Source organism: Drosophila innubila, chromosome X (genome assembly GCF_004354385.1).
Source record: "Drosophila innubila isolate TH190305 chromosome X, UK_Dinn_1.0, whole genome shotgun sequence".
Taxonomy (NCBI): domain Eukaryota; kingdom Metazoa; phylum Arthropoda; class Insecta; order Diptera; family Drosophilidae; genus Drosophila; species Drosophila innubila.
The window spans coordinates 11,101,690-11,166,268 of NC_047626.1; the positions used below are offsets into that span (position 1 = coordinate 11,101,690).

Genomic DNA, 64,579 nt, shown 5'->3' on the forward strand with positions numbered 1-64,579 from the left:
CTGCGTCTGCCGCAACCGCTGCTGCTGCTGCCGCTGCTGCTGGAAAGCTGATAAGCGTTTACGTGTTATCAGAAGGTGGCGACAATTTTAAATTGTTGCCTTGCTGCGTTCTTATACACACACACAAACATACCTACACCTACACATATCGTTTGTTGTTGCTGTTTATGCAATAATTAAGTGTGTTCCCTTTGCCTTATCGCAATTGCACACAATTACATATATACATATGTACACACATATGTATGTATGCATATGAAGTGTGCAACATTTGTTGCAGCATTTACTGTTTGCCCCACTCAGCCGGCTGCGCATGCCATTTAGCTCCCCTTTCTTTATACCCTGCTTTTTTTTGAGATTGTATTTTCAAGGTCACGGCTGTTGCTGCTGCTGCTGCTGCTGCCGTCGTCGCTGCCTCTGCCGCTGCTTCTGTTGCATTTCAAATGCGTTTGCAGTGCGTCGCGTCGCGAAGCTTGTTTCATTGCCAGTTCGTTCCAGCCCAAGTGAACAACTTGAAATTTCTAATTAGACTTGGAAAAGAATGTCCTTTAAAGATCTTAGGAATCTGCTTATCCAAAGCTAAATTTCAATAATTATTAAAGTGGAAAAGTAGATTTTGAAAGCGTGAGCCTATTTAATTTTTGGAATAGGAAATACTTAACTTGTTAATGCGAAAGTTAATAAGCTAAGTTTTAATCTTACAGTGATCATATTTTGTATGTAATTTTGATACGCAGGAAATTTTCAACAATTAAAAACATCATAATTTTGGTATTAAAAAAACTGTATCACGAAAAAAGAGTGTGATAACTAATACTGATTGCTTTTTACGAACGATCTTTTAAGAGACAAAGAATGCTGTTTTAATAAAATGTTCTTATGATTTGTACTAAATTACTCATAGATCATAAGTAAATAAATTATTTTTAAGTGTTAACACTAACACTAACTAACAGTTTAAGCCTTAATTACACTATAGAGTTTTTGTAGTAGAGTGTAGAGCAACTTTTCGACTAAAGAGTACATTTTTAGAAAATATTGTCAGAGGCAAAGGTGTCAAAACGCTCTACTGTAGAGCCACAAAATATTTACACTACTCTTCCTATTCTACTAAGCTCTACCTAGCTTTAAAGTTTAAGCTATACACTTTACTGCAAAATCTCTATAATGTACGTGATCCTTTAAAGCTTTCAGCTAGTCTTTGTTGATTTCATACTAATGTTTCGTAATTTTGTTTTTAATCACAAAAATTTTTCCTGCCTGAATCCAGCAGGCCCGGAAATAAGATTCCTGTTAAGCTTCATATACAAAAATCGAAAAAAATTCCTGCCAAAATTTTTTTATATATAAAGTTTGAGAGGAATTTTTATTTCCGTGGCTGTTGGAGTAAGGTCTTTAAACAATAGTGTTTTGAATTGGTTTCAATTCCTTTCAATCCGATATTTGATATGGTACATATGTAACTATACTTTGTTGTATGTATGTGTATCGTACACATAACATGTACTATAGTAAAGTCCACATAGCTTTTGATCTAATATAAAAAACAACAACCCGGCAACAATTTAAACTTTTGTTTTTGTTATTTTTTTTTTCTGGATACATTTTCATGAGATACATGTGTTTGTGTGTGCGTGTGCGTGCGTTACACAGTTTCAGTTCCATGTCATTCCAATAGCCATTTGACGCTTTGCCAGTGGCGTCGCAGTCGCAGCGTGCTGTGGGCTTCGCCCGTGGCATCCGTCCAGCGTCAAGTGTCCGCCGTCACTGGGTCGAATGTTTGCGGCTGCGTTTGTTTATTTGTTTGCCGTGCGCTGCGCTGCGCTGCGGTCGCCCGTTCCATTTTTCAGCGTTCCGCTTCAGCAGTCGGCCAGTCGGTCGGACTGTCGCCGCGTCACATTTTAGTGCTTTGCGTGTACCAGACTTGAACGCAACGCCGCCCGCTGCCTTCCCAGCTCGTTGTCGCCCACCAACCACTACAACACAAAAATAAAAACAAAAACAATAACAATACCGAAAGAGCAGCTAAGAAACCCGAACGAATGTGGGAACGAGCGTGCGAGCCGACGAGGTTCTTATTAGATTTGATATTTTGTTGTTGTTTTTGCCGAGCTTAGAACGCAGGCAGCAGGCAGCACAATAACAACAGCAATAACAATAACAAACAACAACAACAAACGTTCGGGCGCGCCTTTGCTTTTGCTTTTTCGCTCGTTTCGCAGTCTCTTCGTTCCGTTTCGTTTCTGTTCTTTTGGCTCTCGCATTAGAACGAACGAGCGCAAACGAACGGCGCACGGCGTGCCGCTGCCGCTGCCGCTGCTGGCGTCGCTGCCACTGCGACTGCCGACGACGCGTCGTCGACTGACTTATTGGCTTTAAGCGAATTTGAAATTCGCTCGAACTTTTATTCAACGTGTTGGTTTCGTCGCGTGAGCAACTCTGAAACTGAAAACAATAAAGAAAATCAACAAAACTTGCAAAGAGCCCCCGAAAACAAAACTAAAAAAAACACTGAATTGAGTTTTTTACGCCCGTACACACCTACACACACCAATACCAATACCAATACCAACCTACTCGTATCCGTATTCGCACCCGTAACGGTAACCGTAACGCTATTCGTATCGTGAGTTCCGTTAGTGTTTCAAAAATACGAGTATATTTATTTATTTTTTTTTATTGGGATTGTTGGTTTCGTATCGCGCGCGTCGCAGCTTCCAATCAATAAATATATATATATTTATACATATATAGTTATATCCGATATATGTGTATATATCTGGCTGATCGTACTATTTTTTTAAAGTGTTATATACCCCCCCAAAGTGCTACCAAAATGCCTTATAACAGCGTCACGCTTTAGTGTCACAAGTGCAACTTATATAGCAGAGTTATTCGAGTCCCCAGGGACCCTTGCACTAAGAGAGAAAGAAAGAGAGTTATATACTTACATATATATATATAAAGCTCGTAACAGGTGCTGGAGTGCAGTGTTGGTTAACAGTCCAACCAGTCAACAACAGACAATCAACAACAACAACAACTATAACTGCAACTATAACTACAACCACAACAACAAGAATCTTCTTCTTCATAATCTTCATCCGGTTCTTCAGCAACACATTTAACAGGTGAGTACAACCCCCTTGGATAACTCCTCCTGAGAACACCTACGAGACTACGTGACTCTGCTCACACGTTGTCGCATATTTATCGCAATTTGTACCCTTTCCCGTGAAAGCAACGACCCCCCATTTTTGACCCCGAATCCCCAAGTCCAACCCATCTGCTGATTATGGGAATGCTTGTAGTTGGGGAAAGTCCCCAGGTACAGCGTCCATCTTTCCCCGATCAGGGTTACAGTGCATCATTGCTAGATTTGTCGAATGACACCCTTGAGTTTGACTCTAAACTGAACTGATTGATCAAAGGTTCCAATTGTCGCAGTTAACTTTTCAAATCAGAGCCATATATCACGGTATTAGGATATCAGTTAAATTGAGTACTAACTTTGTACTTAATATTGTTTTATTTATTTAATCTTATATCTTCGGTTTCATAATTATTATAATACATTTTGAGATTCGAATATTTGTTCATATTAGTAACAGTTCAACAAATTTTAGGCAGTTGAATATGCACATTTGTCACTGAATTTCTTTGATTGAAAATCACAGTATTTTTTTTTTATATCACGGTTTAAGACTCAAGTTAGTTTTTCTGTAAATTTTTACAGTAGCATATCAGAATTATCATCATAATCACAGTAATCAATTTGTAATCATGGTATTTTAGTAATATAAAGTAGCTTAATATCACTTTGACTTAAATGTCAGTCAGTCATTTGGTTAATTTTGATTTCTTTTTAATACACAGATGTTCTTGAGTGATAAACAAAATAGATTTATAATTAAATGCAATTAATACAGTAAATGTTTGTTATGCACTCTGATTTAACTATGTTATATTTTCCAAGATTTTAAGTATTTCAATGGTATTTATTTAACCTCTTAAGTTTCTTTAACCTTTTTGTTATTTTTCTTCAATCTGTAAAATCTTAAATTTCATATTCGATATTTCTGTAGATATATTTCATGCTTCTTACTTGAGATCTTTCTCTTTTATCTTCTTTGTCTACTGCCCACCCCATGCCCCAGTCTGTGGCAGCTATGCCCGCCTTCTCCCCTCACTCCTTGACTTGGACTGTGCTCCATATTGAGAAACCATTCTTAAAATTCCTTTCCTTTGCATATGGAGCATGCGGAATTTTTGCCAATTTCCACTTGCTGCGGCTTCTGGTTGTTGCATGTGTGTGTGTGTGTGTGTGTGTGTATTTGTGTGTGGAACGTCAATTACCAGGCAGACAAGCGCCAAAGAGCTCGTGCCATGGCTAAGGGCAGACAGAGAGACAGCCTGGCCTGTTTGCCAACTCATCAGCACACACACACACATACACACAGATGCATAGATACACATACACTCACACAGATACTCACACACAGAGACACACACAGGCAAAGGTTAACAGGTGTTTTGCCTCTTTGCGCACTTCTTTTGCTTTTTTTTTGGCGCTGCTTTGGTAATCAGCTGCAACACACACACACACACACACACACACACACACTTATTTAGATAGTGAATGTGCCCCTTGTTCCCATACAAATTTCTTTACTTTTCGTTTTTCTTTTTTTTTTTTGGCATTTCTTTTCGACAATTTCATTAATTTATTGTGCATTTTTAACAACATTTTCGGGCACTGCGCAAAATTCATTTATATTGTCCAAAGCTATGAAAAGCCACCCCCTGCTGCACTACTCTACACCCCAACCCTAAGCACCCCCTGCTGCTATGGCATACATATAAATATATAACTGCAGTTTGTCTATATCTATCGTACTTACAAAATATACCCCAAAAAAAAAAAAAAACAAAAAAAAAGTGAAGAGAAGATTTTCGCTGCGCATTTTATCGCATAAGATTTATGCGAGCGAATGCGGAAAATGCCATGGAAAAGCCAACTACCACGCTTTTACCCCCCCTCAACCCCCCAGCCCCCCGGCAAACTCATCTCCAGGCGTAACTCAACCCCTCATAATAGTGTGGCACACACAGACACAGACACACACAGAGAGTTGCTTTTGTTATTGTTATTATCGTTGTTGCTGTTGTTGTATTCAACATGCGTGCCAGGGACGCGGGACATGAACCAGGGTTGACCATATAAAGTGTAAGTACACTGAAAAGGGGCGAGCCACAGAACTCTTTCCATACTACATACATATGTGTGTGCACACTCTCTGCATGTGTGTGAGTGTGTGTGTGTGTGTGTGTGTGTGTGTGTGCCATGAATGATTTTCATTGTTGGCAGTCAGAGTCAAGCACAAGACGCAGTAGTAAGTGTTGCTACCAAACACTGTATATGTGTTGTGTGTGTGTTTGTGTGTGTGTGTGTGTGTCTAATGTTCCGAAAAGTGCGGCGTCACATTGCAGACCCAAGTTCGACCCCATCCCAAAAAAAAAAAAAAAATAGCAAGCAAGAAAAATTATTTTCATCAAGCCGAATAACAGCTACCCTTACATATCCCTGCAAATATTTGAGGAAGCTCAAGAAATAAAAAATTTTTTTTTTAAGTCCTTATACCTCATTTTAAAACGATCATTCAGCTATATGCTACAGTAATCCAAGTTTCCTTAAAACTGATAGACTAGATCAAAAATCTATAAATTAGTCAAGTAATTGTTTTTTGACAAAAAAGTGTCACGTATTTATTGATTTTGTTTCCTAAATAGTTTTCCCAATTAAAGTTAATAATAATACTTATTATATACGTGTTCTGAGTACCACCACCAACTATAATAAATCAACAAATGAAGTACAAGAAAAGGTACTTTTTTTTTTTGTGCACAATAAAATATGTGATTTTTTGTATTTTGTGAAAATAATTACTAAGTAGATTGTATAGGATCTGCCGAGTCTACTTTATTGCGTTACTTATTTATTGCTAAAATTAAAATAACCCCTACAAAGGGTATAAAAACTACTTTGTAGCAATCTCAATACCATGTCCATTCCCCATTTTGATTTCGAGTTCCAATTCCAGTTCCACTTCCAGTAGCATTTCCAGTGCCATTTCCAGTTGCGAGTATCTTTAAAATTGTATTCTTGTTAGTCCCACGAAATAGCAAAGAATGTGAACAACATGTGTTTCTTTTCCTATGCGCGTACTATAAATGTGTCTGCGAGGGAAGTACGAGTAGTTCAGGGGCGTATGGGGTGTAAGGAGAAGTACTTAAGCCCCAAAATGAGCTTTTAACTACATGCTATGTTATGTACGCTTGGATTGAACAACAACTACAAGTATAGTATATATACTGCATATAGTGCGCGTTTAATGAGCGACTTTCTCTGTTCGCAGTTCCTTTCTTCTGTTCTCCCTTCCCCTGTCAGACTTACCCCGATGCCATACCCAAGACCAACTTGTGTGGTTCAAGTGAAGTTTATAGCCTTGACAGGCGCCCGAGCATTGACAACTTGTCGAGTCTTTTAGAGTTGCCACACGTCTTGAATATACATATAACGCAACTGTACGCGCGACATCCCATTTAACAATTTCCATTCGTATTTTGTATTCGTATGCGAGTACTCATGCTCATATTCAACAGTATTCACATTCACATTCACATCCCAGTCGTGCATTCATCCATTTCAGTTTTTGGGGCCTGTCAAAAATGTGTACGACACAAAACTGTCAAACTTTATGAAGGCATCTTATATTTTCATAATTTTTGTTGTTGTTTCAATATATGTATATTTTTCATTTCATTTCATTTCGTTTTCGTTTCTTTTTAATTTCTTTGATTTGTTTTTTTGAAATATTTGTAGCGCAATGAAATTGTCACCGAGCTGCCAAGTAAATAAACTAATAAATAAATATGTAGACTACGTGTGTGAGCCAATGCAGGCGGCAAATGTAAACAAAAAGCGAGAGTAGCCCCCAGTTTCCCCAGTTCCCACTGTCTCCCTTCCCCCAGTCCAATACGGATTTCAACAGATCTCAAATACTCTATGTGCAATGCTTCCAACTACAGTAAACATCGGCTTTGTGTAACAATGCTGATAAGAACTGAGAGCTTTAATATTAAGTTTAGTTAGTCAGGGTTTAATTCTGACATTGAGGTTGGATCTTATATAAAGTTTAGATAACATATGATAAAAATACCTCCAATGTTCAATTGTGGGATCTGTAAGGGATATAAAAAACATATGATAAAATTCTAGATACTCGAAATGATAAAGAAAACTAAAATTATCTATGAGGGAAACGAATAATGTCAGAGGGTTAAGATTTTATGGAATGTACAATAGATATAAATATAACTCAAACTTTTTAGAGTTCCAGATGGAGTTAGCAGAGTTCTTAAGGATTGTAATAGCTATTTATTTTTAGATAAATCAATTTTATTAAAATTATGATGAATGTTTTTTATCTCTTGATAATGAAAATTGTTAAGATTAATGTTTCTGATAAGTTAAATGAGTTATGACGTAGAATGGAATGTTTTTGATACTCAATATCAATATCTGCAAGTACTCAAATATATAGATAAGATATAACACTCTCATCATCCATGCTTTATATCATTTTGAGAAGTAGTTGAAAGCACGTGAATATCTCAAATAACTTTGCGTTTTATATAGTCTAACGTAAAGAATAATTTTTTGTTGACTATTTGGCCCTTTTTTTCCATTCCGTTCCATTCGGAATACCCGCATTATTCGTTGTGGCCTTTAACAATCAGACAATCAATCGATGTAGCTTCATTCATTAGACAATTAACTCAAACAGACAGATATTTCCCATACTCGATTAACCCATACCCCGAACCTTAATTTATCTTCCCTTTATCTACGCTAGATGCTGATGCTTCATGTTGTGGTAATCGGCTAGTTTTATTTTTGATGATTTTTGATTATTTTTGATGGTTCGCCCACTTGCGCTTTCTTTGGCCCAGAAGCGGATGGCACTAAAACTAAAACTGGCAAATCACATGGCTAAAATGGGATCTGTGTACAATTTATTTACTTTATCCATAAGAGAAGTATTTGCCAAAAATGCTAAAAACCGGGCAGCAAACACACACAAACCCCCCAAACAGAAACAGTAACAGAAACAGAATTTGAAGCTGAAACCGAAACAGAAACAGAGACAGAAACAGAAACAGAGCTGGGCTAAAAGCCAAACCGGTTAGCCATTTGTCAAAGCCAAGCAGAGCAGAGTAAAGCAAAACCAGCCAAAAAAGCTCCATAAAATAACAATAAAAGCAATCACAGCTCACAAACTAGGCAATACGAACTTTAAATGCCCTACACACTCGCTTTTTATAGCACATTAGCCTATGTGAACTCAGCATCTATCAGAGTTATGATGCTAAAATTAGAGACAACCATTTCTATTACCTAAATAAAGTGCATATATTAAAATGCAGCAGATCTGTTGACTATATCATGTATAAACTATTATCTAACTTCATAAATATGAGAATAATTTTAATACTTGATTGCTTCAAATTTTTAAAAGATCTGCTTTGTTTTACTCCTTCGATTTACCATAACTATTGTGAAAAATTCTTAAATCTTAATAGTTTTCAATAGTTTCAGCAGTTCTATTGTTTTTTTAAGTTATGCCAAATATGTTATTTACAGTAATTTCTTAAGCTTTTTTTTACCTCAACAAAAAAGCAGATATAATAAAATTAAAAAATAAAAAAGGTTCTTAATGACTTTGGTTGTTTGTTGCTTGCTAATCTCTTTTTGTTTCTCTTTTTTCACTTATTTCATTTTTGTTATTTTGTTAACCTTTTTTTTCTCCGATTCTTTCAGTGTGTGCGTAGCTTACGCTCTAACTCTCTCCCCTTCTCCCCTTCTCCCTGTCTCTTCCTCTTTTTTAGAGTGTTTGTTGTTTGTTTTTTTTTTTTATTGTTTAAAATTCATCACGAATTTTATTTGGTTGTGTGTTGTTTTTTTATTTCGTATTTTTTTTCGCTGTGCCTCGACGTTTCGTCTAACCTTGAAGCACATTAAATTCGGTTTTTGTTGTTGGAAAATAAACAGCAACAATAACAGCAACAACTATAAAATGTACATCAACCAAAGGAAGCAGAGAGGGAGAGAGTGTGAGAGACAGGCAGAGAGAGAGAGAGAAAGAGCATTCTAAATATATGTGTAATAAATAGATATAAATGTATCTTGTATCTAAATATGTGTGCATTATTATGGGGGAGAATGTACATCATTTTATATATACACTACTATACTCTACTATATACGTTAATATATATAAAACAATTTTAATATATACTATATGCATTTGTTATTGTTTTTATGTTGTTTTGTTGTTGTTGTTGTTATAATTGTCGAATTTTCGTCCGGTTGCCGTGTCGTGTCTTGATTCGAATTGTGTGTGTGTGTGTGTGTGTGTCTAGCAAATCATATATTTCATCTTTTTGTTGTTGTTGTTTATTGTTGTTGCTGTTGTTGCTCCAAAAATTACTTAATTGCAGCCATATGTGTGTCGTTCTTGCTGCCTCTCACTCACACACACTCGCTATCTCTGTCACTCTCTCTCTCTCTCTCTCACTCTCTCTCCTTCTCGCCCATTGCTTTCCTGGGCGCCAAACTGGAAATGTGTCGTCGCTGTGAATGTATCTGTATCTCTGCAAATGTATCTTTAAATTATATCTGTAGCTGTTTCTACGCATTTCTTGGCTCTGTGCTGTATCTAATTCTAATTTATTTTGCCAAAAAGAAAAAAAAATTACTAAGAAGAAAATAATAATGAGGCAGGCAAATAAAAAACGACGCTCGCAAACTTGTTGTTGTTTCTCTGCTTTGTCGTTTTATTTATTTATTTATGCGTTTGGTTTTTTTTTTTCTGCTGTTCAATAAATTACGGTCTGTTGACATGCCGCCACCCTCTCCCGCTCCCGCTCCCCCTTCCCCCATACCACTCAGCAACCCTCATTTGGTCATTTGAATTGCAGTTGACGCTGATGTTGACGCCGGCGTCGCTGTCGCTGTCGCAGTCGACGTCACGCGCCGCTGCGCTTTAATGGGCCAAACGCAACTTTTGCTTTCATTGCACGTACGAACAACAACAACAACGACAACAACAACAACGACAACAAGCGAAATTGAACTTGAAATATTACCGAAACTCGGGACGCCCTCAAGACGCTTCTCACGCTTCAATGTGACCAAAGCTAAGCGAAAAGCCCGAAAGCTCAAAAAGCCCCGAAATGAAACAACCGATGAGAGCCGAAAAACAACGACGACGAAAACGCTGAAAAAGCGTGGGGTCATTAAGATCCGGCTTTTGTAAAGACCAAGAGTGGGCGTGGCAGTCGTTGTCGCCCCAAAAAATAAAATTAAATAAAAAAAAGGTAGAAAAAAAAACATGCACAAGGTTTTTTTCCCCAATACCACGAACCAAACTGTTGCAATCAACAAAAAGAAATACACGTCAAAGATCATTAAAATTAAACGAAAGATATTGCATAGAAATGATCTGCCGAGCTAGACCAAAGCTGCTTGATATGACACCCACCGTGTCAGACAAGCTATAAGCCATTGAAAAAACAGATGTTTTAAACTCAAGTCAACGAATTGATCTTTTGACATTTTATAGAATTTGTCCAGTTTATGAAATTTTTGTATACAGCTATTTCAAAAGACACCTGTAAGATATTATTTTTAAATCTAACGAAAGATTTTATATAAAACTGGGCGAAAGTCGGATAATATAGAATATCATATTCTATTCTATTCTTTTTAAGGCTTTTAAGATTATCTAAGTTATTTTCCTGAAAATACATTCAGAATGTACTGCAATAGTGTGAAGATCATTAAGAACTTAACGAAAGTAAAGATAATAATAAAATTGGGACTATTTTTTAGATTTAAGGTATGGATATCTAGTTTCTAAATCAACTAAGCTACATAAAAGCCATAAAGAAACATAAAGCACTCGTGTGAAAGATCATTAAAAACTTAACGAAAGTAAAAATGTTACAAAGAAACTTGGAAAACTCGCATGCGATATGTATGGTTTGTAATCTTGAAGTTCTTGAGCATTCGGTGTTTGGTTCGTTGGATTGTTTAAACCGACAGTCATTTGACAGCTCTGCTATCAACGTAGACATCTTCAACTACCCACAACAACTCAGCAGATCTTCACACACACACACTCACACACACACACATACACTAACACAGACATACATATGTGCTTTAACGAGCCTCGTCCGGCTGTAAAAATGAAGTCAAGTTCCCCGAGATACGAACGTCACGTCGCAACGCAACGCAGCTGGAATTAAGGGGAAACAGGGGCACGGGTAAGAAGGCGGGGAGGGGGGAGGAGGAGAGGCACCAGGTAGACCGAAAATTCGCAGAGTTGAAAATGCTCAGAGTGTAGTAATTAGAAAACCCGAATACAAATACTACAACAATAAGGTAGATACACATATTGTTGTGCGTGTTGTTGTTGTTGAGGTTAAAAAATGACTTTCCGCTGCGTTGGACAGGGGTAGAGCTTCCCGAGAGCCCCCACCTCACCACTGAGAGCCCCCGAAAGCGCTACAAGCATTTGTCGGCTTTTGACTTTTTGAATTTAGATTTCGATTCACTGTCCGTCTGTCGGTGTTACGCTTTTTGAGCCATAAAATCAGACAGTAAATGAAAAATAGGAAAAAAAAAAACAAAAAAAAAACCTTCTGTCGGTCGCTCCAAAATAGTTAAGTATAATAATAGCGCGCATCTTAATTATATAACAATTAAACGTAGAGAAAGATAGCTACATTAAGAACGAACGAGACAGCAAGAACGAGAAAAACAGAGAGGGAACGAGAGGAATGGTTTCCTCTATATAAAAAATATGAAAAAAAAACGTTGAAGGTTGCCTAAATATGGGAAACTGTAATTTTTGTTTTAGATTTTTTCCTTATTTTTTTTTGTTTTTAATTTTTTTTTGGGTATTTATAAAAAACAACAGTGACGGCAACGACAACAGGCAACTGAAATTATTCGTAATTTATTTAAAACAAAGAAAATTTGACAATACAAATTGCTGGCTGGAAAATGATGATCGTTACGGGGTTTCGGTTCTGGGCTTCGGATTGCTGCTGGGAGAATGCAGTGACAAGGTCAACTGATTGTGTTGTTAACAACATTCAAAGGCAATTTGACAACACTGGCATACTTGCGAGAGAGTGATAGAGATAGCGGAAGAGTGGGAGAGAACTAAAGATACAAGTTGTATCTGCGTCGCACAACGCAGTCATTGCGCAATTATACAAAATGTTTGGCGACATGTCAAGGGTGTTCTCGTTTTACATTTTCGCCGCATTCTCAATTGCACAAACTCCCAAATTACCTGTGTACAACTTGAATGAAATCATAGAAATTTGCATAGATGCTCCAGTAACTAGAGAATGTATTATCTTTTGCCAATTCCGCTTTGTGCTGCATTCGTAAACGTTTCATTTAAAATTTAGGTAGTGAATGGGATTGATAAGTTATTTATGTTAGCACAGTTAACAAATTTTTAATTCTTCTTTCTGGGTCATTCGTAAACGTTTCACTGCAGACAAGTGAAACACAGTTAATCGTTGAATTCTCCTTCAAGCAGCATTCTTAAACGTTTGTCTACAGCTTTTCACATTTCAGTTGACCAAGTCTTTCGCTTTTAAAGTCTCTCCCATTTGGCACTGTTTACTATACTTTAATCAACCCCCTTTTACTTGGGCTCCGAGTCTGGTTTATTCAAATAATTATATGCTATTTGTAAAAAGTTTTCCTTTTTTGTTTTCCAACTTCTTTTGGAAGTTAGAGCTGTCGCCTGGCTGTCCGCAAATTAGGCGCGTGCCAAAGGGTTTTGCTCTGCTGCGCAGCTATTAAGGGCGGGGAGGTGGAGGGGGGAGCGACGAGGGGTGCTCGGCAAATTGTCGGGCGGCGCCGGCAACGGCAACATGCAACAAAAGGGTGCAACAACAACAAATTGCACTTGGCACACAATTTTCAAAAGAAAAAAAAAGTTTTCTTATTTGGAGAAAATACATTTGGCATGCAGTTGAATAAATGGCAACCTGCACAGTGGCACAAAAGCACAAAGTTTGACAGGTCAAAATAATGCTGGCTAATATAAAATAAAATATATCTAATGCAATAAAATCAAATGTACATATTTCTTTGGTACGCTGCGGGCAACGTTAAGATTAAACTTTTGTATCTGCGCCCGCGGTGCGTTGCCTCGTGTCTGTATCCCACTGTGCGGAAGTGTTTTTCACTCTGCTTCTTCTTTTCATAGTTGTCTCTACTCCATGCAGATACAAAGTATCTGTGTAGCTGTAGCTGCTTATCTGTGTGTCGGTGAGGTGTGAAAACTTGCAGTCGAATTTGAACCGTAGACCTCTCACTGTGTTGCCGTTTTTTTTTTTTTTTTTTTTTTTTGGATGCTCAATGATTGATCGCCCCCAAGCTGCCCCTGCCACAAAGCAACATTGCTGTCTTCTCTACCGCTGGCCATCTTTTCGTTTCCCTTCCAGTCGCAGAGGAATACGCAGAAATGTTTTTCATTACGCATACGCCACGTTGAACATTGCCAGTCATGAGTCTCTAAGTGTTATTATTGTTGCTGTTGCTCAGAGGTGTGAATTTTTCAGCAATTGGATTTTGTATCTTTATCTTTGCATTGTTTATGCGACGACGCGACGTCGACGTCGAAGTTTCGTTTTTCTTGCGCCTTTTTCGTCGTCTTTTCGTTTCGTTTCGTTTGCTGTGGCGCAAATTAACTTTGAACTTCAAAAAAAAAAAAAAAGCAATAGCAATAGCAACAGCAACAGCAACAACAATAACAACAACTCAACAATCAACTTCACCTTGTTCAAGGTCTAAGAGCAACGGCAGCAAATGCCAGCCAAAAAATAAAAAGATACAACAAATTTGTTGTTGTTGCTGCTCATTTGCATAGGGAAATTGAATGTTGTATATGTTTATGATTATAAAAATAGATATATATGCATACATATAGTATATAGATAGTTATAGTTCAATATATAAATATAAATAATCAAACTTATTGTTCAGGTTTTTTTTTTTAAACAAATAAACAGCTAAAGAAATACAGATACACAGATACTTTATCTGCATTGAATACTTTGTCTATAACCTGCATAACAGGTGGTCCATGCTTATGATGCAGGCATCTTAATGATCTTAAAAAAGTGGCTAAGGAATTCACTAGCGATAACTTGAAGTGCTGTATTGATTAGAGTGACCATGTCATAATGATAACTAATTGCTTGGTTTCAATTAATTTGATTGATCGCAGCCTGAGAAGAGTGCCATTTTTATGCCATTAAGTTAATTAGAGTTATCAGCTCTTTATGATAACAATGATTAAAGTGACCAGCTTTTATAAGACTGAAATTTCAATCAGCAAGCAGCTATTAAGTGTTATTAAAAATTGCAGAACTGCTGGGTTATTTAAAATTATATATATGCTGAGTTTAGAGTGACCATGTCAAAATAAATACTTTTTTAGGAAAAATGTGTGTTAGAGTGACCAGCCCTACATTATTATATGAATGTGATAAGTTGTAATGCAGAGAGTCTCAAGAAGTCTTAAGCTCACTAGAGTGACCATGCTGCAGCAAATTAAATATAACTCGGATTATTTTTTAACTAGTTAGACAAGAGTGATAACTATTAATATTACTTTGGGTTGTTCAGTGTAGAGTTTAAATTGATTAAAGTGACCATACTACACTTTAATTTTAATAACATACGCTCTTTCGTGACTAATCATAGCTATTAATTAGTGTTGAAATTTTGTAGCTTAAAGTGACCATTTATATGACAATACTACGCTCTACCTTGTTAAGGGTGACCACATTTGCATAATTGCTTTTCCTATCAATATTCAAATCAGTTTTATAGCTTTCGTCGAACTGTTAACCAGCTGCTTATTGAGTTGCACCATGTCGTTGGCGTTATGCCACTGCGTCGGCGTCGACGTCGACGTCGACGTCTGCGTCAGCTGCACTTCCGCAGCGCGACGCCAACGCGACAGCACGAAATTCACATGCCACTTGCTCAACTTGCAAAGTAAGCGTGTATCTGTGTATCTGTGTAGCTGAGTATCTTGTATCTGACAAATGCACGTGGGCTGCAACAACAATATGTTGCAGCAGTGGCATAAGTTGGTGGTGCTGTCAATGGTGGTGCTGAGTGGTGCCATATGGCTGTCTGGCAGGCGATCGGGATATTGCCCAACGACCTTCCCGTGTCCGAGTTTTCAGGAAATGGCATTAGCTCAACTGCTAATCATATTAATGCAGTCGTTCCACTGTCCCACTGTGCGTGTGTAACTGTGTGTGTGTGTGTGTGTGTGTATGTGTCTGAGTGTGTCTGAGTGTGTCTGAGTGTGTGTGTGTGTGTGTAAGGGCGCGGCCCAAGGTTTGGCTTCCACACAAAATGTGTAAAAAGCGACCAAATTAAAGAGGAAGTTTTGCTTCGTTTGCTTTCGCCTGTCTTTCGCTTGTCTCCTGTCTCCTGTCTCCTGTCCATTGTCTCCTGTGCCATCACTTTCGCTGCACATTGTCGTCGTTGTTTTATGGGTCACCTTTTCGCTCTCTCTCTCGCTCTCTTTCTCTCTGTCTTTCTCTGCTGCTTCGCTCTGTCTTCGTTTGTTTTTTGGGTCATGTCCATCAGCCCAACAGCTGGTAATATAATATGCCCAGGAAGTCCGGCGGGAATCCATTTTAATAGTCGCTTCCCCCACCCACATGACCACCACCCACTCCCTGCTCCCCACTTCCCCTCTGCCGCAGTGTTTGTTAACAGCTTTTTTTGCTCTGCTTGTGTTTCGTCTTCTGCTTCTTCTTCTTCGGTATTGTTTGTTTTCAGTTTCAGTGTCTTTTTTTTCGCACAATATGGACTCATTAGCACAAACGACTCGGCTCCGTTTCGAGCGAGGAGAGCAGCAACTAACCACCACCACCCCCTGCCCTCTTCCCTCCTCTTCTCTCCTCTATATACCCTATTGCCCCTCTCCTTCCGTTTGCGACGACACTCGCCGCTGGCAACTAATTAATTATGCCGCTGCAGCAGCGTCACGGGGGTGTATTATTTGCATGTGCGTGTGTGTGTGTGTGTGTTTGTGTGTGTGTGTGTGCGATAATGTATTTCAATGACTTTTTTGTTGTCTTTTTTTCGACTAAATTACAAAGACAACAACAACAACAACAAACCGGAGCAGGAATGAAATTTGCATTGTATTTAGTTACCACACGCACATGTTCCAGCTACATAAACATACAAATACATATATATTATACATATATACAGTATGTCAACTAATTGTGCTGACAAGCAAATAAATACTCATATTTGTTTTTTATTTTTCAAATTAGTTAAGCTCAATATATATTTAATTTTTTTCTTTTTAGCTTGTTTTGAGATCCAAAAGCAACAACTTAAAAAGAAATTTGAAGGAATTGTGTTTTTTTTTTTGAGTCATTTTAAATATGTACACTTATTTTTCCTTGTCAAAACAATTACTTGACATACTGTTTGTATGTCCAGCATATATGTAGATACATAGCTATTCGCACTCGTATCTAGCAGATACATTTACATTGCTTACTTTGAGCCGCATTTACACATAAAACGAAGACACTTTTTACTCAAGTCTAAAAGTACAAAACATACTTTGATAAGCCGAAATTAATTAATTATTTTCGGTTCCAAGAACGGGAAAAAATCGAATTGCAAAATGACCAAAACTTTTGACATAATGAAATGAATATATATTTTTTACTTTAGCTATTTCAAAAACTGTAATGGAACTGATGACATTAAATAAGTAAATTTATATTTAAAATGCCGCTTAAATTAAAATAATTCTCTGTCAAGAACCGAATACCGAAACGTTTGTACCGGTATGGCTCTGGTAAAGTTGCTAGGTCAAAGACTTGACCAACTTCCTAATGTCATAACTTGATAAAAACTTAACCAATTTTCAAGCGGAATGTCATTTTAATCATGGTTTGGCCTCTAAATACATCATGCATTCAAATATTTGTAAATTCTTAAAATTCCGTGGAATTGGAATATTTTAGACAATCCTAATATCGAATATTAAGAATATATAAAGTAATTCTAGCCAAGATTACCCAATAGTTTTGTTTGTTTGGCTTAAAATAAGTTTGTCTAAGTCTTAATTTTGATATCGATCGTTGTGCGGACTGTCAGCTATATGTAAATTATATACCTATACGAGTATATTCACACTATTCTCTGGACAAAAACATGACACATTTTGATTGGTGGAATCTAAAAAAAAAAAATATAAAAAAACAGAAATCGCCAAAAATTCTAGTTGATTTTCTACAGCAAACACTTTGTTTGAGTGTGAATGTTGTAAATGAATACATATGAGTGTATACATATACATAGGTAGAAGTAAGTAACTAAACATTTCAGTGTATGAGTGTTTGAGATATGCAAATTAGCTGTGGCCTTGACGTGGGCGTCAAACTTTTGGATTTATAACTTCGTTACACTTTGTTACTTTTTATGTTGTTGTTGTGTTTTGACAGTGGGTGTTTACACATATATACACACTACACTGTGTGTGTGTGTGTGTGTGTGGGAGTTAATAACTTACTCGTTGTGTGTGCTTTGACTTGACTTGAAAAAATGCGCTAAAACTTTTTCTATTTGTCACATTTAAGACGCAACGAAAGCGCCTCTGACGTCTTTGCCGCCTGACACGTTGACCAGGGGCGAGGGAAGTTTCTATGGTTGGGTGGGTGGTTGTTGTTTTTTTTTTTTCATTTTGCTTTTGTAGCAGTTACTGTGGTTCTTTTTGGCGTCTTTGCCCATTTGCAGATTTGCGATTTGTTGGACTTTGTGTGACATTCAAATGGCCCATGGAATTAGCCGTAAGGTTCCAGTCATTTCTTTAGCTTCAAAAAGCCATTTCGTTCTTGTTGTTGATGTTGTTATTGTTGTTGGCCATTTGCAGTGCTTACTGATTGGGCCGCTCTTTTGGCCACTTTGGCAAACATTCATAAATTATTCAAAACAAATAAAAATCCAGCGCTGAGCATTTTGGCCTCTTTGGTTCATTGGCATTTCATTTGCCACACACACACACACCTAGATGAGTGTGCGTGTATATGTGTGTGTGTGTGTGTGTGCAACTTCCCATTCACGCATATTGACGTGCCAGTCGACCATTCATTAGTTTGAAACTAGTTTCTCTTCGACACACATATCTATCCGCATAACTATATTTTTTTGTTCCTTTCTTCTTTTTTTTTCAATTTTTTTTTATCTATTATTCTATTTTAATTCGTTTGTCTTTCCGTATTGCACACACATATTTGTTTTTATTTTATTTTCCTCTTTCAATTTATTTATTTAGTTTTTAACATTTTTTTTCTTTTCATGCTAATTAACAAACACAACTCATTTAAAACAATAAGCAATTTATTAAAAACAAACTCAAAATAAATTAAAATATCATAAAAACAGACACCCATATATATATATACACATATACACAACTTTTGGTATCATAATTATGGCCCGTCTGTCATATGCACACAAAATGTTTTGGCTTCAAAGCAAACCGAAACTGTTGTCATATTCACGTTATAACGAGGTGTTCTCCACTTTTTGGATATCGTCGCCAATTAAGGGCCCTGACGATTGCCATTCAATGGGGCGGTATCAAAATATTTAATTTCAGCTATATAGATATTAATCTGATCTTCATTTGATAAGCAATCACCAAATCGGATTTTTTTTGCTTATATTTATAGCCAGCTAGTTATTTAAAATACATTTTTAATATTTTTAAATTATTTTCTGAATTACACTACTAACTTCATTTTATAGCCCTATAGTACCCTTAAGTTACCCTACAGTACCGTTCAGTTAGCTCTTCTTACAGTAGCTTTTGCTTTACTCCACTCCGCTTTATTTATTAATTAAAAAACACATGTTATTTAGTAAATATTATTTGAAATATATAATAAAAAAGAGTTAATAATGGTTTATATTTTAATAATTTAAAATACAATATTTCTTTAATATAGAAAAAAAGATGCTTGTAAATCTATCTATTTCCTTCACATTGAATTCTTCTGTTTTTGGCTCTCTGACTTATTATACCAAACACTTCCCTACACTTCATTTACACTTTACCCTTTTAATTATTTTCTACTCCTTATTTTAATTTGCGCATATGTAGTTTTTCAAATATATTCAGTAATTTTGGCACAATTAAAGCAATAAATCTTCAAGTTTTGATTAGCTTGAAGTGCTGCTCTTTGGAATTTAATTTGTGAGCGATCTAAGAGATTGTATATTCCTTGCTCTGTCTTTCTTTTTTTTTGCTATGCCTCTCTTTCTCTTTTAATAGAAATTAAATTGTTATGCAGCTCATGTGTTTACAGAGTTCTGTTCTACTTATGTTTCCAGTCGCTTTATTTGCCAGCTCTTTTACATACACCAAGCTATACCTCTCTTACTCCTACACTGATAAAAAAAATGTTCTAAAATCAAGATTTTGGTCTCAGAACTAAGATTTTTGGTCTAAAAAATGCGTCGAGAACATCAAATTCTTGAATTAAGAGAACACATCTTGATTTTAAGAACATTTTAAATAAGACCAAGTTCTTATTTTAAGAATAAATGTTCTTAAAATTAAAATAAAAAATAAAATAAATGAAAATTATTTTTTATATTTATATTTTTTTTATTTTTAAATTTTGATTTATTTATATTTTATTCTGTTTTAGTAATTTTATAAATGTTATTTTAATTTGTTACGAGGGGGATTCGAACCGCCGCCTACTGCTTCACAACTGAACCGGCATGTCTAACCAGAGCGCCACGGTGCCATCATCTGTTTGATACGAAATAGTACCTATTTATACTTTCCTAACAATTTAAGATTTTTATTCTTATATTAAGATTTTAAGATTTTTTAGATTAATAATCTTAGTTTTAGTAATTTGGTCTTAAAATAATCTTATTTTAAGAACAAAATATTTAAGATGAATGTTCTTGATCTTAGAACTTGGTCTTTTTTTTCAGTGTATCCCCACCGCCTCCCCTCCCTCTGTCTCCATGCGTGCTTCGTCTGTTATTGTTATTGTTCTTGTTGTTTTATGATTACTTTGCCATTGTTCGCATTGTCAAGTGCTTTTCATTAGCTTTTTACCACATTTTTTGTGTTGTTTTTATTATTTTTATTATATTTATATTATTTTTGTGTTTTTTATTTGTTGTTGTTGTTTTTTTTTTTTTAACGACAACACATTGTTTTATTTGACTTGTCCCACCAAATTCTGCTTTACACACTCCCCAACTTTGTTGTTCAGTGTACTTTATTATTTGTTAAATGTTTGCTTTGCATTTGCAAATTATTTTCTTTTGTTTGCCGGCTATGTATTTATTTGTTTATTTGCATTTGTTAGTACACTTTTTTGCCCCCCTTCCCTACGTCCATGATGCATTACAAATAGATCGCTTCATGTGGGTGTAGTTGTTGTTGTTGTTTTGCTGTAATAATGACGAGCTGATTTCTGCGATTTGTTTGCAACAAAGCCAAAAATGCCGACAAACAACAATAATAGCAATAGCCACCCAAGCCGAAACACCCTTCCCCGCCCCCAACCCCGTCCCAGATCGCTTACCCCCCCTCCCCTTTCAATTTTAGCCTTGCAGCCCCCATTATCCACCCACTCAGCTAATATACATATCTATATTTTTATCTATATATATGTATATATATTCTCGTATATCTAAACACAATCGAGTCCAAAATTTATGCGCAAAGTGTGCCAAGATCTTGAGATGAGCTAAGCATGTATCATATCATAATACATCTCTCTTTTATCTTTTTGGTCAAATTTTTTTTTTTTTTTTGCATTTTTCGCTATTTTCTTCGTTTATTGTATTTCTTTTTGGAAAATGTAAAACACGCACTTAACCAAATTTATTGTTATACATTTACATATTTTGCATGGCATTTTATTATTGTTGTGCTATTGTTTTTTTTTTCTTTTTTTCTCATCTGTTGTGGATTTTATCTGGCAGGTGGAATAAAGTGCGAAGATAAATTGTGATTTAAATTGTAGCGCCCAAAATTAATGGCACACATTTATCACTAAGAAAGAGAGAGAGAGAGAGAGAGCGAGAAAAATAGTTTCCGCGATAACAACGCAAGCTAAGCAAATTTCATTTACAATTCACAACCTGTTAAAGCACAGAAACTGTTAAGTAATTCAGTTTATGTGACAAAGTTACTTATTTCAAGTCTTATTTCTTGACTGCTTATGCTTTTTGTTTCTCGATAACTATATCAATATATCGATTAAATGATGTGATTGATAATTTTGTTAAGTATTTTATTGTCTATTCTTGCATATATTATTGATCATTTGAACACTTACTTTTTAACAACTTCACCCAGCTATGACTTTACAAATAGCACAGTCAAACAGTATTCTTGGAGTTTGCAGTGAGTCTCCTATCGATAATTCGATTACTCAGTTAGTGAACTTTCCATGTTATGCCAGAGCACTGACTGCATTAGTCAAAACTCTGTACAAACTTGGAAAAAATTACAGAAAAGACCAAATAAATGCATCAGATCCACAAATATTTATCAATTACTCACAACTGAGTCACGGTCAAATGGTAACGTCGTCGTCTTGACTTTTGGTCACATGCTTCCTCTCTCTCTCTCTCTCTCTGTCTCTAGATATCAATATGTTTGTGTGTGTAAATGTGTGTGTCTATGTCTGGGTTGGGGACTGGGACTGGGTCTGGTTAGGCATTGGGGCGCCGTTTGCATGCCAAATGCAAACAAACTGTCCATACGATAATTGGTGTTCATTATCAATGGGCAAATACAGCTCAATCCGAAAACCCTTTAACTGATCAACTTTGGGCTGGGGTGGGGTATTAGTTAGTGTGTTTGTGTGTGTGGCACATGTCGTTGACATGTTGTAGCGGAAATCCAAAACGGGCCACAGACACACAACATTTTGGGCATGAACTTCCCGTGCGACACGTTGCGACGTTGCAAGACGAGCCTTCAATTTGTTGTTGGCTATAACTTTAAAGTAGTTGTAGATATACACAGAAAAAAAAACAATCAACATTTAAAATTTGTAATTTTAGCCAAAATTCTTAAAATATTTGTTCTGAACATACTTAATTGTTAAATTAAGATATTATGCGTATAATATGAAAACGAATCAACATTAAAAAAATGTCAAAGAAGCCGAAAATATTATATTTTACTAAAAATCATCTTACAGAAACCCAAACATTAAAATATTGCCAAATAAAATTGTGCTTGAATCAAGTATTTGGCACTTGGTTTCAGAAAATCAGGGATTATCGTATTTCTGACAACCGGAATCCCGGATTTTTTTTCTGTGTAATTGTTGTTGTTGTTGCTATACAATTATGCCATGTATAACGTATGTTTTTGGTTTTTTAATTTATTATTATAATTATTATTACTATTATAATTATTTTTTTTTTTTTGTAATGACTTTTTAATGGGCGCTGTACTTTGGTCAGGCAATCAATACACTCACACACACACCTGGTTAGCTATAATTCATACTCGTAAGTATTATGGTCATATCTTATCGACGTGACACTGGGGCCTTCAACTCGCCAGACCCGTAGAGTGCGTAGAGCCGTTCAATACCGAACCGGGCTAAGCCTAATTAAACCGGAAGCATTAGATGCCCAGCAATGTCTTTGGGCCAAGTTGTAACTGAGGGCCAACCAGATTGCTTGAGCCTGGGTTTGGCTTTTGGGTCTAGAGTTTCAGTGTTAAGCTTTCAGTTTCCATTCCAGTTGTCACGCCCCGCCTTTTGTTATGTTTATTGTTTTTCAATTATATGTATAGCTTAAAAAACAAAAAAAAAAAAAAAAGTTATAAAAAAATACAACAACAACAACCAGTCGAAGATGAAGAAAAAACACTCAAAATGTGGCCATAAATTAAGTGGCAGATGCGCAGTTCTCTCGCGTCGTTTTCGGCATTAGCATTTTGCCTTTTATTCGTGCTTTTTTTTTTTTCGATGTTTCCCATTTGTATGGAAATGTTCCGAAAAGCGTCATTAAATTACCTGACAGACTAACTGACTGACTAACCGACTAACTGACTAACTCACTAATCCGCTTTATATGGCCAGTTCTGCGTGGTTGTATCCCACAGTACGTAGTCTCACAGCTGCCAATTAGTCTGTCGTCGGGATTGACTTTATGTTTCTAAATACTCTTACTAAGGGGTACTACAAATTTCAACACAATATGTGTACATACCAAATAATACTTAAACGCGCTGGAAATTGCCTTAGCACAACTATCGACAGCTTAGATTGACCCCTTATCAAAATTCCACCTATGTGAACTCAGCTCTTAGTCACGATATTTCATTGAAACTTTTTATAGCCGCTTACTTTAGCTTATATACTGAAATTCTATAGATTTGTTATCAATATTATATAGTTGTCAACAGAAAAATTATTTCTGAATATATCTCAATCATAGTCAAAATATGCGAATTTCTGTTTATTTTCGAATTAGTTTTACATATTATAAAGCAACCTTAGAAACCATAGATAAGAGCTTGCAATTCTTTTAAGATTCGATTAGTATATCGTAAAGTTGGCATTAATTCGTGGTATTTTCAGTTTTGGCAAAGCACGAAAGCGAATTTCGTATTACTTTGTAGTTGCGAATTTTTGGCAATTTGGGCAATGCCAATTTTAAAATCAGCTCAAAGGTAGCGCCATTAATTAGCTAGTCCAATTCGACTTTGGCCGCAGTGTGTTCTCTAATTAAACGATTATTATTCAATTACGAGATAGACGCCGGCGGCACATTTCATTCATTTCATTTCATTTCACTTCGCGTTCAGTTCGGTTCAGTTCGGTTCATGCCACATGCTCTAAAGTGTGATTTATGTGCAACGCCCACGCAACGTTACAATCCAAAAAGATACGACGATCATTCGGGCTATCAACGTTTTTAACTTCGGCAACGCTTTTTTTCTTATTTCGGGTTCGAGTTCGGGTTTTCGATGTGCAGGTTTTCCCGCAGCCAAAAAGGTCAAATTCTCTATTCTAATTGACAAAGTTGTGGCCGGTCGATCTAACGATCTAATGATCCAACAATTCACATTGGACCCATTTCCTTGGCGTAGTGCCAAGCAATTTACGTCAAGCGGTTGATTGGTCAACCTCTTAGACCCCCTCAGGCACCACCTCCCCCCTCTCGCCACCGCATCTGCCTCGCCGAGCAGAAGGCGCTCGATTAATAAAATTAGACAATCAACAATCAAGTCTTGAATAAAGAAATAGTAGAACAAAAATTAAAATCACTTAATTAAATAATTTTTAATGTGCTTCGCTGTGCGTTTAATTGTTGCTTTTTCTGTACCTAAAATTACGTTTTTTGTTGCTTGTTTTCACTCTTTTTTTTACGTCTGCAGTTTGTGGAGCAGCTGTCGTTCGTTAATTGCAAAGAATGACCGTTAAGAGGTTGCTTCATCTTCATTATTCAAATTGGCATCTATTTTCGTTTCACATCTCTCACTTGGTGTCGTTGTTACTGTTGTTGTTGTTGTTGTTGCCTATGCAAAGTGGCAACTCGCATTCTGGAACTATAGACTCAGACGCCACTTGGGCTAGATGAAGGCCACGCGATATGCGCTAATTGATCAACAATCTACACACAACCCACAACTGATCTCAAGCATAAGCAGAAAGAGAGAAACAGCAAAAAGAGGAATACTCGTTAAAGATCAGTGATCAATTCGAGAAGAGAGAAAAAAGCATGTGAGAAAGATCAGTCAGCTAACAAACATTTACCATTGATATTGTTAAAACATGATCAAAGCTAAGATCGATCGCTGTGCTAATCTAATTAGGCTAACGCAAAGAGAGGAAGAGAGAGAGAGAGAGAAAGAGATGAGTAAGAGAGTGCTAACGATAAGCATTGAAGAATAGTTTGTTTCTATACTGACTACAGCATCGATCTTCACATAGAAGAATCGATCAATCACAACTGATTACACAGAATAGGCAGAGAGTGTAAAAGAGTTAACCTGAAATCAATGACAGATAGCAAATTTTTTGATTGACCTTACTGAAGATCACTGATCAAAACAGTACAGAGATATTGAGATCTCTTTTAATAATCACTTAATACCTTTAAGTATGATCAAACTATGGCTGGATTGAAAATGTTAAGAGATTGCAAAGATCACTACAGATCAAAGATCCCTAAAAACTATAAAAAGAGCTCTCGGAGATTCGACAGATCAGTGATCAAATAGTGTTTCATTGATTACTGAAAAATCAGTGTAAAAAGAATTTAAAATCAGAGGTAAAGCACTGATCAAAGACTTTAACTGAAATTTAAACAATTATGGTATAGAGAAATTGTCAGTTGTGATGTTTTACCAACACTTAGTGTTATCGATCTACCTGAGACATAGATCACAGTGTTTACCCATGATGTACGTGCCAAGGCTAAGGCTAAGGCTATGACTGACAATTCCAATTGCTATCTTATGTCAATGGGTTAACAAACAAATAAACGAACTAACAAAAGAAGCGAGCACATTGCTCGGCAATTACAATACGTATACGCTTACATTATAAATCTTATAGACGCTAATGAGACTCGTAAAACTCAACATTCTAGCAATCATTTGATGTCTCACAGTACACAAAATATAAAAGAGGAAAAAAAAGACTAATAAATGATTAGCAACAACAAGTGGTTGTTGGTTTTTTTATTGTCAAACAGCTTTAAAAAAAAAAAGCACCATGAAATTCATTAGACGTTGGCCTGAAAAGCAGTTTGCATTTCATTAGGGTTTCAATTTAACTCAACACTTATACAATAACACTTATTCAATGCAATTTGATTTCGATTTTAATCTGCCTCACAATTAACATTCAATTTTAATTGAACTTTAATAAAATACAAATTTTTCACTTTAGCTTGAGCTGTTAACATATTTTTCAATTAATTCTTAATTGAATTGAATGCAACTTTAGCTAAATATTTTTTTATTGAAATTAAAATTGAAATAAAATAAATGAAATAATATCAATGTTAATACAATGTGTTAACACGTATATTACAATTAATTCCTTCTTGAATTCCATTTTTGTCTTTATATTAAAATATAAGAAATACAATTAAAATATATTATATATTTAAAATACTATTTTTGGTATTGCGAATCAGTGCAATCTGGAATCTATTTTAATACAACTTCATTTTATTTTAAACTTTTGTAGCCCAATATTTTGTTTCAATTTTTAGCACTTTACTTTCAACTTGACATCTACAAATGCTACCAACTTTCAGTTCGCACTTCAGGCTAACTTTCGTAGGCATGGCTGGGCCTTTTATTTTGGTAATAGTGGGGAGGGGGGAGCTTTCGAACTTCTCTTTTTAGCAGCTCTCTAAATAAGCACAGAAAATTGCTGTTAATTGCAGCTAATTAAGTTTTTGCACATTTCATTGCACAATTTTGCGAAAATTCGCACAAAATAACCAAACGCTCGATGTGTGTTTTTTTAAGCATTGCTTTTCTTTTTTTTTTTACTGTATGTTTATTTCGTATATTTGTTTCTTGTGTGCTTCTGGCTTTCCGCTTGACGCCTTTTGACATTTTAAAGAGAATTAATGCCACAGCATTGCCACAAATTGCAATAAGAAGTCAACAAAATCCTTAACAATCATTGCAAATTAGGTAGCTTTTTCAATTTGTTGGCTTAACAACTCTGTAGGTTGGTTGGGGTTAACAAATGCTGAAATTCGTATACACACAGAACACATGAAAAACCAAATAAACAAAACGTCTTTCGTTTTGGTTTTTTGGTTTTTTGGTCTTTGTCGTCTTTGCTTTTAAGATTTAAGCCAAATTAATGGACAGAATAGCCTCCTCTCTCTCTCTCTCTCTCGCTCTCTCCCTCTCTCCTAGCAATTCTCGCCCCATCTTGTGTTGGTCTGTTTGGGTTTACTGTTTGTGTTTGCCTAAAAAATTGGCGCTACCTACGCGCGTTTGTTTTTAGCGTCTTTGTCTTTAGTTTATTTTTTATTTTCGTTTTTTTTTTTTTTGACTTGACTTGACTTGACTGTATATATTTTGTAAATTTTTCACGTCTTGTCTTCTGCCTGTGTTTTTTTTTATTTACATGTTTTGTTTTTGTTTTTGCGATGAATCATGCGGCAGTCGTCCGCCAATTTGAGCTGAAAGCGGACTGAGGACAGTCGCTTAATCAATAATCATCAATCGTCTTACATACAGTAAATAGCCAAAATACACGAACGAATAACAGGGTGCAAAGGGGGTAAAAAGTAGAGTTGAGGGGTGTGTGTGTGTGTGTGTGTGTGCGCCACATAATGGATGGCCATAAGCTGCAATTATTGATGGGCAAGTCGGGTATGCACAGCCTCGCGAACAGCTTAGCATAGCTGCGATTACAATTGAATACATTGTGAATACATTGTGAATACACTCCAAGTCAAATGTGTGCGATTTACTCATTTTTATGCCGTTGTCAAAGTCTATTTGTGCTAACAATTTCCCACTTGTTGTTTGTTCTCTTTACAGCCAAAACGTTGCTGCATTTTATGGTAAGTCAAAGTGCAAGGACAAAGTCGGATTGACTGAGAGTTGACTGACTGACAGAGCGCATCATTCGACGACTATTAATAAAAAAAAAAACAAGACTCTAGAGCTGCTTTGGCTTATAGCTGGTAATTAATAAGATTTGCATATCATTTTCCATTCAATTTAACGAATGTAGCATTAAATATGACTTTCAAAACGGCTGTATATAAAATTGAAATTAAATTGACATACCAAATACATTTCAGTCAAGATTTATTTTATTTATACTTAAATTTTTTACAGCTTACAAATCTGGCTTAAATTTATTTCTTTTTTGCTTCAATCAAATAAACAAATTAGTTGTATTTTAATTTAAGTTTAATTTAAATATTGCATTTAGTTTCAATTTGCATTTAATTCGCTTTCAATTCAATTTCAATGCACCTCTTTTAGAACTGAAATGTAAATTGATTTCAAAATTTTCTATTCAATTAGTCTAAAAAGCAATAAATCATAAAATTGAATTCAATTTCTGTATTCAATATCGTTATTCAATTAAATTTGTGCTGCTGCCATTTTCCATGTCAAATATTTGTTGTTTACATGTCCGGGCCATTGCCCGTTTGCCTGTTAGCCCATTTTAGCCATTTCAATGTAAACAACGAGCTGCCAAATGGCTTTGGTTAAATTTAGTTAACCAAACAACCACCCGCACCTCCAACCACCCCGCCCCCGCCCCCGTGCTTAACGCAGCTTCCGCAGGCCGCAGTAAAGAAAATATCGCGTATACGTCGCGTTGGCCGCCGACGGCACGCGTCAAGAGGCGAAACGAACTAAATTAAAATGAAAACGAAATCAATCAAAGGCAGCTAATTTGCAGCACGCAATCAATTTTTTTTTGTTTTTTTTTCATTCTTTTATTATATGGGGAAAGAGCGTAGATTTGCGTCACGAGGTGTGGCAAGTTCTGAGTGTGGGGTACAACAGACAAGTCGGCGCCAGGCTCTGTCCTTGTGCTTCTGCTTGTCCTGTGCCTGTCTGCGGTGCGTGCGCTGCTTCCTTTGCCCCAAAATGGCGTTAAATCAATCAAAAAAAAAAAAAAAATAGAAGTAGCAAAAAGAAACACGCTTTAAGAACTAAATCTGACGGCGAGTTGCGCTCAATTTAACCTGTCTGCCAATTTTGCAGCTGCTAACACTTCTCCCTTCTCCACCTTCCCTCCCCTAACGAACTTTTGCCACCCGGGCGCTCATGTTCTTCAACGTTCACTCGCTCAATTATCATAATTGCGCCCACCCAGCGTGGCAAGGGTGGTTGGGGGTGGCTGCGGGGTGTTGGGGAGTTGACACACCAAGCTGGAAATGATAATGTCGGCGCCAGCATTTCCGCTTTTATTAACGACGGCTTCGTCTACAGCTCCAGCTCCAGCTCCGTCTATGTCTACGTCTTTTCTCTATACTCTACACTGAAAAAAATACGAACTTCTAAAAACAAGAGCATTCATCTGAAATATTTTGTTTTTAAAATAACAACATTTTTAGACCATATTACTAAAACTAAGAACATTAATCTAAAAAATAAAATTTCTTAATACAAGAATAAAAATCTTAAATTGTTGGAAAAGTATAAATATAATATGTTCTATTTCATATGAAACAAATAGTGGCACCGTGGCACTCTAGTTAGAGAAATTACTTAGAAAAAATTACCAAGACACACATAAAATGTATAGAAGTAAAAATTAAAAAAAAAAGATTATAAATTTTAAAAATTATTTTAAATTTTTGTATTTTTTAATTTTAAGAACTTTTATTCATAAAATTAGAACTAGGTCTTATTTAAAATGTTCTCAAAACCAAGTTGTGTTTTCTTAAACTAAGAATTTCATGTTCTTGACTCATTTTTTAGAACAAAATTTTAAGTTTTAAGACCAAAATCTTGATTTTATAAAAGACATAAAATGTATAAAAATAAAAATTAAAATAAAACATTATAAATTTTAAAAATTATTTTAAATATTTTTATTTTTTAATTTCAAGAACTTTTATTCGTAAAATTAGAGCTAGGTCTTATTTAAAATGTTCCCAAAACCAAGTTGTGTTTTCTTAAACTAAGAATTTTATGTTCTTGACTCATTTTTTAGAGCAAAATTTTAAGTTTTATGACCAAAATCTTGATTTTAAAAAATTTTTTTTATCAGTGTACGCTCTTTCTGCTCTCTGCTCTCCTCTCTCTTCCTTGTGTCCCTTTGCTGCTTAACACACCCAGCAAATGGTCGTCGTCGAAATGCCGTGTGTGGGTGCCATCCCGTGTCCATGTCCATGTCCATGTTGTGGCTGCCTGACACGCACAATTAAGTGCCACCCAGCACCACCAACACCGCTTTCCCTCTCTCTCTCTCTCTCTCTCTCACTCTCTATCTATCTCTCCCTCTTTGACTGTCAGGCTCAAGGATAACGCCAAAAGATATGCGCCTGGCTGTTGTGCTGGCTTATTTCAAAATCAAATCAAATAAAATAAAATTTACTACGCTCACGCACGCTTCTTACTCCTCTTCCCCCTCCGCAGCACTTACCCACCCTTTCCCTGTCCATTTCTCTGCTTCTCTTTTAGCCATTCACTAACCTATCTGTTGGCCGTAAATTGTTGAAATATTGAAATACTCGTCGATTTCGTTGTGGCGCTCGGTTTCATTTGGATTTTCGTTTCTTTTTTTTCGACTATTTTTATATCTATTTAACATTTTCATTTCCGTTTCGCCTTAATGCACTTGACCTTCAGCCAAAAAAAAAAAAAAAATTAAAATTAAAATAAAAATACACATACAGAGAAATGTTGTCTATTCTCAAGTTCTATTCCATTGCTGAATTTTGCATCGAACGCAGCCCAAGCGAAACAAAAAAAAAAAACTATTCACAGATTTCCGCTCACACACATAAACAAATTGATATATTAACACATATTTTTTTTTATTAATAAATTTCATTAAATTTAAATTGCTATTTCACTTTTGTTTTCCTTTTATTTCAATCTCTATACAAATTAAAACAGTTTTCCCATATCAATAAATTTTTTTCATTTATTCACACTTTAATTTCCTTTTGACTTTTAGCTTTATTTGAAACATAAATTTATCTTATTTACTGTGCAATATATATATATATGTATATATCCGTTCAGTTGTGAATCACTTGTTTTAGTTTTAATATGCATAGTGACTCAACTTTTTGCTTGTATTTGTATTCAATTTGTGTTTCAATTTCAATTCAAATTTGTTGCAATTTAAAGTTAAGCATTCAATATGCGTTTGAAGTTTCAACTCAATATTTCTTCACTTTTCCAAGAAATTGCAAATGAAAGCCTTTACAATTCATAGGCAATTTTGAACAATTTATAGTAAATGCGTTGCTCAGTCAACTTTAATTCAATAATAAAAATCAAATTGTATTACGAATGAAAATGTTTCTAGAAAATCGCCTGGCATGACAAAAGGCCACGTTGCACGCTTTTTGCTATTGTTGTACAAATTTCCAGTGTAAATTCCATTAGGATTATATTACGAGGCACACACACACACGCACACATGCACACAGAGGCAGCTGGGAAGCCACAAAAGTTGCGCTGGCCCATAAAGTAGAAGAAATTTCTTTTATTATCCTTGGCAGAGAGTTGGCGGCGCGAGGACACTAAAAGAAAAAAAAAAACAAAAACAACAACAAAAAATAGAGGAACGTAAAAAGTTCAAATGGATTAGGGGCAAGCTTGAAGCGGAAGCCCGACAAGGCGTTGGCTAACACACACACACACACACACACACACACACAGACATACAAAGTGAGATTCGCAGTGTTGTGCGTGCCAAGCAAATGGCAAGGATATGTGTCAAGGACATGCGGCAACAGAGCGCCAACTTGACTACATGTGTGTGTATGTGTGTGTATGTGTGTGTATCTGTGTGGCTTACCATTTGTTATGGGTGTGTAGGCGTGCCTAACTGCAGTTAACACACAGCTGTCATTCTACACACACTTACACCCACACACAAACACACACACACACACACCTCTCTCTCTGCATGCTGCCCAGCGACATTCGGGACACATTTGGAGCACACTAATTGATATTTTCACAGTCATTTTCACCATTTTTCTTCCCATTCTGTTGCTGTTGGTTTTTTTTTTTTTTTTTTTTTTTTTTTTTTGGCACGCCTTGTCGCATAAATTTTCAAATTTTTTCTCCACTTTTCCCACTCTTTTTTTTGGTCTCCAGAGACCCTGAGAAATAAACACACCCAAGCTTAGCAGTTGTAAAGTGATTAGAATGATGAGCTTTGAGGAAGGCCACTAACGAATGCTGAAACTGATATTTTTTCTGACGAGCAGTTTGGGTAATTGCTTAAATGAATGGCATGAATGATTGAAATGAATGCACATAATCATATGATAAGCTCACACTAAACCAGGCTATTCGAAAAGCCCAAAAGCTTTTTATTTCAAGAAGGAGATCGTAATTAAGTCAAGTTCTTACCTTTAATTGAATATATTATATATATCTTTAAAAAACAAGCATGTTTTTTAAATTTTCTACAAGAAAATATATTTTTATTTACTCAATTGTTTTCAAATTTTTTTTAAGTCCTGTAAATATGTTTAATAAAGCGATTTCTAAATTTTTAAGCAATCCAACATTTATTATTATATTTCCACTGTTTGTAAAACCAGCTGAAATTCAATTGAACGTTGCAAAATATAATAAAAGACATGCAATTTAAATAATATGTGTATTTAAAGGTAGATAACTTTAAAAGTTCAGCTGAGATACATTTTAAATGAATTATTATATATTTATTAATTAATAAAATACTCTATATCATCTACCAAACTCTAAATTCTTGCATTTTTTCAAACTCAGAGCTAAAGCAGTTTATTCTACGTTGTTGCTTTTGAAAATTCTCAAAAATTTTGTAGAATTGAACCAACTGGATATGGTTAGTTAAAGTGAAACGAAACGATTTGTCGTAATGTCGCAAGCTGCCACTGTGTGGCATACGAAAATTTCAACAGAATGCCACTGGACACGTTGCCTTGTGGCAGGCGGATATTTGTGGCAAGACGCGTGCGCTTCATAAACAAAAATTTAAAAATACAAAAAAAATTTAAAAAAAAAAAAAGAGAAGAGAAGAGAAGAGGAGAGGAGAAAAATATGAAGAAGCATTTGTCAGTGTTTACTTAAGCAAAAGCCGCTTGCCACGTTTCGCTTTTGCAAAACTGAATGTGCCACAGAATTTCCTAGAAGATTTTCAATATGTGCAACTGACAGCTGGCAACGTGGCAGCAAGTGGCAGCCAACTGGCCAACAATAATAGCAGCAGCAGCTGCTGACCCAACGAACCACAGAACCAACGACGTCGACGTCGAAGTCGACGCTGACGCTGACGCCGACGCAACTATTACAAGCGTCGCAGTCGCCAACACAACAAATTTTCATTAGATGTGTGCATGTGTGTGTTGGTTGTGTATTATTCTTTCCATTTTGGCCGTTTCTTGATGCTCGTTTGCAATAAATAAACACAATAAACAATTTTAATGCGAATTCCTTCATAAAAATCATGAGTTGCGCCTCCGTTCATCATCATGATCATGATCATTAGCATCAACATCAACAGCATGCTCATTATGATGACAGCTGTCGCTTGGCAATGACAAAACCGACACATCTGCCATATAAAACATCGAGATAAAGATACAGATACAAATGTATCTCAAATGTGTAAATGCCACACATAAAATGAGGTGTGAAAAGTGTACTAAATGTCTTTAAGCCACAAAAAGCCCAAAGTGCGCTAGCACTCTCTCGTCCACAAATTTTGATAAAATTCCAAGCAAACACACAAACACACAAGCACACACACACACGCACACACACATACATGCGCTCATAAATAGCAATAAATAAAAGGCACATTGCAGGCCAAGTTAACTGGCACTGCAAACTGATAAGTAATGTCAATGACGGCAGTTGCTTACTCGCAATAATCAACATAAATCGCTTCGATGTCACACATGTATTAATTTTGAAATTAATTAGATTCTCTTCAGCCAACAGCAACAACAACTAAGACTACAACAACAAAATGACAGAGCAACAACAAAAACTAGGAACAACAACTTGCACTAGATAAGAATTTTTGTTTTATAAGTTGTGCGTTTCATGTTGCTGATAAGACATCTTTGACACAAGACAAGGCAGCAGCAGCAACCACAGCAACAACTACTAACTGATAAGCTGTTGATAAAACAAAAGTGTAATGAAAGTTTTGATTGTGAACGTCCTTGCAAAGGCATACACTAACAACAACAACAACACACGCATTGCACCTGAGCTTGCGCTTATCAGATTAGTGACTAATGCTACATAAATTTATATAGTGAAAAAAAGAGCAGGTGAAGAGGGAAACGGGAAAGAGTACGGTATACAAATGTCCAAGCAGATACGCATAAAACCATACAAAGTCCAAGACTTACAGTTAAATTACCAACAGCTACATAAATGCAGATACACAGAGCGAAAATTCGCCAAATATATAAAATTCAACTTGCATTTAATTATTTATCATGCACATTTCAACACTAAACATCTCTTAAATTAATGCCGATTTTAATTTTCGTTAAGTTTAAAGCTACTTCAGTCTAAAGATGAGTTCCATTATTCCAATCTTATCATCAATTGTTGAATTTAATTAGAAAACCTCTTTGATCAAAAAAGTTTTCACTTGAGATACTTTTACAATTTTATTTCAATTATTTTTCTGCCAGTGTATGCACATATTATATATAGATACTACTTGATAATCGTCGCTTTTGTTATAAGAAAATAAAAAAATTATGTGTATATGTATCTGATAGGTGCGTTGAAACATTCCACAAATATTGGCCAACGCATTGTGTGACACATTCGAGAATCGCTTGCATTGTGTGGTGTAATTTATCGATAAATGTTTTTAACAGACCAAAGATGGCCAAATTGAAAATAATTATCGATTAGTATTTCTCAGAATTTTTAAAATTATTGTTAGCTAGCTTTTTTTGCAAACAAATTTTAGATTTCAAAATTTCTAAGGTTTCAAAACTAAAACGCATTGTGTGACACATTCGAGAATAGCTTGCATTGTGTGGTGTAATTTATCGATAAATGTTTTAAGTAGACCAAAGATGGCCAAATTGAAAAAATAATCCATTAGTTTTTTTCCAGGATTTTTAAAATTATTGTTAGCTAGCTTTATTTCAAAAAAATTTTAGATTTCAAAATTTCAGTCATTCTATCAAAATTAAAACCCAGATCTAAAGGTAAAATTAATTAATTTAAAGCGCGGAATGATTTAAGAGAACAACTTATGCTTAAAATCGGTTCAGTTTTGAAAAAGTTATAAATGCTTAAAATTGCAATTAGCTATTTTACCTCTTAAAGCGTTTCGGTTTTGGTTCTTAAAAAAGAATTTTTTTCGCTTACGGTTTCAGTTTCGGTAACGCGGGAACAATTCCCTGCTTTATCGCACATAATCGATAACATTGCTCAGTTTAATGTTCTATTTGTTTGCTATATAGTATCTGGAGACTTTTTCTTAATGCTTGCGGCCTGTTTTGCTCATTTACGCATATTTCCATAAATTTGCCATTTCATAATACGCACACACTTAAAGTTACCAATTTTTATATGACTTTTTCAGTTTCATCAGTCAGTTTCAAGTGTTTTTTTTTTTTCTACTTATTCTTCTTCTTCAGTTCTGCGTTCTCAGTTCCTAAATTTAATGCACAAAACGTGCACAGAAATGTTTATAACTGTAAAACTTGCGCCACGCGTTTGCCATAAGTTAGTGAAGCTCCATTTTCATTTTCATTTCAATTTTGCTGCCCCAACGCTCATTTCCAAACTCATTTCCCACTCTCCGTTTCCCTTTCCTCCCTTTTGGCTCATTTCGCTTGGCCCATTTGGCCTGTAACATCATGAAACAGGACATTTTTTTTGGCACAACAGCAACAAATGCTGCACTGACTCGGACTCGGACGCGGTACGGTTGGTGGTGCGGTGGCTCGGTGGTGCGGTGGTGGTGCCAGGGCCTTTAGGGCGCGGCCATCAGCGACCCGCAGGCGGTACACTGAAAAAAAAGACCAAGTTCTAAAATCAAGAACATTCATCTTGAATATTTTGTTCTTAAAATAAGATTATTTTAAGACCAAATTACTAAAACTAAGATTATTAATCTAAAAAATCTTAAAATCTTAATATAAGAATAAAAATCTTAAATTATTAGGAAAGTATAAATAGATACTATTTCGTATCAAAGAAATGATGGCACCGTAGCGCTCTGGTTAGAGGGACCGCTTCAGTTGTGAAGCAGTAGGCGGCGGTTCGAATCGCCCTCGTAACAAATTAAAAAAACATTAATAAAATTACTAAAACAGAATAAAATATAAATAAATCAAAATTTAAAAATAAAAAAAAATAAATATAAAAAATAATTTTCATTTATTTTATTTTTTGATTTTAATTTTAAGAATATTTATTCTTAAAATAAGAACTTGGTCTTATTTAAAATGTTCTTAAAATCAAGATGTGTTCTCTTAATTCAAGAATTTGATGTTCTCGACGCATTTTTTAGACCAAAAATCTTAGTTCTGAGACCAAAATCTTGATTTTAGAACATTTTTTTTATCAGTGTACGCTCCGCATTCAATGTGCGAAATTCTTGGCGGAGTTTTTGTGCGCGTTTAATTTTTATAACATTTTTATGGGCTCTGTAGATGTGCATGCTAAGCACACAGCACTACACCGCCTTCTCTCTCTCTCTCTCGCTTAGTCTCTGTCTCTGTCTCGTTTTACAACCCCCTTTGCGTTTGACAATTCTCCTGCCACCCGGCGTGTGCTCTTAAGTGAATAATAAATTAATTGAATAGCCATGCGGCCCATTTTTGGACTCGCCGAGTTCTCGCTGGTTCCTTCTTTTTTTTTCATATTTTGTTAGTTTGGTTCAGCGTGGTTCGCTGGACTCGCTCCGAGTGTTCTTTGGTTTGGTGGTTTTGGTGTTTCTATGGCCCATCCGTAAACTTTTATGTTAATAGGCTAGTTTTTATCACACTCACAAAACCACCCACGCTGCGTCATAAAGCTAAAGCACAGTCCACCCTACCCCACCACGCATTTTACCCTTGGAACTCGCCCCCTTATCAGCGTCACTGCCACTTGCCGCAGCGTGTGATGTGGCAGCTTGATGTGCCTGCAGCTAATCAAAGGCAGATACATTATCTAAATGCTTAATTAAAGTGTAAATTTTCAGAGCTTTGTCAAAGCTTGCCACGCCCACAAAGGGGCGGGGGGTGTCTGATTGCGATAGACGACGCCAAATCAATGACACTTAATTAGAAAATAGCTGTCTCTCTCTCTCCCTTTCTATATGGGCATTAATGTGGCAATATTGTATCTCAGAGATACTTTGGCACTGCACGTTCGTACCCTTCTGTGTTTGCCTTTGGCTCGTGCCCGGAAAATGAAGTCTATCCAATTGTTTGGCTTTGCCATTGACTCTGGCAAATGCTTTTAATTAAGCCGACTGAACAACAACAACAATTCTCTTTCACAGTGAATGTTATTTTTATGATCCAATAGCCACTTGCTTCACTCTATCCTTCTCCCCTTTTTGTGCCTTAAATTCGTTTTAGCCAAAGTGCAAAAAATAAAAGAGAAAAGAAAGGAAAACACAAGACAAACTAACAAAGTTTTTATGTGAGCAGACAATCATTGGTATTTCTCTATCTCCCTTTTTTCTTTATCTCTCTCTCTATTGTTCTCTTCCTGGCTTTGTTGTGTGCGCACTCCATAAAAGGCGTTAATAACTTTGCTAACAGTTTTGGCATGTGCAAAGTTTTCAGATATATATACACTGATAGAAAAAGTAAGCTACAAAATTATAATTTTTTGTCTGAAATAATTTAAATTTTTTGTATTTTTCTGTTATTTTTTTTTAGTTGTCTTATTAAAAGTAGTAATGCTTGATATTAAAAATATTTAAAATATTCAAATATTCAATGTAAAATAAAGTAATTTTTCTACATCTTTGTCAAGTTGAACATAATCTAATATATTCGATATTTCTATAACTTTTCACTATAGTCAATCTGATATTTTTTTTTGAAATATTTTCCTTAGTCCATGTGTCACGCCCACATAAATCACTCAATATGCAATTTGTTTTATTGTTTCATGTTGTTTATTTTTTTTTTGTTATTTGTATTTCTTTTGTGGACTGTTTTTTGCTCGTTTTGAACGTTTGTTCGCGTCGTGTGATTCGTGTGAAATGTAGAGTGCATCGCGAGTCACGTACCGCAAACAACAACAACAACTTGCAACTAACAACAGCAACAGCAGCAGCAACAACATTGGCACAGACAGCATGATAAAAATGTTAAATACTGAAATTTTTCAAATATCATCTGAATGCGTATTTTAATAATATTATGTGTTTGGGGGATAGCACACGATCCGCGCTGGGGCAAAACGTTACCAATTCCGATCGAATGAATATGATGAATACCCGACGAGTGAATAAACGGCGCTTGCCACATTCAACACGATACAACAAATCAGCACAAACATGATATATTCAAACTCATACTCATCACAGTTCGTAATCGAAATAGAATTTATAATAATAACAATAATAATATATAAATAAATGTGTTTATTAATATGAATATGAGTATGAGTATTATATAATATTCGTGAGATTTACTTCATGCTCATTTCATTGTGGTTCCAAAGAAGATGCAATAATTTATTTTTTGTTATTTTATTTTATTTTTTTTTTTATATAACAATTGTACGGAATTTTGCGGTTTTTTTACTGTTTTGTGAGTCATTTCACAATTTGTGCTGCATTGTTTATTATTACATGCTATTCATGTTTTTTTCGGGTATTCATATAGTATTCATTGTGTGTACTAACAGGTTTTGCGATAATTGTTTCAAATAAATTCATGAGCACATATTGAACATCGATGAATTTATCGCCAAGTTGCCGCAAATCTGTTTTCACAGCAATTTATTTAACTGTTATATTTATTTGTGTATCGAATATTTATGTATTTATATCGATAATGTGTTTATTGCTTAATTGATCAATCTTACAAAATATATTGAAGCAATTTTTTATCATTTCATTGTTGGACGAATCCATCTGCTGTCTATGTTAAATAAATCAATATTAAGACGACTAATGTATCGATACATGATATTTAATATTGATCAGTGACTTATTTTTGTTAAATGCCAATTAAATTAACTAGCAATTAATGCACACTTAATATTAACCGATTGCTCGAGCGATTAATTTATCGATAGCGATGACAATAGAGTATGAAGCAGCATTTACTAATTGTGAGCTTAATTACGTGCTAATATGACGGTTGCACGTATTTATGCTGCCCTATCTATAGCTGGATTTATCGATTTTTCTATCGATTAATCTATTGATGTCTTAAAGTAGCTATTATTATCATTTCGGAGTGTTTGAATGTCCACTGTGCAAACAATTCACAATGGTTTCATATTATTTATCGATTAACTAATCGATATATTGTAAAAACGCACCTAAAGCACGCATTACTCGGTGATTTGACATATGCCCTTACAATGTATGCACACTTGTATTGCATTTAACTCTCACACGATGCGATCTTTGCATTTCCAGCTGATCAGGCAAACAATGTCGCACACTTGAGAGCAATTCAGAAATGCCAACGAATCAATAAATTCAAACAGCCACGAATAGCTTCATTCGACAAGGCTTTAACACACACATACACACACACACACAAGCCAAATATAAAAAACCCGCTTAGGAATGTTAATAGCCAACAAATAAATAAAAATAATAAATAAATAAATCGAAAAAATCGGAAAAATCGAAAAAAAATAAAAAATAAAAAATAAAAGCCAAGTAGTTGCTTGTGAGTTAGGTAGTTGATAAATAGTTGGTGCCCTGCTGGGCCACTTGCCAGCTCTGTCAGTGACAGCTGCTGCTGCTGTTGCTGTTGCTGCTGTTGCTGCTTCTTTTTGGGGCTATCGATTAGCTATCGAAGGCAGCCAACCGATTGTCATCTGTTTGCGCAAGTCACATGCGGCGTATGCGCAATGTGCAATCAGCGCCATGACCTCAAAAGTTCTACAGAAGCAAGGCAGTGCAAGGGGAGGCACGAAATGGCACGGTGAGGGAAGGGGTAAGGCCTGGGGTGTGAGGTGGCACGCATGCGCCGCATTTGGTCAAAATGAGAAGCGGCAAATTTAAGCCAAAAAGATTTGTGAGGCGAATGTCAAAAGTGATTTTCGTTGAACAACGTTGCAACGCACAACAAACAAAACGCACACACACAGACACAGAGACAAACATACAAAAAACAAAAAAATAAATAAATAAAAAAAAACTACACACACATCAAAGGCAAAAAAAAAAGGCTTTAAAAGCTAAGCAACAAAGCTGAACCTCACACCCCAAAGCACCCCCTCCACTGCCCTGCTCTCCCACCCCTTAAAAACACCCCTCCCGCCTTTCCCCCCTTGCTGCTCGCAAACATACAGAAAAACATGCGAAAGTCATAAATCATAATTCTTTATTCTGGCTTTTTCATTTGGTTGTTGCTCAAGTTTTACGTTTTTCGTTGTTCATTTTCGTGTTTTATTTTTATTTCGTATATATTATTATTTTTTTTTTTTTGACTGACTTTCAATTTGCACCAGTATGTGTGTGTGTGTGTGTGTGTGTTTGTGTGTGTGGAACATAAAAGTAGCACTAAAACTTTGCAAAAAGGCAACTGTAGATAGAGCCTCTGTAGAGGACAGAGGGGAGGCACAAACATTCTTGCCAAAAATGATAAATGGGAAAAAGGCAATAGTCCAAAATTGCACAGCTATAATTTTCCAACAGCAGGAGGAGGAGGAGGTTTGCAGAGAGGGTGATTTCGCTTTTATGTTTGACAGCGCACACTGGGGCAGGCGGCCGATATGCGTGGCAAAAATCATTTTTTTGACGAAAGCGTTTGTAAAAAGTAATAAAAGCATTCGATAGAGAAATCTCCAGAGATTACAAATCCAAAAGATTTTTGAAATCAGGTAAAAATTGTGGGCGTGACAGCCTCTCAAAGTTGAAAAAATTTTCAGTGCGCGCACAAATGTGCAAATTTTACTAAAAATGCTAACTTTAAAACGGTTTTGTTGTCAAGTTATACGGCCGATCTTTATGTTTTTGGTTTTATATGAAATGTACATTCATTTCTAAATGAATGCCGTAGAATTTTGCTTCTTCCCGTGTTGGCTTTTTATCCCAGCGATGTTTAAAAAAAGCACTAAAATTAAGCTATTTTTTTACTTTGATGGAATAGAACTTCTAATGGACTCCTAAGGACTCCACCCCACTATAACAGGAGTCTTCGGTAATCAATTCTCTATCCAATCAACCCCGGTCTTTCTTGCGTCCAGCTGCGTCTAAGAGAGTTATAGGCCAAAAACTGATGCAACCTCGCAATAAAATGGTGTTAGAAGAGGAAGAGCGCAGTACAATTTCATACGTTTTCGTTATGCGATGCATCATACAAGATTTATCCAAAAAACAAAATTTTTTTTTTTTTAAATAAACGTAATTAAACTTTTTTTTTATATTAAACGATGCTGTTTAAAGAATAAAAAAGATTGAAATTTATATTTCGAACAAAAAATAAATAATTTTTTTTTTTAATTTTACATGTAAAATATGCACTGAAAATATTTTTCAACTTTGACCGAAAGCCCTGAATCAACCATTAGGCCTATTACGCAGTGAAAACACTCATTTTAAAGCTTATAAAGTTCTCTATCAAATGGTTTTTAAATTTTGAAAATATCTTCACCGGTTCAAAAGATATGATTTTTGCAACGCAAAATGAGGATCTGCCCCACTGTGCAGCGTCGCAATTTGCATATTGAGTGAAATTATACACATGCACATACATATATTGGAAAACTGTCAAAGAAGAAGAAGAAGAAGAAGATAAGCACAGAGCAACTTCAAACTTAAATGGATATAGTACAACATCATTATCATTATCATTATTATCGTTTGCTTGACTTTTCGCTTATCACACGTAACTGACATTTCGTTTAGCTAATCTCTGACCGGGGGAAATAACTCAATTTCTTGAAAAACCTCCATAAACACAAAAACAAAGCGAAACATGACAAGAGAGAAAAAAGGGCAACAAATTGCCATTAAAAATTAAAACACATAAAACCACACTGAGAGCTGAGAATTTGTAATGAAATCACAAAACAAAACAATTTTGGCCTGCTCTAAATGTTGCAGGGGCAGAGTTTCAGCCTAGCAGGTGGCAACTCTGTTGCAACATTATTGCATTAACATTGCTTTTACTTAAGCTTAATTGTTTATCATTGCGTGTCAGCTCTTTTACAATGTATTTTCATTACCCCAACTTAAAGGGGAACTCTGTAAGAATACTTTCTGATGATACTTACTGTGCTCTAGGGATTACTACCAAGTGGCAGCACCGTAACAATTTGAAGTACCCGGTTTAGTGGACTGCAATTGAGCATAGCTTATATTTTAAACCTAGTTGGAAGCCCATTTAAAGTGTAACTTATAAATTTAATTAACACTAGGTGGCAACGCTATGCACAGAAAAATCAGCTATATTTGCTGGCCCACATAATGACAGCTTAGCACGCATATACCCCATTAGAATACCCTTTAAAAGCAGAAGCACACTCGAAAAAAAAGATGAAAAGATTGCAAATGAAATTGGTGGCTCATTAGAAGATTTAATATGTACTCACAATAGGGGGTTGAATAAGGTTTCCAGTCGTTGTATCTTAGATGCCAAATGAGATACAGTTACAGTTACAAGTACAGTAAAACAGATGTACAGATGTACATAGGAATATATTGCTCTAATTGACCCGAGAATAGTTGAAATATTTGCAATACTCGAAATACTTGGAATACTTGAGCTACTTATTGCCATTTCACCTTCAACTGTGATTGACCGCATACACCAATAGGGTGTTACAAATACACACACACACACACACACTTTTATGTAGATCAATTGTAGATCCTCAGCCTCTGGCTATCAGGCATCTATTAAACAACAAAAAATAAAAAAAAAAAGAACAACAATATAAAATATGTGCATTCTGCATTCAATTAAACGATTAAGCTCTTAATTGAGACATCAACTTGGCTAACTAACTACGCACAACAAACATTTGTGTGTGTGTGTGAGTGTAACATTGGGTCAGTCAGCTGGTCAGTCAATTGGTCAGTTGGTCAGTCAGTCAGTCAGTCGGTTGATTGTCAGCTGCTCAATGCTTACATAAATCAATTTACTTACGCTTATTTTATAATTTAATTGTATTTTTTTTTGTGTTTTATATCTTGTAGTCAATGGGCTGAATGGGGTATGCCTCATTTTGATATAAGTTTTGTAAGCTTTGTAAATTTGTATAATTATTATTTTGTATACCTCGATATCTGTTGGAGCTATTATTAGGAAAATATGAGATTAAACTGCTCATTTACAATTTTTTTTGTCGTGTGTTTATGAAAAAAAAAATTGTAAAAACATCGAAAATTTTATTTATATAATTATTGTTCAGAATTTATATTTGATTTACTTGCACATAGCATAGAAATTTAATAAACTTTAAATTAGAAATTGGTACAGTGTAATAATAATTATAATATAAATTGTTTAGAGATATTACTTGTAGTAATTAAATAAAACATACACTGTAGAAACTATGGATATTATTACTTGAATCACTAAGAAATAGTTTTTAAGTTGAAATTTTCAACATAGCCTGTTGTGGCTTTGTACAGGGTATTAGCCAGCCTGGCACACTCTAGAGCACACTTTTTACTTGCTTTTTTTATGGCTATTTGTGCTCGCAACTTGAATTGTATTCAATTCTCAGCTGACACACACATACTAATCGCTCTCTCTTTCTTTCTCTCTCTCCCTCTCTCTCTCTCTCTCTGCCACAGAGCAAGCGTGCGGTTCGTCGTCGTCGTCGTCGTTGTCGTCGTTGATGTCTCGGATGTCGTTGTTGATGTGGATGTGGATGTCGACCGGTGCCGGTGGCCAAAACATTCAGTCGAATTCAACGCTGTGAGCAACACACGCTGGAAGCGCCGATGGAACCGCGTCGCGACGCAGCGGCAACGGCAGCAGCGGCAGCGACAACAACAGCAACAACAGCAACAGCAGCAACAAAATTATTTATTAAAAAACAAAAACAACATAAAGTACTACAACTACAACAATCAACAGCTAGCTAAGAGCATAAAAGAAGAAACAACAAATTTCCAAGCAGTCAAAGTTTTATTAACAACAATTTGTGATAACCGAGAGAGACAACAACAACAGCAACTACAAACAAACAACAACAACAAGTAGAAGTCGCGAGTGTCCAAAATATATAAATAATATATATATATAAAAAAAACAAACATTTATATGCTTATATTTCTATACAAAGCGCATATACAACAATTAAAAACAAAAAAACAAAATAAAAATTAAAAATTAAAAATTAATTAATTAAAAGCAGTCCAACAAATGCAACGCGTAGGCCTTCAACTGTGATTTACAACATAAAACAACAACCAAGTTAAACAAAGTTCTATATAAAAAGCAACAACAAATTGAACAACAATTTATCGTGCTATTATTTTGTTTGCTATATTTTTGTTTCGTTTTTTTGTGCAATTATCTTTTTTACAATTTTTGCTTGCAATTGAAATTGAAATTCGCACATAAAAAGTGCAATTAGCATTAACGACTTTCCACTAAGAAGGAGGAGAAGCAGAAGCAGAGAAGAAGCAGAAGAAGAAGTAGAAATAGAAGTTGCAACTTCAACATGTTCAACTCAAACATACCGGCAACGGCGCTGCTCAGCATCGAGGGCAGCGGCTGCCTTGGTGCACATACTCCGAAAACTCCAGAGATTCTCAATTCGGTGATCGCCATGACAAATCCATTGGACAATTTCAATTTCAATGCCTCAAACAGTTGCAGCGCCGCCTCCACGCCGCTCGTTACCATACGTAATTTCTCTGGCAATCCCAATGGACAGGTGTGTGTCTTAATTACTCCCCTCCCCCCTCTTTATCACCCCCTTGCCCTCTTCAACTTTGCTTTAACTAATTCTATATCTTCTTCTGCTCATTTGCAGTCACACTCCCAGGACAGCAGTCATTCCAGTTGCTCGGCATCGCCCCTCGATTCGCCAGCGGGCACAGCGACCACGCCCAGTGTGCAACAGGTAGGTGGGCGGGCATGGCAATACTATTTGAATAGACTAAAGTTGTCTAGTTGATAGACAACTTTAGTGATGTACATTAAAATTTTAGATCGAGTTTTATATCGAAATAGAAAATCGGCAAAAACAAATATCGAGTTGTCGATGTATCGGAAAATTGTAGATCGAGGTAAAAATAACGAGTTTTCTCAAAAAAAAATTTTTTAATTTGAAAATCTTATTTTTCTAGTATCGTTTTCATGCGTTATTCAAACTTTAGCAATTTTTTAGATTATAATCCATATAATTATAATAAATAATTATTTATTATTACGGTCGTTAAACAAAAATTGAACTAGCAAACTCAATTTAACCAATTAACTACGATAAACTATCCCCACTGAGTTGTTGCTTTTTTTTGGAAATCGATTTTATCAACTTGATAGATCGTCAAAAAAATCATCGAATTAAAGTACTCGATAATCGTTTCCTCGAAAATCGAGTTGTCGATATTTCGATATATTTTTACATCACTAATCAACTTTAACTTAGCTGGGAAATTTTGTATCAATCTGTAATACAAATTCAACGTTGCAAATCAACTTAATATTGACTATAAAAATTCCCTTAAAACTTTCTTTTATATCTAGTAACTATTATATTGAAATTTGAGAGTTCCGATTCGAAACAGACTCTTCAATATTCGAATTTCCTATTGCCAAAATTTAGGGATCTTAACTTACCTAAAATAGTTTGAATCGTAGTTTAAAATGAAATTTGTTGTGAAATAAAATTTGCTGATTAAACATATATTATTATCTTAGTTTTCCATTAAGAGTTACTAGTTTTTTAATAGAAATTTAAAAGGTTTTTGCAACTATAAGTTTTCTACTTTTTATTTTTATTTCGATTCCAAATAAAAACGTCAATTTTTCTTTACATTCTATACATTTTATTTAGCTTCGATTTCTATTGAAATTAAAAAAAATTTTTTTATCTAAAATCAATGTAGTATTTATTTCAATATATATTGAAATCTTTATCTTATCTTTTCAATCAATAATCGCAATTTTTTAACCACTTTAAGCTTTAATTTCAACACAAATTATTGTTTCAATATCGTTTTTAGTTCAATAGTTGGTATCTTAAGTTGATTTATTTCAATATATATTGAAATCTTTATCTTATCTTTTCAATCAATAATCGCAGTTTTTTAACCACTTTATGCTTTAATTTCAACACAAATTATTGTTTTAATTTCGTTTTTAGTTCAATAGTTGGTATCTTCAGTTGAGCTTTCAATTTGCGATCAATATTTTCAATATTTACTTCAACTTCAATACAAAATGTCGTTTTAATAATGTTTTGCAATTCAACAGCAACACCTGCTTTCAATTTCAATCGCCTTTTTCACTTTCAATCGGTCAACAGCGTTCAATTCGCTGCACTTTCTGCATACAATAAAATTTTCCTTTCAATTGAATTGACAATCTGTGTGCGATTCATTGCAACTGCCACAATGATAATGATGACGCTGACGTTGACGTCGCAGTCGCAGTCGCAGTTGACGTTGACGCCACTTGATATTTTTTTGGCGACGTCCAGTTGCATGTCGCCCACACAGCGCCCCCAAAGCGACAACGATGTGCACAATCTCTGCCCACGTAATGGATGGAGTCTCTCTCTCTCTCTCTCGCTCGCTCGCTCTCTCTCCCTCTCGCTCACTCTCTCTGTCAGCTAACAGTACACAGACATTGGGCGGCATCCACAATTCTAACGCCTCCGCAGTCAGTTCGTCACACGGTCAGATGGTCACTTGGGCCAGGCTTTTTGGCTTTTAGCTTTTGGCTTTGCTTTTGATTTTGTTTTGTTTTTTTTTTTTGGCTTTTGGCTTTGACGCTGATTCGTGGGCGTTCGCTGTTGACGCTTCAATTGAAAAAAAAACTGAAAACGCAGCCAGAATTGATTTCACTTTTTTTTTTTCATTTTTAAACAGAAATTGAATAAAGTATCTGTAGCTTTTGTATCGGTATCTGTATCTATAGCTATGCAAATGTATCTGTAGCTGTTGCTGTTGTTGTTGCTGTCGCTGCATCTGTATAGATGCGACTATAAAGAATCACTTGACTGACATTGGCCTTAATGAGGCACGTAACAGTCAGTCGCCGCACAGCGAGGGGGTGTGAGTGTGTCAGGGAGGGGAGGGGGTGCAGAGGGATGCCGAGGGGTGAAGGTGTGCGGTTAATGCATATGAATAACATTTGCCACGCGGCAATTAAATGGCATTCGAGAGTGCTGCTGTTGCTGTTGTTGTTGCATCTAGCTCCAGGCGCATCCAGCAGATACTTAGATACTTTTTGCTCTATACTACTCTCACGCGCGCTGCACTAATTGGCAGCTGTAGGTGTGTCTGTGCCTGTGTGCCTGTGTGTGTGTGTGTGTGTGTGTGTGTTTGTGTGTAATTTATGTTTATTACTACAAAACGAATTTATAGGCATTGAACCGTCGCAACGTTTTAATTGCCGACGGACAACGCGACGTCCAACAGCAACATTTTAAACACTTTTCAATTTGTTTTCTAACAAATTTCACATAAATTACAAGCGCCCCTCTTTCCCCATCCCTCCATCCCCTCCCACACACTCGCAACCAATTACATTTTGTTGCGAAAAAAAAAAAACAAAAAAAAATTGTTATTTTTGAAGGAAGTTTTTATTGCAGTTTGTGTTTATTTTGCTTATTTATTTGTTTTATGCCAATATTTGCACATATGTTTAAAATTTCATTTTGTACGCAAAATGCAGAAGAAGTAGACGCGAAAGAAGAGCGAAATGTGGCAGAAGAGAGAAGAAAAAGCGCACAAAAAATTATAAAAATGGCAAATATTGAATAAGCCCAAAAAGGGGCCAAAAAAAATCGCACAAATACAGTAATTACTATGGAGAGATGTGCACTTAAATATACCCTGTAATTTGTGTAGCTATTTTAATAATTTTCCTTTAAAAATTGTCAACTTTTCAAGCATTTATGTCACATTTTTTTAATAAAAATCTGGAAATTCTACAAAATATTAAGTATACGCATATTGGCTATCTCTAGCTGAAAAGCTTGCCTAAAATTATACTTTAAGAGCGGCAACAGTTTTCAATATTTTTGCTTCAGTTGTGCATACCTGATGCTAAGCAATATATGTTTACAGGGTATCGACAAATGTGACAAACAGGCGAGCAAACAAAATGCGGTGCCAAATAAAAGATGCAAATTTTTGAGACGATTCGTGTGAAATTTGACTTTTGGGCGCTGTTCAGCAAACATCACGCACACACACTCACTACACACACTTAAATACAGTTACATATATATATAAATACAGATGCAGATACGTTTGAATAATCGTATCGTCAACGGAACGCGAAATGCAACAAAGAGAAGTGCAAAGAAAGGCTTGCAATATATTCATATCTTTTGCAAATTGTTTGGCCAATTTGTTGTTGTTGTTGTTTATTTGCATACTGTTCTCATACACGTTCATACACTTAAGTTGCAGCTAGTATCTTTATTTTTTATCTTTAATTCGCAGCATAACTAAAACGCTTTCTAAACTCTTTACTTCTTATAATCTTAGCTATAGGAGATCTCCATTAAGAGATACAACAAAAGCTTATGAGTCAACTGTAGATCTAGAATTCAACTGAGAATTATTTTTTTAAATTAATTTTTACTTATTTTTAATTTTTTTTTTTTTAATTTGCAATACTAAATTTATTTTTAGTTTTTTCTCTATACTCTTAAAGTATATTTATGATTCTTACTTTTAAATTTTTTTGATAGAGAATTTAATAAACCTGATTTTATCTTCATTGTAAATTCATTTAACGATATAATCTGTGGAAATATCTGATATTTTATCTATTCCAAATCATCTCAATTAAACTAAATGTTTGCTCAACGATCATCTGAAGATCACTTTTTCAACTCTCATTTCTCGTATCATATTCTCTTTCTTGGATCTGTTTATCTATTTGTTTCTCAATGTAGTTTTTATCAACCAAATTGAATTAGTTCATATCTTACTCTTAGAGATTTTACCATTCTTTTTATCATAACAACAGATCTGGTTAAAGCTTTTGATCTTATCTAACAAAATTTTTTTAAATCAGCACTAATTTGGCTAATTTAGCTGATAATAGTTATCTAACTTATGTTTTATCTAGTGTACATCAGCTTTGATGACAGTTATTTCAAATTAATTTCTGATCATTTCACGATCAGTTATTTTTCTTAAGCTTTAACTTGATCAGTGTGATTGTTTGCTTTAATTATTCACAACTCAAATAACGAATAATTCTTTGGCCTTTCAACTAACTGATCGCATAGCCTAGAAATACCAATGACAATATGGCATATGGTTTATACATAGAGTAGACACTCTTCCCATATTTCTTCCTTCTTGCTTCATTTAAAATGCCCTGTCGCCCTGACAACAAGCAGACACTCGCATAGAGCGAGGGAGAGAGTTGCACAATAAACTGAACATTGAACTGAATTGAATTGAAGCAAGTAGCAAAGAGCAACAAATTTTCGAGAAGTCTACGAATTGAAGGCAACGAATTTTTGACCATATGGTCGGTTAGCGGATCGCTCGAGTCGTTGGCGCATGCGATTATTATGATTATGCGTGTTTTTTATTTTGATTTGGATTTCGATTTTTCCTTTTTCTTTTGGGTTGAAACAAAATTTATTTATCTGCTTTTTGGGTCAATAAATAAAAAGGCAGCGTGCCTAAAATTTAAATGAAACAATGCACTGTGGGGCCAGACAGCCACAGCAGTTCCAAAAGTCAAAAAATAAAAAGCAAAAAACAGAGAAAAAACCACATAAAGAAATAAAGAAGGGCGCGTTCAGGGGCTGGGCTGTGAACAGGGCAACTGTTGTGGGGAGGGGCAAAACGTGGGGAGCAATTCAACAGTGGCATCTCAACAATTTCTCGAGCAGACAACAAATAAAAAGCGCAAAATGATGAAGATGAAGATGAAGATGATAATGACAATCTTCATGCTGTTGATGTTTATGTTGATGATGATGGGCAGCAAATGATAGTCTCGGCTTGCCAGTTACTTGAATGAGCTCTCATTGAGCTGCAGATTCAATTACAATAGGGAAAAAGGTCTGCAAATTTCTGCACTGCTCTGTCTGCTTCAATCAACGTTTCAATTTCATTTCAATTCTATTGCTTCTATTAGTTCCTTAACATAAACGTTATATGCTTAGTTTTATCTTGGATTCTGCTTCCATTTGCATGCATTTTTGCAATTAATTAGCAGACCTTTTTAATGTGCTTTTCATTTTTTTAATTTGTATATTTTAATAATGGTATAACAGCATAGATCGGATCAGGTTAAATTCTAAAACATAATGCTCTTGCCCTCAAACAGTTGTTCTATCAATTTTTTTTTTTTTTTTTTTTTTTTTTTTAACAGGTGGTCTTTATTTGTAACCTTTCAAAGTGAACTATTGTTCAGTTTTGCAGCTATAACTTTATGATTAATTCAACTTATGAACTATCACAGTTTAAATGCTCTTTATTCAAGTTTTACTTAATATTACACTGTCACTTTCAACCGTAATTAATTTTTTTGTAGTGCTCTCAAACTGTTAAAGTTTCATTTAGTATTAGTAATAAGAATCTCTCCAATTTATTTGAATATTTCAGTTCTAATTTTGACTTCAAGTAGAAGCTATGATTTCATTCTTAAGCCAATGTTTCACTTGGATTTTAGATTTTTATTCAGAGTTCTTTCAATTTGGCACTTTCAACTTCAATTTCAATATGCTTGCAACTGCAGCGCATTCAATCAGTTGAAATAACTCAACTGAACGAGTTGTGCAGCCCTTTTTATTCTCGAAATGAAAGTTGACAGTGCGTCGACGTGATGACCATCTGTTGTCTGTGCCACTCCGTAAAAGGCGCTGACAGGCGCTGCCCACCCACCCCTTTGGCCTCCATGGAGGAAAGAGCAGAGAGTGGAGATGGTGATGAGGGGAAAAGCAAAAGAAATTCACTTGTGGGTTGATCGTTTAACAACCTGTTGTTGCCTTGTTGTCATTTATTTTGCTTTTTACTTTACATTTTGTTTTAAAACTTGGTTATTTTGGATTGACTGCATTGTCCTGCCCTTAGTTAAATTTTTTTTGGAGAACTGGGCGTGACCGTCTCAGCGAGAGAGAGAAAGATATAACACAGATTTCTATCTTTTCACATGAATATTTAAAATTTATGCGAGAGTTGCAATCACAAAGTAAACACAACAAATGCCGCTGCTCAAAACATAAGATAATCTCGCAAACGGATCCAAGACCTCAAGTCCCAAGCCCAGACTCAAGACCCAACCTCAGACCCAGTTGACGATATAGAGACCTTGCCCTGTTAGCAAAAAAAAAAAAAAAATAAATAAATAAAAAAAATCGGGCCATGTCTGAAGTGTGGCAAAGGAATGCGTTGCGAATCGAGTGTTTTGTTGATTCGTCATAAGCTACCTGAAAAGGGGGGAAAGCTCTCTAAAAAGAGAGAACATAGTACATGCAGAGAGCGGCAGAGAGAGGGAGATAAAGAAGGAGGGAAAAATCTTGTTGAACTTGGCAAGTTCTCGACTCAATCGCAGTCCAAATGGGTCAACGCTTTTGCCACTGAAATGTCAGCGACTCACGCCCCAAAATTGGAGTCAACTTCGAGACAGGGCAGTTGGAGCGAGCGAGGGAGGGACGGGTGGTTTGGTAGAGGAGTTAGCTGCTTCTCTACAGTGGCGTCTTATGCAATTGGCATGCCTTCTTTGGACTGCCGACCAATTTGGCTATTGGTGACAAACAACTTTTGTTGTTGTCGCTGCCACTCGCTGTTATAATACTATACCCGTTACTCGTCGAGTAAAAGGGTATATTTAAGTCGTTTGTTAGTTATGCGACATAAAGTATAAATATTCTTGATTGCAGTCACTACAAGAGCTAGAGCTACCAAAATTTGGCACATACAAACTTTTGATTGTGAGCAAATTTTGAATTATAAAAATGTGTGTTTTGTATTTTTCTCTTAAGATTGGCTTTACTTATTTTAATAATTAATATATTACCATATTTTAGATGCACTTACACTATAAGAGCTAGAGACTTCTAATCAAGGCTGCAAACCTCCAACATCTTGTTAAAGGTTCGGTTCGGCGGTTCGAACCATAGAGCAAGACATCGGTTCGGTTCGCGAATTGGTATATATACCGCCTGAGCCCAAGTTTTGGGTTCGAACCTTGGTTCAATTTAATTAAAAAAAAGTATTTGTATTATACATTTTTTTCTACATTTTTAACTAGTAAAATTAAAAAAAGAAAATCAAATTTTTATGATTATTAAAATTTTTTCGAAAATTTAAATATGACTTTAATCCGAAGGCTGAAATAATTGCGTAATATTAAAAAACCATAAAATTTATGAACCTATTTTTTTTTTCGAGCCAAAACTTTTATTTGAGAAAGCTGTTTGCTTAAGGTTCAGGCTCGCGAAGTAAATAATTTCAAGGGTTCGGTTCAGAACCGGTTTGCAGCCTTGCTTTGAAATACGCTACCGCATTCACAATTTTCAAAATAAAAAGCTAATTTTTATTGGTGAAAAAAAAAAACATTGTTTTATCATAATTCTTTTCACTTGATTGAATCGAAATCGGATAAATATAATATTAGCTATGGCTGTTTCAATTTTTCAAGTAATTTTTTGCTATCATAAATATATATTTAAATTGAGTAACGGGTATCTCATGGTCAGTATCTCTTACTATGTTAGTTGTTCGAAGGACGTTAACTAATCAAAATGTGTTTCTCCACATCTCTCACTCACACTGTATCTCTCTCTCTCTCTCTGTCTCTGTCAATTGCAGACCTGTTCGCAGCTGATCAAAGCCGGCCTCAAGCTGTCCATACAGAGCAAACGCAAGTTGTCCACCTGCGACTCGAGTTCTGGCTCCGAGCAGCCAAACTCGAAGTGTTCGCGCCGTGACGAGGATTGCGAGGAGTCCAGTGATGAGGACAGCGAAACGAAGTCAACACCCAAGGGCCTAACACCCGAGGATGAGGATCGTCGGCGTCGACGACGTGAACGCAACAAAATTGCTGCGACCAAATGTCGCATGAAGAAGCGTGAGCGCACACAGAATTTGATAAAGGAGTCCGAGGTGCTGGACACACAAAATGTCGAGTTGAAGAATCAGGTGCGCACACTGGAAACGGATCGGCGGCGTCTCTTAGAGATGTTGCAAGGACATGGGCCTCGTTGCGTCAAACGTGGCGGCTGTCAGTTGCCGTCGAAGTTGCTGCAATCGCCGGCATTCAAGTATCTGGCCGAATTGGAGCTGGATGGCCTAGTCAACAGTGAGGCGAGCAGTGCTGCCAATACGCCCACACAGCAGCAGCAACAACAGCAGCAGCAGCAACAGCAACAGCAGCAGCAGCAACATCAACAGCAGCAGCAACATCAACAGCAGCAACATATGCAGAGCATACCATCCATGTCAACGTTCAAGTTTGGCGCCAAGGCGCCAGCGGTAATGGCAGCAGCTGTGGCAGCAGCACAGGCGCAACACCAACAATTGCAGCAGCAGCAGCAACAATTGCCCAACGGTTATTGCAAACCATCGCCAAGTCCACAAGAGTTTGAGCATGCTGGCTATCTGAGTTCGCCCACACAAGAGGCGCTCTGTCTGCCACAGCAACTGCCACAGCAGCAACAGTCGACAATGAATCCCGCCAGCAACAACCACAATGCCGACAGCAATGGCACTTTGGTGGTCAGCCAACAGGTGTCCGACTATGTGCCCAATTGTGAGGGTCTTAGTCTGGGCCTGGTTGCCATCTCCACGCCCACCACCAACACCAACAACAACAGCAACAACAACAACTGTAGCAGCAACAACAACAACAACAGCTGTACCAGTAACAACAACCACAACAGCAGCAACAACAGCAACAACAATAATAGCCTCAACAACAACCTCAACACAGCAACAACTGTTATACCGCCTCCAGCGACCACGCCCACCAGCGCCATCGAGTTTGTTAAGAACGAGCTGGTCGACTCACAGAGTCCCTACACCACAGCATTGAGTGCCGAGCGCTTTCTGTTCGAGCCAAGCGAGGGATTCCCCGATATTAAGCATGCTGTCAGCGTGCATCCGAGCAGCCTCAACAATATGACCAGTGTGGCAAGTCTGGCGGTGCATAACAACAACAATCATTTGATGGACTTTCATAATGGTTTGCCGCATGGCGGTGTTGGTGTCGGTGTTGGCATCATGACACCCTGTTACGAGGAGGAGCAACTGTTGCTCATGAAAAACAGTTGCTACACAAACGATCTGCTTTCCCAACTCGCCGATGATGCGGCCGATGATCTTGTTGCTGAGATTTCGATCAACAACAGCAGCAGCAGCAACAGCAACAACAACAGCAACAACAGCAACAGCAACACGAACAGCAGCAACAACAGAGCGAGAGACAACAGGAGGAGGATGATACTAACTGGGCTAATGTCGACTATTGGTGCTAGGTGTGAGTGTAAATGTGTGTGTGTGTGTGAGTGTGTGTGTGAGATTGATACACCCCAGCTGCACTGCGCCCATGCCACGCCCAGCTATCGTCAGTCTAGTTATGTAAGCAAACTGTACGCTCCCCTAACCACTGTCACCCTCATCTCTAGCCCCCTCCCCCCACTCTCCACTCATCAGCACACACAGCAAAGCAAATATCCAAGTTCTTCCAACAACAACAGCAGCCCCTCTTCCCCTCTACGCCCCTGGCTCGAATATAACACAAACAAAAACTCATATATTTGCCTGTTCCAACAACATCGAATTGCTCGATAGTCTGTGGTCGTGTGTGTGCGTGTGTGTGTGTGTGTATGTGTGTGTGTGTGTGTGTGTGTGTGTGTCTCTGTGGCTTGACTACCTCATCAAAAGAAAAACAAAAAAAAAGAAACAGCAACAGAAAAGTTGAAAATTTAATGCACTTTGTTCTATAATTTTTAATTAATTAATTAATTATAAATATATAATTTTTTTTTTAATCTTTTTTTTTGACTAATCTATAGATATATAAAGCACCTGTACATAACCTTAAATTTGATATATATATGTATACTTATAAACCATATACTATATATAAAAATATATTTAAAATGTATCTATGTAAATGTATCTTTATCTATATATATTTTATGTGTATCTATAACATTCCAATTTGTTGGCAGTCACAGCCGCATCAGTAATTATTAATTTTAATTTCGTTACAATACCCCCCACCACCACCACCCCCTTAAACACAACCCCCTCTACGTCCCTGCTAAACTTAAATTCAATTTGTGCGAGATTATGCAAAGTTAAACAATAAAGCAAAAAGAAAACTAAAAAAAAAACATTACAAGAAAGAAAATTAATAATATTAATTATAATATGAATTAAGCTTAAAAACCATGCGATATGATGACGTTTGATATTTTTTTTCTAAACTTAAAAGTCAGTGATAAAAATTATTATAAAAACAAAAAAGAAGAGAATGAAACAACTTAACACTATGCGTAATATTTATATGTCTATTTTTTTCATATAGATGTGACTTTAAAATACAAAATGAAGAAACATTGTAAGCTGTTGCCTTAAAAATTAAATAATTAAAAACGCTGGACAACTAATAAAAATAATATATATATATATATTAAAATTAAAAAAATTAGCTTGTAAGTTTGTTAAAAATTTTTTGCAAAACTAAAATGTGCTCTTAAACGAAAATAAAAATGAATAAATATATTTGAAAAAAAAACGACCTTATACAACAACAAAGAAAAAATCTTATAAAACAGCAACAACAACAAAAACTATTCGCCTTATTAAATTTAAAGAAAACATGAAAAAAATATTTACAAAGTCAAAAAAGAAGATAATATAATTGTAATTTGGGAAAGTTAAATCAAAAATTAATAATATTTGTGTATGTGTGTTTTATCGCTTGATAATATTTGGACAGAACTCAGATAATTGTATATATATATAAATATACTTATATATATATAAATTGTGTGTGTACATTTGATACTAAATACAACAACTACAACTGCAACAAATAAAACAGCTGTGAACACCAAAAAGTGGCCTAAAAACAATTAACCGAAAGAGATCATGAAAAGTGCTTTTCCATATTGTATTTCCATTTTAATTTGTCCTTTTTTGAAAAAGAAAATTTTTTGTATTAACTAATAAAAATTGCCTCGATTTGTACTAAAGATTTAATATTTACAAAACTATTTATATATAATAATAATAAATACTTATATAGTATATAGCATTTAGTGAGCACGGCTTTGTAGTTGTACATGTCTATCATACCATAGCATACCCTATATAAAATACCCTATACAAATTTGATCCTTAATCGGCTCTCTAAAGTTCGTCATGATGTGTGTGTACAATTGTTAATCGTATAAAAAAGCCGAAAATTACAAACATAAGATAAAGCATTTTGAGTACAGAGTTCAGTAAAACTGTTGTATATATTATATAGAGAAATGCAATGTCCACCCTCCTATCCACTTCTCCTCTCTCCCCTTGCTGCCTGATATACATACTATATGATATTATTACTTCAGCTTCCAAGAAATGAAATGAAAAGAAATTGAATTGAACTCAGGTCAAATATTTTGTGTGTATTTGTTTATAATTTCTTGAATAAAAAATTAAAGGAAAACGAAAAATTTAAAATAAAAATTAAATGTTACAATGTAATCAATGTTAATCCCAAGAAGTAAAAAAAAAAAAAACAAAACGTTCTAGTGCAAAAACCAATTTGGCTACAAAAAATGAAAAAGAAACATATTTATTATAATAAAGAATACCTCTCACATATACATGCATACCTATGAAACATATGTACCCTAGTGCCAGTTAAGCTAGGGTATAATCCAAAAGTGCCTGCAGCTAAGATTTTTTTTGTAAGGAATAAAAAGTTGCATCGAAAAAAATTTAAAAGTTAAATAAGTATAGATATAATGGATCATACATTTCTTCCTGTCTCTCTCTCTCTCTTTCTTTCTTTTTATTTTTCTCTCGTTCTGTTTCGCTCTGTCTCATTCAGTTTTGGCTAGTAGTGGCGCATCTTTCATCTCTTTTTATCATTTGACTCATTTCGTTTAGCTTTTAGTTATAGGTTACAATTCTGATCATAACAACAATAATAATAGAATTATCCAAAAAAAATCGAAAACAACCACACACATTGTTGCGAAGCAAGTAAACCAACAAAATGCGCTACGAAGTACCTGTACAATGTTAATAAATATACATAAATGTTGTTAAATGTTTAACAAATTAAATTTAAAATGAAATCCTTACAGAACTTTAGCTGCAGGCATGAAAACCCAACAAACTACAGTGGCACTTCACTATAAAGAACTAGTCAAAGATTGTTCTGTTTCATTATAGCGAGGTTCCACTATACCATATAGTATATACTACAGTTATGTGTATATAGATTGTTCTTAAAAAATATTTATGATATGATATGTGTATGTGTAATAATTATAACGAAAATTTCCAGAAAATTAATGGTAAAGAAGAAGATTACAACAACAACAACAAAACTCCCATAAACTGTGCTAAAAAGAAATACGAACCGAAAGAAATGATTTATTTTAAAAAGGCATCAAAAGTATTATTTATATATTTTTGACAAGTGCAAAAATATATGCAAATTAATATTTGCGTTTTCAGTAAGCCTCGACAAAAAAATACGAAAGTATATTCAAATTAAAACAGAAAACTAAAATCTTCGGGAAAACCGAAGTTAAAATACCCTTGCAGATCGTTAAGTGATATAGTCTTTTCTCTGGAAGTGTTCTCTTAACACATCATTTCTTTTTTCATACAAAAAGTAAATTGTAACTAAAGAATAAAATATATTAGTCTGCTTTGACATAAATTAAACAAGCAAAGGAAAAGCAAGGAACAGTTTCCTATAGATATTTGTAAAATAAAAAAACAACGATTATATCGATAAAAATAAAACTTCTGCAGGGGTAATAATGAAATTCCCTATGTATAGGGTTTGTACACGCAACAGAAAAATTCAATTAAATTAAGTTGAGCACAAGCAATTGTAATTTAATTAGTTTCTTTTGCTATATTTGTATTTGTTTTTGTTTACCTGCATATTAAATATGCGCTTGTTATAAACATTTCAGTTGTTAAAAAGAAAAACAAAAAACATAATATTATAAATAATAATTTTTTTTTTAGTTTTTTTTTAAAGCACAAAAGAGAGGCACACAAAATATAAACCGAAAGCCAAACAACGACAGCTACACACACAAAACACACAGACACAGAGACACTGACACACACACACACACACACACAGACGTATCCACAGATACACACACAGCAAACTGTTTTAATGCTTTATAAATGTTTTTAATATTTGTAATACCCATGTAATTTATTATGCTACTTAAAATTTAAAAACAAATTAATGTTAAATACACAAAAACAAAAAAATTCAAAACGAAAAAATTGAAAAATGAAAATCCAAAATTCCCCCAAAAAAAGAACAACAAAAAACATCCAACAAAATGTCAAAACGAACGCAAGAATTCTGCATAAATTTAAATTTATTTCAAACTCTATTTTTTTTTTTAAATAATTTTAAGCAGCTAATACTAAATATAAAAATAAAAATTAACTAATAATGAATAATAATATTTGTTTTTTATTATTAAACATAAAAAGATGTCAGAAAATGGCAACATTTTCTTTAAAATTAAAAAAAAAAAATTTAATAAAACATTTAAAAAAAATACAACAAACAAACAACAAAACAAAAGCAAAAATGTAAAAATAAATGTTCTGCTTCAAAGTCAAAAAAAAACGTATCAGAAATGTGCTTTTTTTATTTTGGGCATTCGAGGAATTTCAGCTTGTAAGCACATTATGGCGTTTAAGCGCTACATGCGCTGTTAACCAACACTGGCGCTTAATAATCAACACTAGACAAGTCTTACTCATAGCGCCATGCGTCACGCCCCCTTTAAGTTGTCTTCGGTTGCCGCCTTCGTCTGCGTTTAATGCGAAGCTGCCTGCCCCAATTGTCAAAGCCCAATTTTAGATACCCTGTAAGCTGTTATGGGGTGTGCTCAATTTGTGGTAATGCATGTGAACTTTGCCATTATCAGATCTAATTTGGAGTCCTGTATTTGCCTGACTCTCCTCAAATACAACAAATTGGAATTTTAGGATTTTTAAGCATACTCAACCTTTAATATGTAGTTGTCCAGGGTACTTGTCAGTCGATCAGTAGTGCAGTTGTTGCTGTTCTTGGCGCGTGTCTTGGTGTGGGCGTGGGACACTGACTGCTAACCACAGATCGTTGATTGTTGCTGTTGTTGCTGTTGTTGTTGCCCCACCGACGGACCATGCGACGACATCTGGCAGCTCAATTGCCGCACAGAGAGTGAGGGACGGGGGTGAGGTTAGGGGCAAGGGGGACGGTGGTCGGTTAAGAATGGGCGGACATATAAAAAGACTATGACATCATGTTATTATGCAAAAAGACGACGGCTTTATTGAGAATCTAAAAGACCGACTGGGTCGAGAATGAGTGAGAGAGAGAGAGACAGAGCAAGAGAGGGAAGCAAAGCTTAGTGTGTCAGTTTTCAAGCTGCATTCTGTTAGTTAACAGCCCTCTCTCTCTCTCTCTCTCTATTATTCTCTCTGAGTTCTCCCTCTCTCAGTCTCTTTCTCATATGCATAAGTTGAAGGCTTGGGCGATGCCTTCGACGCTTGGATGATTAATACACCGGCTCTGATTAAGATAAACTCCCCCGCCCTCCCCTGTCACGCTCCCTCTCGCTCGACGCCCCTGCACTGACTGTGTCTGTGATTAATGCCTAATTGCAAATTGAATGTCATAACAGTAATTGAGAAACATGTTAAAATCCTTCTAAATGCAAATTGTCGCAGCTTGCTTGGCAAATGTGTCATAGTTTCATTCGTTCGGTCATCGCTCAGAGTATCACATTGTTGGACACATGACATCGATGACATCTCTAGGATCGATCGAGTGGGTGGCCCAATCCCATTCATAATCTGACAGTTTTCCATCGCAAAAAACACATTATCAATCATGTTTTTTATCAACGTCTCAATGTAATACATATAACTAACATAATTTTTTTTACAAAATTAATTAAATTTAAATGCAGAATGAACTTATTTCAATTTGAAAATCGGTTCAGTTTTGACAAAGTTATGAGAGTTTGAAGCTGGTCAGACTTAGGATCCATTCACTTTGTTGTCAAAGTTTTTGTTGAATTTTACATGATATTTTACAAGAAAATGAAATGTCTTAAAATCAGTTTTAAAGTGTTGATTCATGCTAATTACTATATAAGGAGTTGATTAAAAGTGAAAACTTGAGATTTAAAATTTTCAATTTTCAAAATATCAAAGGGGGGACCCTTAGGATCGAACTCAAGATTTTGAGAAAAATAATTTTTTTTACAAAATTAATTAAATTTGAATGCAGAATGAATTAAGAGACCAAACCATGATCAAAATGACATTTCCTTTAAAGATCGGTTCAGTTTTGACAAAGTTATGACAGTTTGAAGCTGGTCAGACTTAGGGTAAATTGAATTTGCAAGCCAGAATTTTTGATAAATTTCTCATGATTTTTTACAAGAAAATGAAATATCTCAGAATCAGTTTTAAAGTGTTGTCTTATGCTAATTACGATATTAGGAGTTGATTAAAGTTGAAAACTTGAGATTTAAAATTTTCAATTTTCAAAATATCAAAGGGGGGACCCTTAGGATCGAACCCAAGATTTAGAGGAAAATAATTTTTTTTACAAAATTAATTAAATTTGAATGCAGAATGAATGTAGAGACCAAACCATAATCAAAATGACATTCCCTTTAAAAATCGGTTCAGTTTTGAGAAAGTTATGACAATTTGAAATTGTTCAGACTTCGGAGCTAGTCACTTTGCTAGTCAAAATTTTTGTTAAATTTCACATGATTTTTTACAAGAAAATGAAATATCTCAGAATCAGTTTTAAAGTGTTGTTTTATGCTAATTACGATATTAGGAGTTGATTAAACTTGAAAACTTGAGATTTAAAATTTTCAATTTTCAAAATATCAAAGGGGGGACCCTTAGGATCGAACCCAAAATTTAGAGGAAAATAATTTTTTTTACTAAATTAATTAAATTTGAATGCAGAATGAATTTTGAGACCAAACCATGATCAAAAAGACATTCCTTCTAAAAATCGGTTCAGTTTTGACAAAGTTATGACAGTTTGAAGCTGGTCAGACTTAGGATCCACCCATTTTACAAGTCAAAATTTTTGTTAAATTTCACATGATTTTTTACAAGAAAATGAAATATCTCAGAATCAGTTTTAAAGTGTTGTTTTATGCTAATTACGATATTAGGAGTTGATTAAACTTGAAAACTTGAGATTTAAAATTTTCAATTTTCAAAATATCAAAGGGGGGACCCTTAGGATCGAACCCAAGATTTAGAGGAAAATAATTTTTTTTACAAAATTAATTAAATTTGAATGCAGAATGAATTTTGAGACCAAACCATGATCAAAATGACATTCCCTTTAAAGATCGGTTCAGATTTGACAAAGTTATGACAGTTTGAAGCTGGTCAGACTTAGGATCCACCCATTTTACAAGTCAAAATTTTTTTTAAATTTCACATGATTTTTTACAAGAAAATGAAATATCTCAGAATCAGTTTTAAAATGTTGTTTTATGCTAATTACGATATTAGGAGTTGATTAAGCTTGAAAACTTGAGATTTAAAATTTTCAATTTTCAAAATATCAAAGGGGGGACCCTTAGGATCAAACCCAAGATTTAGAGGAAAATAACTTTTTTTACAAAATTAATTAAATTTGAATGCAGAATGAATTTTGGGACCAAACCTTAATCAAAATGACATTCCCTTTGAAAATCGGTTTAGTTTTGACAAAGTAATGACAGTTTGAAGCTGGTCACACTTAGGGTAAATTGAATTTGCATGTCAGAATTTTTGTTAAATTTCACTTGATTTTTTACAAGAAAATGAATTATCTCAGAATCAGTTTTAAAGTGTTGTTTTATGCTAATTACGATATTAGGAGTTGATTACACTTGAAAACTTGAGATTAAAAATTTTCAATTTTCAAAATATCAAAGGGGGGACCCTTAGGATCGAAACCAAGATTTAGAGGAAAATAATTTTTTTACAAAATTAATTAAATTTGAATGCAGAATGAATTTAGAGACCAAACCATAATCAAAATGACATTCCCTTTAAGAATCGGTTCAGTTTTGACAAAGTTATGACAGTTTGAAGCTGGTCAGACTTAGGATCCATCCACTTTACAAGTCAAAAGTTTTGTCAAATTTCACATAATTTTTTACAAGAAAATGAAATATCTCAGAATCAGTTTTAAAGTGTTGTTTTATGATAATTACGATATTAAGAGTTGATTAAAAGTGAAAACTTGAGATTTAAAATTTTTAATTTTCAAAATATCCAAGGGGGGAGTCTTTGCTTTAAAATCGAAACCAATATTAGGAGGCAAACTTTTGGGGGTTTTAAGTGTATGAATTTAAGTATTTATTTTTTTATTGGCTAACACCAACGCAGCTCATCTGACTGATAGCAACAGGTTGCCGTTAAGGCTTTTTGGGTTCATGTTTTTGGTATAGATTGCAGGCAGACTGCAAATCTTAAGCATGCATGACATTCAGTTCCAGCAATAGGCGTGCGTCAGCTTTAATTGTGTTGACCAGGCTAAAGGCAGTTTAAAGAACGGTCTATAGAACAGTTACAATGGTCATAATCGAATGGAATCGAAAGGAAATCAACGTTGTGATAAATTATTGTATTTAATCGTATCAAATGCCGCTCATAAATAACCAAACGCATTATCATTGAACGTACTATTAGCAATCACAGTGACAAGTCCGATATACACATTCACACACACACACACACACACACACACACACACACACACACACACACACACACACACTTGTAGGTAGAAGTACCGCCTGTAGTGTGGTGTATTTTTAGCTGTGCGTTAAGTGAAAAATTATGCCACCTAGACAACAACAACGTTAGTAACAACAGCAAGTATAATTGTTTTAGACGGGAGTGAACAACTAAGAGATACCCTGAGTCGGTTTTACAAAAGGGCACTACTTTTCTCTCCCTATTTTCCATCACTGAACAAATATCCTTAAATAAACTATCTATTAAGACTGAATCATTATGAAATTTTCAGAATATTATGTTCATTTGAAAATCGGTGAGTATTTTAAAATTCAAAAGCTTAGCTTGTAGAAAGCGAATGTAAGTCAATATACTACAGATTTATTTGAATTTGATGATAGACAAACGTTAAGAGTTGAAATAAGAAATAATGTAATGATTAAATTGAATTGAAATCGGCTAAGATTTGACAAAGTTATGACAATTTGAAGTTTATGAAAAATGTCAAGGGAAAAAAATTGAGTGATGGAAAAATATTAAATTTTTCAATTTTTATAAAGAATCAAATTAAAGCAGAGTTGTCGATTTTTTCATGAAAATCAGTTAAATTAACTCAATTGATCTTCGAAGTAGTTAAGATTTTGATTACAAACTCTCACAGTATTGGCGTAAGTCTTTGCACTTTCCACTCACTAGTTCCGCATACCTCACTTAACTAATTTCACGTGTCCAGGGTATAAGAACAAAATCGTATGGTAACAAACACAAGTGCAACCTGTGATAAATGGGTTTGTCTTGCGGCCAAAAGGCTCAAGATTAGCATTGGCCAGGGCCCAAAGCATTCGAGAACAACGAAAACACCAACTGTTGATGTCGACCCGCTGTCTGCCAGACATTCTATGGTTTAACATGAAATCACGCTGAATTCAATACAGAAGGTCAAGTCAGAGGGCGTGGCATGCTTAAAGCCCACATATAACATAAATATTAATATGCTAGAAAGTACCTAAGGGCGGAGAATGGCTCAACCGCCTTTCAAAAGTCGAATTTACATTATTAAAATGGGAATTTTAGATATGCACTTTAAAATAAATTTTAGAAATTCATAAAATGAAGATAATAAGAACATTTTTATTAGGAACAAAATTATTTAGTTTAATTTATTAAGCAATAGAATTTTGTGCCAAAAAAAAATTGTTCACATAATACAAATATATATATAATACTCGGAAATCCAAAAATCATTTTAGTTTAATATTATTTATTTTCAAATACATATGTAAAACAAAAAATCAAATAAAAGACTGTATGCAAAATAATCCCCAGCTTTTGAAAAGTAATGACAAATTTGTTATATGATTTAGAAAACAGTAAAATTAAGTCAAACGACCTATTGTTAATAATTATATAATTATGATCC

General features: G+C 35.2%; 1 protein-coding gene and 1 long non-coding RNA gene across 5 annotated transcripts; both read left to right on the plus strand.

Moving 5' to 3' along the window:
- The first annotated feature begins 1,859 nt into the window (after window positions 1-1,859).
- On the plus strand, window positions 1,860-44,060 carry LOC117781509. Of its 2 annotated transcripts, XR_004617173.1 has the most exons (3): window positions 1,860-3,131; window positions 27,738-27,760; window positions 43,822-44,060. It is a non-coding gene; the product is annotated as an uncharacterized LOC117781509 (long non-coding RNA). The 2 variants fall into 2 exon arrangements; XR_004617172.1 differs by lacking the exon at window positions 1,860-3,131 and having other exon boundaries at window positions 27,494-27,760.
- Window positions 44,061-44,254: 194 nt separating this feature from the next.
- On the plus strand, window positions 44,255-55,767 carry LOC117781477 (activating transcription factor 3). Of its 3 annotated transcripts, XM_034618261.1 has the most exons (5): window positions 44,255-44,641; window positions 44,681-44,912; window positions 45,012-45,101; window positions 52,999-53,867; window positions 53,997-55,767. In XM_034618261.1, the coding sequence occupies exons 2-5, from the start codon at window positions 44,697-44,699 to the stop codon at window positions 54,976-54,978; spliced, it is 2,157 nt and encodes a 718-aa protein (XP_034474152.1). In that variant the 5' UTR covers window positions 44,255-44,641; window positions 44,681-44,696; the 3' UTR covers window positions 54,979-55,767. The 3 variants fall into 3 exon arrangements, with proteins under 3 accessions (XP_034474152.1, XP_034474138.1, XP_034474147.1); XM_034618247.1 differs by having other exon boundaries at window positions 52,999-55,767; XM_034618256.1 differs by having other exon boundaries at window positions 44,255-44,630; window positions 44,673-44,912; window positions 52,999-55,767.
- The last annotated feature ends 8,812 nt before the right edge of the window (window positions 55,768-64,579 follow it).

Bases quoted from the DNA above. Each gene is read 5' to 3' on its own strand.
- LOC117781477 (XM_034618247.1), top strand. From the start codon at position 44,697: ATGTTCAACTCAAACATACCGGCAACGGCGCTGCTCAGCATCGAGGGC. The intron at 44,913-45,011 runs GTGTGTGTCTTA...GCTCATTTGCAG, and splicing joins CTGGCAATCCCAATGGACAG to TCACACTCCCAGGACAGCAG. The intron at 45,102-52,998 runs GTAGGTGGGCGG...TGTCAATTGCAG, and splicing joins CCACGCCCAGTGTGCAACAG to ACCTGTTCGCAGCTGATCAA.